This window comes from Camellia sinensis, chromosome 13 (assembly GCF_055761805.1).
Source record: "Camellia sinensis isolate YWXY chromosome 13, ASM5576180v1, whole genome shotgun sequence".
NCBI classification, from domain to species: Eukaryota; Viridiplantae; Streptophyta; class Magnoliopsida; order Ericales; family Theaceae; genus Camellia; species Camellia sinensis.
Window position 1 is genome coordinate 2,873,332 of NC_138973.1, and position 60,948 is coordinate 2,934,279.

Genomic DNA, 60,948 nt, shown 5'->3' on the forward strand with positions numbered 1-60,948 from the left:
GCTCCAACTGCAATGCATAAATTGGCTCATCCTGAAGGTCTAAATTCAGTTACAAGAGCTTTCGAGTGAAATTTTTGTGTAGTTCTGCTATCAGCTTTTGTCTGTACCAGGAGAGATCGCGACAACCCGAGCAGCAGCTTCACATCATGGTATTGATTCTTGAATCTGGAGCTCCTTTGTTTACTTTTTTTCCTTGAATAATGAGTTGTCCCTCATACCTGTACTGTGGTGGAGGTTGCTTCAAGCAGCAACGCTGTTCGCTTTTTTTCAAATACAGGTATTCTACTATCTTGGCTCTATTAAATTCAAGTTTGTTCATAGGAACCTTCATCGTTCTTTAGAAGCACCATTTAATATTTTCTTTATTGTGATCCCATTTGTACTAGCTGAATTTACAGTTTGGTAATCCTTTGTTTATAGGTATTTAAAAGAAGGAATGTGATAGCTCTGTTAGTGCAAAGAGCCGAGCAAAATGGTTTCAAGGCTATTATTCTTACTGTTGATGCTCCTAGGCTTGGTTGAAGAGAGGCAGACATAATGAATAAGTGAAATTTTATTACTTTCTCTTCAATGTCCTTCACATTTTGTAACCTTTTATCACCCTTATATTTGGAAACGGTTTGATATTTAGTATCTAACATTATAAGAATTTTTCCCCATGCATCATGATTCTAATCCAAACACGATCATTCCATACAGAAGGATTGTGCCTCAGTTGAAGAACTTTGAAGGTCTCTACAATTTGGTTTTTGACCACGTGTTTTGGGATGCGTATATTCATGATCGCTCTTCCCAAAAACTAAAAATAAAAGTGAATCATAATTAATTTGTAATTTGAAATCTTACCTTGGGTTTAATCTGTGTGACTCTTGATTGTTTGATGATTAGAGAGACCTTTTGTGAAAGTGATAATTTGCCTTCTCAAATTGTGCATGTGTATGTATATGGCTACAAATGTGGTTCGAATTGATGCCAATAATGAAAAGATGAAGATTACATTGAGACGCTCTTGTAAAATTTATATTTTTGTAGATTAATAACATTGACCACTCACTTTTGCAGGATAAGATGCCTATTTTTTCTTTTTATTTTTTTATTGTGTTTGTTGTTTGATTTTGGTTCAAACACAATCATGTAATGTTTATTTAGTCAATATATTGAAGTAGTAAAATTTTATTCATATTATTGTTATTTTTCAGCTTTATTACAGGTATGTTTTTTAGTTAAATATAACAGAATCAGAACAAATTTTTTTTTAAAAAAAGAGCTATAACGGCGTTTTTTCAAAACGCCACTACAGTGCCAACGGACTTTTTTTTAAAATAAAAAAATCTATCACGGCGTTTTAAAAACGTCGCTAAATATTGGATGACGTCATTTTATCATTATTTATCGCATTTAGCGGCGTTTTTAAAAACGCCGCCTATACTAATTTTACGACGTTTTTAAAGCGTCATAAACTTATAGCGACGGCCGCGTCCTCGACGTTTGGTGATAAGCGTCACTAAAGGAATTAGCGGCGTTTTTCATACATATAGCGGCGTTTTTAAAACGCCGCTAAAAGCCATTTTTCCAGCAGTGTGATATGTGCTTTAGTTCGGATCTTGTGTCTGTGTCCATACTGCTTGGATCAAATTTATTCTCAGACTGTAATTATTCTCAACATAGAAAACAAAAGGAAACAAGAATTAACTTTTAATTTCCTTGTGCTCTATCTTCTTATATGAACTTTGGTTTTAAATTTTCTTTTAATGCAGCCATTTTCGATCCTATTCCTGATGAAGACAACTTTGAGCATGATGGAGATGGAGGTTGGCCTTTCCATAATTTTGTCGAACAACTCATTGTTGATATGTTTGATCCTGGTAAGCTCTTGTGTATTCTTTCCTGCAATTTTGATCTTCCAGCATTATTTTTACTGAATAAGAGTTTCTCTGATTATATGTTGTCAGTTTGGGAGGTTCGCTATGGTAGTGTCATGGCTCTAAGAGAAATTTTAATTCATCAGGGTGCATGTGCGGGAGTTTATATGCTTGACCTGAGTTCTGATGATCCATTTTCTGAAACCAAAGATAAAGGTCTTGAAGTGACAGTGAAGAGAGAGAGAGAAATTGATTTGAATATGCAAGTGCCAGCAGATGAGATTGAGCCAAACTTGAAGAGGCCGAAGGTTGAAGATTCATCGTCTCCATTAACGGTTACAAGTAAAATAATCTCTGCCAGTGGGGATGACAAGTTTGATGCGTGTGTAAAGGTTCAAGATAGCGAAAGGAATTTGTCTGCTGCACCAACTAATTGTGAACTTAATTTTAGTTCTGTTAAGATAGAGCCTCAATCATGCATTGATAGTCATGAATATCCGGATATGGCTAAGGCAAAGGTTCCTGTGAAGATAATTGTTCAATGGGGAAGATGAATACACTGAAAAGTCTTCGTGAAAATTGTGTGCTGATGAACTTGTTTAAAGTGACTAGGCATTCTTGGCTTAAAAATTGTGAATTTCTTCAAGACTCTGCGATTCGTTTCTTGTCTGTATTGTCACTAGACTGTTATGAATTTGTTTTTCCATTGGGTTCCAGTCATGAACTTTAGTTTCTTATTGATTTTTTTCAGTTAGTTGATAGGAATTGACACCTGTCCATAATAATAATCTATAGTTTTGATTCATGAGTTAATTGCAAATATCGTGGTGATGGTTCAGAGAAGTTTTCTTGAAGGTCTTTACATGAATTTTTTTCCTCTTTTCATTTCTCTCTTTTGCAGTTTTGGAGACTATGTCTCTGATCAGGTTGTTGCTCCAATATGAGAAACTTGTGCATGAATTTTTTTGCAGAGAAGTTTTATTGAAGGTCTTTACATGAATTTTTTTCCTCTTTTCATTTCTCTCTTTTGCAGTTTTGGAGACTATGTCTCTGATCAGGTTGTTGCTCCAATATGAGAAACTTGTGCACAAGCATTAGGTGCTGTCCTAAAGTACATGCATTCCTCATTAGTTCATGAGACATTGAATATCTTGCTTCAAATGCAGGTAAATACTATCTTAAGAACTTGCCTGTTTTTTTATTATTTATAGTTATATTAGATATATGGTTTTGTGACAGTCTTGCTGTTTGTACTGCAATAAAGAAGATATATATGATCTGACTGTATCATCTGCTTTAATTCTCTTCCTCTTTTTTCAACGTAGACCAGAATGGGAAGTTCGACATGGGAGTCTTTTGGGTATCAAATATTTGGTTGCTGTGCGACAGGTAAAATTTTGTTATTTGTAATATTTTTGCTAATCCAAAATCTGCTCTTATTCCTGCCATGCTTAGTTCATGTTACGCAAATTGATTAACATTGGGACCATGCTCAAACGGGGCCTAAAGGGTAAAACATTTGGTGTACCAAGGGTAAAACATTTAAAATTTACCAATCTTGGTGAAAAATAATGTATGTTAAACTTATTATTTTTCACCAAATATTTTACATTTGGTGTCCCTAAATATTTTACCAAATATCTCACATGGGTGTAGGTCTCACACGGGACCCACATGGTGTGGGTTCCACACCCATGTAAGACATTTAATAGAATATTTGGTAAAATATTTAGTGTCCTCAACATTTTTCTAATTTTTACTCTTATTATATTGATGATCATGGGTCAAGTTTTTACATCACGTGGGATGAATTATTGTCGAACAAATTATTATTTTTTTTCCCCTCATAACTGAGTGTCCGAGTCTAGCTTACACATATCTCGACTAATCTCTCCACGTGAATCGGACAAATCTCATGGATCCAACACCTTTTCTTTACGCCGTGTTTGGTTGAGAGATTTGGAAAGAAAAATAGAAACGGAAAATGTAGGTGAAATATGAATAAAATATACTTATATTTCACCTAGTTTCACACACATTTTCCTTTTCTTTTTTCAAATCACTTTCTAAATCTCCTAACCAAATATAGTATTAAGTGTTAGTTAAAAAGTTTGAAAGTTTGCTTTTTTTAATAACATGATTGATGTAACGCCCTCAAAATAATACATAAAACCCATCACTATAGACATGCATTGATATAAAAGAAATCAACCATTTCTATTCATCAGAGTAATTCTTACAACAGTATTACATGTTAACAACAAAAGCAAATGCCCTATGGGCTTACAACTTTCCAAGTCAACACCTGGTTACACAAAAGAAGAGTACTAACTCTATACAAAATAAGCCCTTGGCTTGATATACATGTAATACAAACAAAATAAACAAAAAGAGTCTTCAACTCTCATCATCATCCAAGCTATGTCCTTGGAGGTGGCATACTACCTGTGCCTGAAAATAATGTCCCATATAAGGTGAGCCAACGCCTAGTAGAAATATGCTAAACACAGTATGAGCAATAACTAAGACATTAGCAATTGATAAATGTTCAATTTCCACAAACCAATTCATAACCCATTTCCATTTCATGGCCACTGTGTTTATGTTTCATTTCATTTTCCATTTCTTATCAATTTCACAATTTGCATCAACGGCTCAGAACCTGGCCAACCACTTATATGAGACAGTGGCTCATATTAAACGTTTCCCATTTTACAATAGATAAACATACTAGTTGTATCAACATCTCAACAGATAAGCATGCAAGCTGTATCTACATTTCAACAGATATGCATATTAGCTATATCAACATTTCCAAAGATAAGCATATGAGCTGTATCAACACTTCCATAAATAAGCATATAAGCTATATCAACACGTTAACTGACAAGCATATGAGCTGTATCAGTGGAGTCCATCCCCAATCTCCTCCCAAACAACATTCAGTTTAGAGGTCCATCCCTTATCTTCCCCTAAATCGTGGAGTACATCCCTATCTCCTCCCACACACACAACGTATATACACATAGGTCATATACACAATCAATCAATACATAACATGAATGTATTCTATCAACCGTCATACTCTATGACATACCCAATTGATTAGTTTTAGTTTGCCTAATCATCATGCATTGTCTACAACAATCAAAACCACCCTCCACCGGTAGCCCAAGCAATTATTTCTAAACAGATAATAAAAGCTCCAACAGATAAAATATCAATGTTTTCAAAAGTGAGCGATTAATAAATCCAACTCCACTATTCTACTATATAATGAGCCAATTTCATTATTTCTAACACAATTCCATATAACCACAATTTTTTCAAATTAATCATACCAATTAATTTATACAACCAATTAGGGTTTTCTACCCCATTTCCCAATATTGACCCAATGGTCTATATATCAACAACCAACAATGATATCAATACACATTTTAGAATCAAAATAACAAAACCCTCTTTTAACATTTTGAAACCCTAAGTCCCAAAATTTCCCAACTTCAACACTTTATCAAAACAACCAAAAATCTATGTCAAAGACCATAAGAGTGAGTAGGAATCCCTACCTGAAAAGTTGACACCCAACGAAGAAGATGAAGAAAATGGAAATGCTCTAAATCCCGAGATTCTTGGATCAAAAGATAGCTCTCGACGATCGACAACTTTTTTGTAAAGGCCAAAGGTGAGGAAACAATTCTTACTAGATCAATACTTAGAGAGAAGGCAAGGTTCTAGAGAGAGAAGCTCTCAAATGGCGTTTTGGAAAAGTAAAAGAGAGAGAGGAAGTGTAGAAAATGATTAAAAAATGCCCAGCTGCCCTCTGTTATACGACATTCCCGCTCGAGCGGAAAACATAACGCTCGAGCTTCAAGAACAAAAAATTAGGTTCGCTCAAGCGCAAGAAGGCCCTCTCGAGGGCCAAGACACAAGAATAAAGTACATCCGCTTGAGCGCGAAAACCAGTCCGCTCGAGCGTAGATTTTCATATCCCAGAACTTTTCTAAAAAAGAACTACTCGCTCGAGCTCCAATAAGCCCGCTCTAGCGCGACCCGCTCGAGCGCAGTAAACCCGCTCGAGCATAGAAAACACACATGCAGAAGTTTTGCAGGGACACGAAATACTGGAAGGGTGTAAACCACGCTCGAGCGTAGAATGATCTGCTCGAGCGGACCATACAAAAACTAGGCAACAACAATGGGAGCCAAAGTTCTACCAACCTGTAACAACCAAGCCCAACACAACCTATAACTCAAACAAATGGAATTAAAGGATGACAACAAGGTAGATACAACTACCAGCTCCACGGAACCAAAGTCCGGAATACAACAGATACAAAAAGGGAAAACTGGGATCGCTATAACCTTCCTCCCTTAAAGAATTTCGTCCCCGAAATTAGATACAGGTTTTTCAAAAACAAGATTTTCTCAATTCTCAACATTATTACAATGTGAAAATTTAACAACTCGACCCATTACCAGTCTTTTCATCTCTATTCAAGAGGCAATTCACCACATATCTCAATATGTATCAACAACATGCTTTTCCCGAAATTCAATAATTTCTACATACATGTTTCACAATTTTATATCATATTCAACATTCATGATATATCTTCATTTTTACAATACATTGAACATATGCAATGTTATAACAAATTTCCATTAACCAAATCATTCACAATGTTTTACAACTTAAGACATATATAATGTTCTTAAAGTTCAACGATGTTACAAAATTACCAATGCATGGTTACACATTAACAAACAAGTCCGGATATTTCTCACGGACTTCCAACTCACGTTCCCAAGTGGCTTCCTCCACTCCATGATGTTTCCACAAAACCTTTACCAAAGGAATGGTCTTGCCACGCAGGACTTGATCCCGCCTACCTAAGTCCCGAACCGGTTTCTCTTCATACAAGGCATCCTCATCTACCTCTAAGTCGGTCCAATCTAACACATGGGACGGATCCGGCTCATACTTCCGAAGCATACTCACATGAAACACGTCATGCACTCCGGACAACTGCGGTGGCAAAGCTAAATGATAAGCAACCTCCCTAATCCTCTCAAGGATCTCAAAGGGACTGATAAACCGAGGGGATAACTTCCTACTCTTCCCGAAACTCATCAAACCTCGCCTAGGTGATATTTTCAAGAAGACGTGATCACCTACCTCAAACGCCAAAGGCCTCCTCCTACGGTCGGCATAACTCTTTTGGCGACTCTGGGCTGTAACAAGCCTCCTACGGATAAGCTCAACTTTCTCCGTCGTCTCCCTAACCAACTCTGAACCTAACAAAGGTGCATCACCCACCTCGGCCCAACACACTGGAGACCTACACGGTCGGCCATACAAGGCCTCAAACGGTGCCATATCGATGCTAGACTGAAAGCTGTTGTTGTAGGCAAACTCCACTAAGGGCAAGTGCCTCTCCCACGTCTCACTAAAGTCAAGGACACAACCTCGAAGCATATCCTCAAGGATCTGAATAGTACGCTCGGACTGCCCGTCAGTCTGAGGATGATAAGCCGTACTAAAGGTCAACTTAGTGCCCAAGGCACTTTGCAAACTCTGCTACAACCTAGCAGTAAAACGAGGATCTCTATCTGAGACGATCGTCACTGGGACCCCGTGCAATCTCACTATGTCCCGAATATACAAGTCAGCGAGATGATCTACCGAATCTCTCACGCGCATAGGAATGAAGTGCGCTGACTTAGTCAACTGGTCTACAACCACCCAAATAGCATCATTACCCCGCTGAGTCCTCGGAAGACCTACAAAGAAGTCCATGGTGACATGCTCCCACTTCCACTCGGCAATAGGCAAGGGTTGCAGCAAACCCGCTGGCCTCTGATGCTTGGCCTTCATTTGCTGGCAAGTAAGGCACTTAGACACGAAAACTGCCACATCTCTCTTCATACCCCGCCATCAAAACTGGCGACCCAAATCCCGATACATCTTAGTGCCTCCTGGATGCATCGCAAGGCGTAAATGATAAAACTCTCGGAGTACTTCCTCTCGGCAAGACTCCGGTACAAACAAACGGGTTCGGTATCTCACACTTTGGTCGGGTTACACCGTCAAACCCTTCTCAACCTTCCCACTGGAGATCTTCTCTCGGAGGGATTCTACCTCAAGGTCACCTCTCTGTGCCTCTAACACTCGGGTCACAAGTGTAGGCTGCGCAATAACAGAAAATAAGGCCGTAGCCTCAACAGATTCGCCCAGAAGCAAATCAAACTCGCTAAGTGCACCCAACATCTCTCATTCCCGGATGGCTATACAAGCTACATCACTAATGGGTTTCCTACTAAGGGCATCGGCCACAACATTGGCCTTTCTCAGGTGATAGTGCAACTCAAAATCATAGTCCTCAATGAACTCCATCCATCTCCTCTGCCTCAAATTCAAGTCTCTCTGTGTAAACAGATACCTCAAACTCTTGTGGTCCGAGAACACCTCGAACCTCTCACCATAAAGGTAGTGCCTCCAAATCTTCAAGGTGAAGATCACTGCTGCTAACTCTAGGTCGTGTGTAGGGTAATTCTTCTCGTGTATTTTCAACTAACGTGAGCCATAAGCTACCACTTTCCCCTCTTGCATCAACACACAACCTAAACCCTCTCGTGAGGTATCACAATAAATTGTATAACCCAACCCTCTCTCCGAAATAATCAAAACCGGAGCGGTGGTCAATCTAACTTTTAACTCTTGGAACGACTTTTCGCAAGTCTCACTCCACACAAACTTGACCCCTGAACGACTTTTCGCAAGTCTCACTCCACACAAACTTGACCCCTTTCCACATTAATCTAGTCAACGACGAAGCTAGCCTGGATAAATCTTTCACAAACCGACGGTAATACCCAGCTAATCCCAGAAAACTACGGATCTCAAACACACTCTTAGGCTGTGCCCAATCTTGCACTGCCTCTACCTTGGATGTATCAACAGACACCCCTTCTCTGGATACCACATGGCCTAAGAATTTGACCTCTCCTAGCCAGAACTCACACTTCCCAAACTTGGCATACAGCCTATGGGCTCTAAGCAATTCTAGCACCACTCTCAAGTGTTCCTCGTGCTCCTCCTCAGAAGGCGAATAAATAAGAATGTCGTCCACGAAAACGACCACAAATCGATCTAAGAATTCCCGGAAGATCGGGTTCATCAAGTCCATAAAGACTGCTGGTGCATTGGTAAGCCCGAATGGCATCACCAGAAACTCATAATGGCTATACCGCGTACAGAATGCCGTCTTAGGAATATCCTCCTCCCTGACCCTCAACTGGTGGTAACCCGATCTCAAGTCTATCTTAGAGAAACAACGGGAACCCTTCAACTGGTCAAACAAATCATCTATACGGGGCATATGGTACTTATTCTTAACCGTAGTCCGATTCAACTTTCGGTAGTCGATACACAATCTCAAGGCACCATCTTTCTTTTTAACAAAGAGGGCCGGTGCTCCCCACGGCGAAACACTAGGGCGAACAAAACTCTTATCTAGCAATTCCTGGAGCTGAATCTTCAACTCACTCAACTCGGTTGGGGCAAAACGATAAGGTGCCATAGAAATCGGCGCTGTGCCGGGCACTAAATCAATAGAGAACTCTATCTCTCGGTGAGGTGGCAAACTAACGAGATCCTCGAGAAAAACATCCGAATACTCGCAAACCACCATCGGCAATACAATCTGGGTCTCATCACACTCACCACTCATAAAGCTAGCAAGTAGACCACTAAGCTTACTTCGCCCTCGCGAATCATACATCAGTGGCAACACACTACCAACCCGATCCCCCAAGAAATGGAAACACTCCCCGCTCAAGGTACATACTATGACCCTCTGGCGGTAGCAATCGATAACAGCCCGGTATGATGATAGCCAGTCCATATCCAAAATAACATCAAAACCCTTCATGGGCATGACAACAAAAGGAAAAGGAAGCCTATGGTCGGCGACCTCTATATCACAACCTCTACATCCGTGTTTCAAAATCAATTCACCCCCAACAAGTGATACAACAAAAATAAGAGATGTTAACAGCGCCAACTCCAACTCCAACACAGATGCGAATGCAGTAGATACAAAAGAATGAGATGCACTCGTATCAATCAATACACTAGCAACCGAGTTGCAAAACAGAAAGGTACCTCTCACTACTGATGGAGCCGGTACTAGGTCCTGCGCGGTAACAGCATACACGCGCCCTGTAGGCCCTTGATCCACCTGCTCACCTCTAGGAGCAAAAGACTGCTGCACTGACTGGGATGACGAAGCTCCCGGATTGGCCCTCGAGGCCTGCACAGACTGAGCTGGCTGATAACTCTGCGTCTGCCTAGAACCAGACGCTCCTGAAGTGGCACTCAACTGTGGGCAATACCTCTTCAGGTGCCCAGGCTGACCACACTGATAGCAAGATAAAGGCTGGCCCCTGTCCTGACTCTGGCCCTGAGGTCTAGCTGAAGAAGAAGCAACTCGCTGACCCCCTCCCTTCTGCGGGCAAACCGAAGACTTATGACCCAGCTGGCCACACGCAAAACAAGTCAAGCCTCCCTGACTACCTCTCCCAGAACCCGCACTCGGTACTGGAAAGGTCGATCTAGCCAAACCACCCTGAGACAGCTGAGGGTTAGAACCCCCCTGTCTCCTGCCGTCACCCTGACCATCTTGGCTCCTCTCGGAGCCTCTCTGCCTTTCATCCTTCTCCTGCATCATAATCTCCATATGAGCTGCAGCATCAACCAAACGTCTGTACTGTCGGATAAAGGACCCTCCAACTCTCAGCTTGAGTCCACGCCTCAACTTCCGCTCAAACTCAAAGCAACGGCGTTCCTCGGACGCCACAAGTTTAGGTGCATACCTGGACAGACTAGTAAAAGTAGCCTCAAACTCGGCCACTGACAAGCCCTGCTGTTTAAGTTGGCAAAATTGCTCCCTTAGCTTCTCCCTAGCAGCTGAAGATAAAAACTTCTCCTGGAAGGTATTCACAAAAGCCTCCCATGCACCCCCAACGCTGCCCTTCTCGTACTTCCACCATTGACCCGCATCTCCCTTCAGTTGGAAGGATGCCAAGGTCACCTTTAAAGCCCCGTCCTCGATGCCAAGCATCTCGAACGTCTTTTCCATTTGTTCCAACCACTCGTCAGCCTTAAGTGGCTCCTTCGGATCCCTAACAAACTCGTCCGGATTGGACCGGAAGAATTCCCTCTTCAAGAAGGAAGGCCTTGCCTCAGCTGCGTGGGCCTGTTCCTGATTCCCAGCTCTGAGAATACCCAAAGCTCCTACTATCTCTCCGACCAAGGCACTCATAGCCTGCTGACCCGCTGGCTCAGCCACATTGGCCTGACCAATTCCCTCTTGCTATGCCGGAATATCGTCCGGTAAAGGCATCTTCTGCCTACTACGCTTGCCACGCCTACCACGTCCTCGTCCTAACATTCTAACAAAGGTAACCAAGACCATTAGCACATTCACAAATGTGCCGAAGCTATAACACTCACGTCCTAATGCATGGACAACTGTAATTCACTCCACGTAAGCACGTAATCACATAAGCAATTACGAATTTCATTTTTGGATAATGATAGTCCCGAGACGTTAATAGAGTTCCGGTTAGAAACAGTATTGATCAAGTGCTTTTCCAACAAGACTCCTAGAAACCCAAGGATCCAATCAACATCCTAGAAACTATATTCCATACCCACCTAGTCACATAAACATGTTATCATATAAGTACATAACACTACATCTAAGTCTCTATCAAGCGAGACAAACCCATTGTGATCCTAATCACTTCCCACGTACCCAAGGTATTCGAACCCGGTAGCTCTGATACCAAGTTGTAATGCCCTCAAAATAATACATAAAACCCATCACTACAGACATGCATTGATATAAAAGAAACCAACAATTTCTATTCATCAGAGTAATTCTTACAACAGTATTACATGTTAACAACAAAAGCAAATGCCCTATGGGCTTACAGCTTTCCAAGTCAACACCTGGTTACACAAAAGAAGAGTACTAACTCTATACAAAATAAGCTCTTGGCTTGATATACATGTAATACAAACAAAATAAACAAAAAGAGTCTTCAACTCTCATCATCATCCAAGCTATGTCCTTGGAGGTGGCATACTACCTGTGCCTGAAAATAATGTCCCATATAGGGTGAGCCAACGCCCAGTAGAAATATGCTAAACACAGTATGAGTAATAACTAAGACATTAGCAATTGATGAATGTTCAATTTCCACAAACCAATTCATAACCCATTTCCATTTCATGGCCACTGTGTTCATGTTTCATTTCATTTTCCATTTCTTATCAATTTCACAATTTGCATCAACGGCTCAGAACCTGGCCAACCACTTATATGAGACAGTGGCTCATATTAAACGTTTCCCATTTTACAATAGATAAACATACTAGTTGTATCAACATCTCAACAGATAAGCATACAAGCTGTATCCACATTTCAACAGATATGCATATTAGCTATATCAACACTTCCAAAGATAAGCATATGAGCTGTAGCAACACTTCCATAGATAAGCATATAAGCTACATCAACACGTTAACTGACAAGCATATGAGCTGTATCAGTGGAGTCCATCCCCTATCTCCTCCCAAACAATATCTGGTTTAGAGGTCCATCCCTTATCTTCCCCTAAACCGTGGAGTACATCCCCTATCTCCTCCCACACACACAACGTATATACACATAGGTCATATACACAATCAATCAATACATAACGTTAATGTATTCTATCAACCGTCATACTCTATGACATACCCAATTGATTAGTTTTAGTTTGCCTAATCATCATGCATTGTCTACAACAATCAAAACTACCCTCCACCGGTAGCCCAAGCAATTATTTCTAAACAGATAATAAAAGCTCCAACAGATAAAATATCAATGTTTTCAAAAGTGAGCGATTAATAAATCCAACTCCACTATTCTACTATATAATGAGCCAATTTCATTATTTCCAATACAATTCCATATAACCACAATTTTTCCAAATTAATCATACCAATTAATTTATACAACCAATTAGGGTTTTCTATCCCATTTCCCAATATTGACCCAATGGTCTATATATCAACAACCAACAACGATATCATTATTTTGAAACCCACAATACACATTTTAGAATCAAAATAACAAAACCCTCTTGTAACATTTTGAAACCCTAAGTCTCAAAATTTTCCAACTTCAACACTTTATCAAAATAACCAAAAATCTATGTCAAAGACCATAAGAGTGAGTAGGAATCCCTACCTGAAAAGTTGACACCCAACGAAGAAGATGAAGAAAATGGAAATGCTCAAAATCCTGAGATTCTTAGATCAAAAGATAGCCCTCGACGATCAACAACTTTTTTGTAAAGGCCAAAGGTGAGGAAACAATTCTTACTAGATCAATACCTAGAGAGAAGGCAAGGTTCTAGAGAGAGAAGCTCTCAAATGGCATTTTGGAAAAGTAAGAGAGAGAGAGGAAGTGTAGAAAATGATTCAAAAATGCCCAGCTGCCCTCTGTTATACGACATTCTCGTTCGAGCAGAAAACATAATGCTCGAACTTCAAGAACAAAAAACTAGGTCCGCTCGAGCGCAAGAAGACCCGCTCGAGCGCCAAGACACAAGAATAAAGTACATCCGCTCGAGCGCGAAAACCGGTCCGCTCGAGCGTAGATTTTCATCTCCCAGAACTTTTCTGAAAAAGAACTACCCGCTCGAGCTCCAACAAGCTTGCTCGAGCGCGACCCGCTCGAGCGCAGTAAACCCGCTCAAGTGTAGAAAACACACCTGCAGAAGTTTTGCAGGGACACGAAATACTGGAAGGGTGTAAACCACGCTTGAGCGCAGAATGACCCGCTCGAGCGGACCATACAAAAACTGGGCAACAACAATGGGAGCCAAAACTCTACCAACCTGTAACAACCAAGCCCAACACAACCTATAACTCAAAACAAATGGAATCAAAGGATGACAACAAGGTAGATACAACTACCAGCTCCACGGAACCAAAGTCCGGAATACAACAGATACAAATAGGGAAAATTGGGATCGCTATAATTGAGGTTGTTTTTTTTACAAAAAAATAAGTGTATCCAATTGTCATAAATCTGTTTTAAGAAGTTGTGATCAATGGAGTGTTTATTTGGGTCTAGAGAATATACTAATAGCTAAGGACACAAGAAAAAAGGTGTTATTTTGGCATACTATTCTTATTATTCTATGTATGTGGTTGGATTCCTGTTCTCTTTCTCTTTCTCTCTATCTATCGAGTAAATATTCAATGCAAAATGCATGTCGGTTCAATGCTGGTGATGTTGGTGAAATGAGAATGAATGTAGAAGTTATTGGGTGATTCAGGTGCAACTTTAGTTTGTGCTCTATCATTATTTGATAAGTGAATGGTCTAATGAATTGACTGTAATACTTTAGTACGTTACACTAATAAAAAAATCTAACCAATAAGAATGGAATAAGTACCTCACATGATGCCCTGAATCAAATTATAATTTTTCAAATGAAAGGAGCAACTGTTCTCTATTGGCTAAAAAATATGATTACGTTTGAAGAACAAAATGAATTAAAGGAAATGTGTTTGCATTTACTTTATTGCATCTTAGAGCATTTGATGTACCATGTCCCTTTCTTGTTCCAAGTACTAAACTCATTGATACAAGAATCCTTTGTCGATAGAAATTACCAATCTTAGAAGGAAAACTTGTCAACCACTTTTTGACCAAATGCATGTGTGGTTATTCCATGATCAGTAGTGGTAAATGGATATAATAAAAAAAATAAAAGGAGTACCTAAAATGACTTTATTAGTTAGGTTTTTTACTAAAACAAAGGATGTTTTAAAACAAATATTATTTTGACAAATATGAACTATGGGTAATTTATATTGAATATGCATTTGACCGTCATTAGCAGAGCTTAATTGTTCAGTAGTTTTGTGAAAGTGTTTAGTAGGGATTAAAGCTTTTTGAATACAGTTTAAATCAGCACCAGTATCAATTAATGCAATAGCTTCTATTTCAAAATCATTAATAACTAATTTAACTTTGGAATGCCATTTTTGAATATTAATTTGGGTTATTAAATTAAGGCGATTACTTTCATTAGATCTATTATCAAAAATAACTTTATCAGGGTCTGTTTCAGAACCAGATTCAGATTCAGTTGCAGATTTAGAGGAGGATTTTTGACTATTTCTAAATTCATCAAGACTCTTATTAATTTTGAGTACTGAAATTTCTTCTTCTAAAGATTTATCTTTTTCTTTTAATTCTTTGAGAGTTAGTTTAATATTATTGATTTCAATTTGTAAGCCTTGTAAAGTTACTTCTTTTTGTTTTTCTTTTTTAAATCTTTCTAATGTCTTATTTAGACTAATAATAGGTTTATCTTGTTTAGGTTTGTTATCCTTATTGATAAGTAAAGATTTTAGCTTTTCAGTACATTGTTGTTTAAGTTCAGGATTTTCTAATTTAGCAATTAATTCAATAAGAGCAGTTTCTTCTTGTTGTGATTTAGTAAGTACATTTATTTGTTTATTTTTACAAAAAGTATCATTACATCATAATTCAATGTTATTATCTGTATCATCACTCGGAGTATGGTAATTTGAACTATCATTAGTAGGAGTAGGATCATCAGATTGACTAGAGTAATTAGGGGAATTATCTAATTTAAATATATCAAATATTTGTTTTTGATTTTCGTCACTGATTTGTAATTGATTGAGTTTTTCTTTAACTTTGCATTTATTAGAATAATGACTTTTTTTTCCACAATTGTAGCAAGTAATATCTTTAGTGGATTTTGATTTTGGATTAAATTTCTTATAATACTTCTATTTAGGTTTGGTATAGAATTTAACGGTTGATTTAGAAGGTGTATATTTTTTCTTATATTTATTTGAATATTTGTAAGAAGATTTATGTTTACTAGATTTTCTTCGGGATGGAGCAACAGGAGGTAATCCATATTGTTCACAGAAATTTCTTAATTCATATTTAGCTTTATGTTTCTCTTTAGCAGCTTTTTGACTAAGTTTTAAATCGATACACATTCGCAATCCTTCTTTTTGAATAGTACTGATTATATCACCATAAGTAAGGTTGTCATATTCAATAACTCCAATGGGTTGACTAAGGACATCTCTAATCTTGTGTGCAAAAAGACTAGGTAATCCATTAATGAATTTTTCTTTCCAAAATGATTTAGTACAATCATCCCTAAGCATGACTCTAGAGGTAAACACATCTTTGTACCATCTAAAATCACTAAGAGTAGGACATGTTAAATTACTAAGTTGATCATGGATGCGAGAATAAATATTAGTTGGAGTTCCAATGAAATGTTTAACTATGGTATAGATTAGTGTATTAATGGCATCAGGTATACTAGTACCAATTTCTTCATCAAAAATAGGAAAACCATTATCATTCATTTGAACAACATATTGAATAGATTCTCGTTGATCAGTAGTGAGATATTTATCCCACCAAGATTTGAGCATACCAGTAAATCCGTTTGTGATTAGGATAACAAGTTCAGGTTGAGTATAATCAGGGTAATTAGTAAGGTAACTATTTGCAACCATAGATAAATGATTTAATTTAGTAAGTATTTGGTGTTCACTGAGGCCATCAATATTCCATTCATATAATTTTTTAGCAGAAACAGAAAATCGATTATTAACATTAGTTTCTTCAAATTGCAAATCAGGTGGCGTTGGTCGATTATACCAATTTTTTGTAAGTGTGGTCGGAGTAACTTTTGATTTAGTTTGTGTAATTCTGTTAAGATTAGTATCTTGAAATTGTTGGACTAGTTGATCTATTTCATTATTTGATGTATTATCAGAATCAGATGAAATAATGTCATTGATTGGTTCTTGTGTTAAAACTTCGACTTCTTTGGTGGAAGAGGAGGATGTTAATTTAGTAAATATTTTTTCAATAGATTCAACAGTAGTATTATCATGGGTAGTAAGACTTAATCTTTTTCGAGAACTAGGAAGATTAATTAAGGGTTTATCGAGAGGTTTACTAGTGGATGTATGACTATCGGTGTAATCATCAAAGGTAGTTTCAATTTTATCTAATTGTTTACCAATTGTTTTTAAACATTGGTTTGTATAATTATTTTGTTCAATAACTTTTTTAACTTCTTTTGTAACATTAGATGACTCTTCTCCGGGAAGTTGAGAAGCAGGAACAATTGTACCTTTATGTTCAATAAGAATATTTTCTAAAGGAGGGTGACTAGCGGATACAAATGTAGTATTAGAAGTTTTCCTTTTAGTTTTGGTAACTACATTAATTTTGTGATAATAATTTTCTAAGTAATCAAAGAAATTAATTTCAGTATTGATTTCAGTCATGAACTTGTACCATTTTTTGGTAATTTTAGTTTGTTGCTTATCATTATATTGTTTATAATAGGCATGACGTTTTGCCCTATTTGCTTTGGATTTATATTCAGCATGAAGTTTAGTCAGATAATGAGCAAAAGGTTTGCTAAAGGTTAACAGTTGGGGATTAACAGGGGTAACAACTTCAAAATCAGTTTGAGTCGGTGAATCTTGAGACATAGTGTCTTCTTCTTGTAAATGTGTGTAAGTGGAATATACAGGTTTACTAATTTGAGAAATAGATGTATTATCAATCCCTTTTAATTTATGACGAGTGTTAGAAGATTGACTACGATGAATATGACTATTTTTTCTAAATAAAGGTGTATTAAATATTTCATCATCATCAGTTTCAGTAGTAGGGATACTGGATATACTATGTCTAGAGGATTGACTTCTGTTAAATTTGATATGAACAGATCTATCAGTAAATTGTTGAATTTCTTTAAGCTTATCTTGATGTGTCTGTTGATTAAGATTATAATTTTCATTTTAAGTAATCCATTCGTCAGGTAAAGTAATATATTTCCAACTAAGCATATTAGGAACATAAATATTAGCTTCATTTGTACTGCTTTGAATAAGTAATGTTTTATCTTTTGGATTCTTCTATAAAGCTTGAACATTCAGATTGGTTTTAACAACTTTATAATGGACTCTATATGTTAAAGCAAGATTGTGAACTTTTTCAATCATGTTAGCAGCTGAACCAGATATTTGAAAGTTTAGTGTTAAAACTTTTAATATATGCGGATCTCGTAAACTAAGAGTAAAATCAGGAAAACAGTTAAAGTGGACAGGTCGTTTGTGAAGGTCTGATTGCATCATTCCTATAATACTATCATTAAAATCAATAAATCTAGCATCTCTTAAACAGAGAAGAGCAGATGAGTTTTTACCTTGTTGAGTTAATGGTTTGATTCCTACTTGGATTAATCCTAAGTGGATAAAATTATGACCAGTGGCTAAATGGCGCCTAATAGTTTTAGCAGAAAATAATTGGCATGTTTCTCTAAATTTAGTTAAAGCATAAACTTGTTCAAGAGTTTTAACATGAAGATTAACTTTAAAGGATGACTGTAAAAAGGTTGTTTTATAAATTTCTTTATTGGTACTTTTGGGATATTCCAACTCAAATCAATTTGTTCATTATTTTGTTATTCTATTTCTTCCTCATTAATTACTAATTCCAAATTTGGAATAGGAGCTAAGATTGTAGAAGATGATCTAGAGCTAACTGAAGAGTTATTTCTGAATAATCGATTCATTGTTTAATTCTGTTATTGAAATTCAATTTCTTAAATTCTATTATTACTTATCATGTTTTCACGTACCAAGTTTTCACACATACCCTCTCCGGGAGACCCCTATATCTATCACTGCCTAACCAAAGGACTTATCTGAGATTGGGACGGAATGTGGGTGGCTACTAACAAAGTGGAAAACAAGGATAAGCAGATAAGAGATAAGAAACTTGAATAACCAAACCAGAATACAACAAAGATAGATTAAACAGATTAACACGACAATAACTCAGAATCATTAACGACAATAACTTGGCTCTGATACCAACAGGAGACGGAAGCAACACATTACAATAGAGTATTAATTAAAATAGAATACAAAATAAATCACTTACAATTGTTTACTGAAATGAAGCAAATACTTCTTCAAAATACATAACTTGAAATAAATTTGCAGCAATTTTTTGAATTACAGAGATAACTATTTTTTTTTTGAGGAATGAGAACTCTCAAATTTTCTAACTCTGCCATACAATTGACTGAAGAGGCTTTTTTATAACCAAAAGAAGTTACTATGAGCCTTGTGACTGGAAAGGAGCATGATGAGGCACATGGGTGTTGTTTGCTGCTTTCGGCTAATTGATTAAAGCTGTTGACTACTTTTGACTGTTGGAGAGTTGTCTTGATTGAATGGTGAACAGTAAAGTTGACTTTTTACTATTTATAACTTTTGCTGTTCATGACTTTCGGTGGAGGCATGTGACTGAGAGAATCAATGTAGATATAAATATCAGCAGCTTTTCTCAAAAGGAGAGTATTGATTGAAGCTGATAATTATAGCTATATTGACTCTGTTGACTGTATCAGGCATATGGGTCCTGAGCATCTTGAAACTGGAACCCATAAGGATCTTGATTAGTTGAACCTTCAGAAGAGTTTGAACCATTTGAACCTTCTTCATCAGACTATGACTTGGCTTGGGCCATCAGAAGACGAGCTATTTGGAGAAGCTCATCTTTGGATGACTTGGACAATGAAGCAGTTAGGTTCTGCTGAGCTTTGACCATGGTAGGTGTTGGAGCATGGAAGTTGACTGGGAATTCTGCCTGAACTTGTTCAATGATTCGTGGAACTTTGAAATTATCCCACCATTTAACAAAGTGTTGGCGAAATATTATGTCATCAGAAATAACATATTGCCACTTAAATATCCATGAGACTTTGTATTTGGATATAAAAATGAGCAATGTAGGGAATTTCTTTTGCTGTGGACTGAAGGAGAAAATAGTAGAGAAATAATTGACTTGTTCAAGTAAGATAGAGGGAAAAATATCTGAAATAGCCCCATACTGAGTCCACCACCTTAAAAACCAAGTGGGGAATTCTGACTTGAATTTGTGATCAAATTGGAGAAACCAGGAGTGACTGTTTGACTCATTTTGATATAGAAGAACTTTGAACCAGGCATCAATATAGTCATAATAACTATATTGGATTGCATGACCAGGTAAATTTTTGAGTTGAAAAGGACCCTATTCATTCAAAGAGACTATTGTGAATGTATAATGAATGGTACACAATTTTACTAAGTTCGATCATAAATAGGTTTAATAACAATGGATTGATGGTTGAAAATGATGTCTTTGTAGTAAGTAACTGACTTTTTTGGATGAAGGGAATAAAATGCCATCCAGGAGGAAAATAGGAATTGACTAAGTCAAAAACGGTATGGATATTTTTGTGACTAGGTTCTTTGAAAAAGAGATTAGTTGTATGAAATTTAACATAATCAGAATGGGCTGATTTAATAGGATTAGGAGGGTAAGGAGTAACTGACTGGGAAGAAGAAGCAAATGGGTCAGTAGCAAGGGCAGATGAGTAACTAGCTTTAGGAATATTACCAAGAACTTGGTAACGGTTGACTAGTTCAACAGGATGATATCTGGTGACTAATTCTAAAGGAGGAACTGGGTGACTAGAAGGAACGAGAGCCTTGCTGGAAGGCCTCAAAGGTTTCTGACTAGACATCTGTTTAGAACAAGTGAACTGAATTTAGTATCCACTGAGAATAGCTAATTTGCTCATATGATAATCAACACAATTAATATAATGAGCAAGTAGATTACGGTGACTTCGAATGGTATGAAATCGAATAAATTGAGCATGTTTAGTAGATTTTTTGGCTAATTTGAGGCAAGCAATATGGTAAACAGTTTGGTGAATGAGGTTTTTATAATAAGTGACTCGAGTTTTATGGTAAGAAATAAAAGGATCTCCACCATTCATATAAGTATAAAAGCTAGTAAAGACATAGAATGGATGGAACCCTAGAATTGCCAACTCAAGAGAACTCCTTTCGCTGTAGAAGGTTAGAAATCATAGCTTGATTGACTCAAGAACTTCTTCGATCGGTAAGCTTCTTCGTCCAAACAACCACTGACCTGTATACTCATTCATTTTATGGTTTTTTGAACTTCTTTTTTGTAAAAATTGTAGCCCATTTATTCTTCGTTTCAGATTTTTTTCGTTTTGTTTAATAAGCTTCTTTGTTTCAGATCTGTAGAAACCCTAGCCCTTTTGTTTCAAATCGTTTCGTTTCTCATTTATCTCGTGCAATTATAGTCTAGAATGATGGATTGCATTTGCAGAGAAGACCTATTGTGATCGATGAACCTTATGGACTTTGGTTCTATTTGAAGAACAAAATGAATTTAAGGAAATATGTTTACATTTACTTTATTGCATCTTAGAGCATTTGATGTACCATGTCCCCTTTTTGTTCCAAGTAATAAACTCATTGATACAAGAATCCTTTGTCGATAGAAATTGACAATCTTAGAAGGAAGATGTTTTATTTTCTTCATGAAATTTCTTTATCGATAGAAATTGACTCTTATTGATATGAGAATCCATCGAGGATAATATGTGCTATAATCATTAAAGATGAGTGAAGCTCTTCTAGCTACACACACCAGCACATGCATATTTGCACACACATATGCCCTCCAAATAGTTTTGGAAAATGAACTTTTATTGTATTTTTCGATTTGTTTAAATAAATGAGATTTGAGTGTCATATTCATGGTACGTTTGAGTATTTGGTTTCTCATCTAATAAATGTTTTTGCTTATTATCCAAGTTCTTTGAGATTTGTTTTATGACACGGAACAAAACAATTTTGATTTGATACATGATACAGTAGGCTACCATTTGACAACTCTTTGTGTCTGTAACTAGAAAGAACTTTGTCCAAGGTCCGAAGTAGTTTAATTTGAGTTATTGTGCATATTCTCTATAGGGAAATACTAATGATTGCCCATTGGACAGTAGTTAGGGCTGTTTTGGGAACACCCTAAAATAGCCAAAAAGTCGCTACAAAAAAGTCGACTCTTCTCTGTACTTTCCTGGGAACCTGAGTTAAGAATCTATTAGATCACGTGCTTATCATTCAAAATAATATTTCATTGATTTAAGTTTAAATATTTCATGTTAAGAAAAAGTGATCAAATCTTTACAATTAATAATTAGATTTGATTTGCTATTTGGTACTAGGCCATTTTGATTCACAACTCGAATTCTGATTTGACAACTATCATACTTCCAATCTAGTTAACTCTTAATTATGATTTGTCTATCTAATAGTTATACATATGCATGTTTTTTTATATGTGCATCTACCATAGGTTATGGTTTTTGTTTTTGTTTGAATGTTTGGGTCTCAAAATGCAGTAGCAACAGACCAATGTGGTTTTACTGGCAGGCTTGTGAATGATTTTGATTTATGGCATTTTGGAATATATTTTGTGCTTGATTCGGTTGAGTTGTAGTTGGCTATGAATGTTTGTTGCACAAAGAAGCTTAACTTTTACTTCATTCAATGTTGTGCTTTTCTCAACTGAGAGAACTGCTATATATTTCTGCTGTTCAAAAAAATTTGTTTTATATATTTCTTCTGTTCAAAAAAATGCTGAAAAAATGCTAAAAATTTGTAAAGTCTAAACAGACAAACTGATCGCATCCATCCGCATCCGCCAACTAGGCGGACAGATATGGATTGGTTTTTTCCGATCCCCCTATTTATGGGTGGATGTCGGATGGGATGCCACCCGACCCAACCTGAACTGTGAGCACCCCTAATATATATGATGAAATTCACACTTGATGAATCTCAATTACACAGTACTTTTTCTAGTCATTTTGCTGGTTACGTTTTATATTAAATGATGAAATCACAGCAAATTTTTTTAAAAGGAAGTACAAGGCACAAGTTATCCAATTTTTACCATGTTAGTGAGGTACAAAAAGTTTCAAATTGCCATTACTCATGCTTCCAATGTGACAAGGTGAAATATAGATCCCAAATTTTGAAAAAAAAATAAAATATACCAATAAAAAAGGAAGTTGAATTATAATCAGTTAAAAAAAAAAAGATTTAAAGAAGAAAAATACACTAAAGAAGAAATTTTTTTTGTAATGTACACTTTGATTGGTACAAACTAATCCATTTGAAGATATAAATTTATAGGATATAAAAAGCTATTTTGTAGTTTCACTGTTAAGGTCAACCAGATAGATTCTGCACAAGTGAACTACATTCCTATAGTTGAGGTGGATTCAACTTTTATGGAATAAAAAATACTGCAATCAAATAGGAAAAGAGCTCATGTAGCCCAAGATGGTGAAGGCTGTTTCATGAAATTTGTCCTATAGCAAGCCCAAAGCTTAGTCTAATCCAAAAGGTGATATGACATTTGTCAATTGGTTTTAATTCGATTTTGCTCAATTTTGTGTTCAGAGTGAATATGGTTATTTTGTCTAGTCCCAAATGTTGTAATAGAGTGCATTCTATTATGCATGCAACATACATTAATGCTGGGAATATTAACCTGTTAACCCGTTGAATCCTAGTAGTGTCTGACTCTTTTTAAATTTTTAATTATTTATTTATTTATTTTTTGGTGCTGTCTTCTACTAGTAATGTTGCATCTGCGATTAAGGTTAGAAAGTTGAAGACTTAAAGCTATATTCTGAATTTTTTTTAGGAATTGTGTTTATTTATTTATTTTTTGATAGGTAAAATTAAATTATATTAGAGAAAGTGCCAAGGGGGCAACAATACTAATTCTATATTTTATATTTACATGTTTATGACTACTTCCGTTTTGTTTTGTTTTTTTTTTTGTTTTTTCTTTTATAGATATATGATGGAGATATACTCGTGGAGCAAGATATATTTTGAAATAGACTATTGAATAGTAATATGTAATCAAACACTTGTATTTTGACATTTATATTGTGCTTGAATAATTGGGTTGGATTTTTTTGAATTTTTTTGGATATTTAGATATGTTTTGTTGAATGGATTAGAAACTTGTTTTTGCTGAATGAATTTGGTTTATATTTTGGATTAGTTGATGGATTTTTATTTGTTAATTAAATTCAAAGGTTAAATGAATGTGATTTGAATTTTGCATTGGTGAATATGCAACAAATATTAGTGTCGCTAAAAGTAACAACTGGCAACAAATTATTGTGTCGCTAAAGGTAACTTTTGGCAACAAATAGTGTCGCTGCTTGTTTGACTTTTGGCGACAAATTTCAAAATTTGTTGCCAAACTTTCCGCAACAATCTTTTGGCCTCAACCTTGGTGACAATTTTGTGATTGTTGCAAAAAACTTTTAGCAACAAAATTTTGACTTTTGGTGACAATTTTATATATTGCGAAATGTGATTTTTTTTGTAGTCGAAACAAGATTTCATTTGGGAATTGAAGGAGAGAGAGACCGACAAGGTTGCTCTACACATGGCAGGTATATACATATACATTCCTTATACATTCATACGCCCACCCATTCTATTCGTCACATGTTACTGAATACCCTGAAATTAATGTTTGCTTTACAATTTTTCATTACTTATATATATATATATTGTATATATGAGTAGTAGGTTAAGATCACATAAATGTTTTGATTACATACATGCTAGGAAGCTATGTTACATGGACTTGAGTATTGGTGTCGGGTGCAGGTATGTATCTAGAGGTCGGACTCATCAAACTATAAATTTAAGGGTATGCTTACTCGGCAAAAAAATGTCTAATTTTTATATTTTCAATCAAGTATGTAAAATAAAATGGTGTGATATGTAAATTACAATGTCAAAAAGACATTTATAACAATTATACAACAATATGTATATATAATAGTAGTGTCATAGACAATTATATAAGAAGTATCCGTTGAAAAGTATCCAACGTATATTCCATACCCTTATCCAAGTGTTTGATATGGGTATTTGATTTATTTGAAGAGTCAGCATAACATAGCTAGGAAGCACAGATATAGATACGGGAAACAGATATGGCGATATGACAAACCCTAAAAAAAAGGATATGCATACGACTAGGATATGTTTGTAAAAATATATTTTTTAAAATTATTAGTAGTGAGCTACACATAAGCTAAAGAATGTTGATAAACCACAATGCAATTTTATAATGCAAAACATTGACATTTAAGAATTATGTATTAATTTAACCTACTAGCTTGCTTACCTTCTAAATTTTCAATTAGTCTTGCAAACATTTCATTTCAATATCAAGTCTAATATGTTTACATTAATAGAACAATCTACAACTTGTCCATGTGCTTTTCCATTTGGCACTAGTAAAAAATATTGTATTAAAGTTTACTTCCTTATTTAATTATTGATATTTAATTTTACTATTGTTATATTCTCTTGTTAATCCTTACTTTCTATGTAATTATAGGGGACATGCATGAAACAATTAGGATACATCAATTTGACAAATTCTATTATTAACTCACTATGTTCTTTTTATCAAAGAACTAAACAAAGTATTAAAAAAATATTCTTATGTTTATTCTTGCAATTATATTATATTATAATAGTATACAAGAAATGCTACAATTCTAATTTTGTAAAACAAGTGATACATGACTTGGAGTATCCGATACTTCAAAATTAAGTATTCGATACTCCAAAATTAATAAAAATTCAATTAATAAGTATTTGATACGTATCAACGAGTATCCAAGGAGTATCAGTGTCCAATACAGATATGTCACCCTATTTGAAGTATTCGTGCTTCATAGCATACATGTCTACATTTATTCATACATGAACAATGCTACTATGCACCTCTTCTATTAGAAAGTTTTGAATTTTTATGATACAAGTTTTGAATCAACGATTTTATGGTGTGTACTTCGCAACTGGAAGTTACAAATTATTTTAGTTATGTTATGAACCATATAATATAAATATCCTAGTGTTTGTCACGAAATTTATGATTATATTTGTACGGGGAGCAAATATTCAGGCAAGCCCGTACTCCCTTCTTCCAAGCTCCGCTTCTATCCGATCACCTGCGTACACAAAGGCGGTGAGCTACCCGGCGGTGTGTGGCCGGAAAACCCCTCCGACGGTCAAGTTAGAACACACACTAGGGGATAGATAGAGAGAAGGGAGAGAATTGTGTTTAGTGTTTATCTCACCAAAAAATGTCCTGTGTCCAGCGTGGGGGCGCAGACTTGCTTATATACCTTCTGCGCCCCAAATCTACTCCCAGTGATCTCTCGACACGTGGTTCTGCTATCCCATCTGTTAGCACAAATCTTGCTGAGCATCACCTAACCCAATTGCCAGCCTACTCTACTGGGAGCTCGGCAGCCGGGCAACATTATCTCGGCTACCAATGGCCATACTCACTTCAAGCCCAAGCGCACTTGACAGCGTAATGCTCCTCCAACCGGGCTCATTTCTAGCCGTGCTCGACTGCATTCCAACGAAGCCGAGATGGAGGTTGATCAACTTGGTCGTGCCGGGCTGAGGGCGCGTGTATTACAACCGAGCAACGCGCGAGCTGTGGAACCCTTACCTGACTGAACCTTAACCTGCTCGGTCTCCGTGCCAACGAAATCAGGTAGCTCGGTTCCACAAGGCCTTTGCCATTACCGAGCAAGATCACGGCCCAATCTCGGAGCCCAATACCTCGGCCCAACCTCGTTCGGCCCAATCTGTCTGGCTAATTCCACGGCCCAATGTCAGATCATTAATCTCCCTTTCAATATTATATATGAACCATATAATATAAATGTTATAAGCCATTTGTAGAATCATTTTGGTTAGGAAAGTTACGATATATTCTAGTGTTTGTCACGAAATTTATGATTATATTACATATGTTGTCCACTGTCTGCACAAGAATTTTTTTACCGCTACGATTCATTTTTTTTTATTATTTATTTTAATCTAAAGTGCTCTTCAATGTTTGTTATTTATTATGATTCATATTCCTTTTTTTGTTTTATAGCTAATTTGGGTTCTCAGCTTCAAGACACACTAGTGGTTTTTGACCTCGACGAGTTGCGTTTTTTTACTGAGGATTTCAGCCATGAGTTAGGTCAGGGTGGATTTGGAAAAGTGTACAAAGGAAAAATTTCTGAACAAAATATCAATCAGCTAGCCAAACAAGAGATTGCTGTCAAAGTATCCAAGGACAGACAAAGTGAAACCAGGAAGATGTGGATGGTATGTGTTTTAATATTGTTTTCATCATTATTTCAACTTGGTTATGTTGTTCTAATATTGTTTATATTGATTGACAGGCTAAGGTGCAATTCTTGTCCATGTGCAGTCACCCCAATGTGATCAGGTTGATTGGCTATGCGGAGGACGCTGATAACGACAAATTGTTGCTCGTATATCCATTTTGCCCCCTTGGCTCGCTCCATGACAATTTGGATGGTATTTCATTATCATTATTCACAATTTTTACCTACAATATTTTGCCCTCTCTCACATATTGGCAAATCTAGTGTGTTCTCACTAAGGGCATCTTTATGGATTGAATGGTGTATATGGGAGAAGAGGGTGTGGGGATGGTGAACTGAAAAAGGAGCCAATAATTCAAGAGTGGTGATTTTTGTGGCTTAATTGTTCATATTCAATTTAAAGTGTCATGTTGAAAGGGGTGTGTACATACATACTAAATTTTTTATTTTGAATATTATTTTAATAAGTTTGTAATATTTTGAATATTAATACACTTTACCATCATTTTGTTGAGACAATGAATATATTGTGATGCATGGTGTAGCGACCCTAATTTTCTTTAGTCATTATTTATTATTATTATGGTTATTATTATCTTATTTTATTTTTGAGTTTATTAATTGTGTCGTCACATGAGAGTTAATGTGATATTTAATGGATTTAATGTTGTAATTATTAATTGGGTGGTTACATGAGATTTAATGTGATATTTAATGGATTTAATGATGTAATTATTAATTGGGTGGCTACATAAGGTTTAATGTGATATCTAAGGTATTTAATGTTGTAATTAATAAATTTACTACATACTATAGTTTATTAAGCTATTATATATTGAGATTTAGGTTTATAGTATAATATTATTAGGTTATACTAGCTCTTGGGTTATTATATATATAATAACATAGAAGTATTAAACTAGGTTTAGGAGATCAAAAGGAAAAGAGACGACCAAGTTGTGAGAGAGAGAGAGAGAAATCAAAGAAGACAAAGAAAGGGGCGGCAGCAAGGAAAAAAGAGGAGAGGGAAGAAAAGGAAAGATTAGGGTTTTGTTTTGGTGACTCTAATAGTTTTCTAAATATTCTTTGATCTTCAATAAAGTATTGTGAGTACAAAACCCACTTCCCTTGATTTATATTTAATTCTTGTTTTTATCTATTTGTTTGATATTAGTTTGATTTTGTGTTTACATAAAGACGATAGATTAATTTTAATTATTTTAACTAGTGGTGTATGTAAAGTTTAGGGTTCTTAGATAATTGACTGATTTTAATTATTTTGTTTAGTTGTGTATGTAAGGTTTAGGGTTTTTATTGATTGAATTTAATTATTTTGATTAGTTGGGTATGTCAAATTTAGGATTTTTATATGGATTTATTTTATTGTTGTAATCACACTCATGGTTATATGAAATTTAAAATTAATTAGGAACCCATAGATAAATTCCTTATACTCCACCATGACTCCATGGATTGTTGTTTTATTTGAGTGATGGTGAGAAAGAGTGTATAAAAAAAAAGTGAGGATTATGAGATTTATTTGAATGCCTTAGGCTCAGCATTGTTATGTTTATTCTCATGTGTGAGATGTTGTGTATATATATATTGTTGCCTCGTTCTCATGAGTAAACGGGTGCTTTGATTTGCGCGCGTACGTATATGCTAACCATTCGGGGAGTGTGAGTCTAACTCGGGACGATATCCCCGTGCAAGTTTGGCTTCGGAGCGGTGTTAGGTATACGGGTGACACATGGGATATATGTGTAGGCCGGAAGGGGAGAGCCGAAGTGGTGGAGTTAAGGTACAAAAAATTTAATTATGAATTTATTAGTATAGTGTGTATGGTACTGTTATGTACATGATAAAAAAAAATAGTAAACGATCTTGATAAATTATGAAATTTGAGCAGAGGCATGTATACGTGATTTTGGACAACTTTTGTGTTGTACCTTTTTATTAAAAAGATCGATTAGAACTTATAATCTGATGACCTTGGTTATTGTCGGTTTGATTCATTTTGGTAATGCAGATTTATAGGCTGTTTTAACCCACAAAACGAGCTCATTTTTATTGATTTCATGTAAATTTAAGTAAAACATTATTCTGCACACTTTTTGTGTTTTGAAATTTTTCGAAAAAAATCATCTTAGGGCAGTTTTTTGTTCATTTTCAGCTTCAGATTTTTCGATTGAATTCTGTCTAGATTTTTATATCAAGTTTTCTCTTAACCTGTTTAGTTTTTGTTAAATTCATTCATGTTGTCTTTTAGGAAATTTGATTCTGTACAACTTTCGTTCTTTGAGTTTTGGTGAATTCGAATTATTTAAGTATGAAACGGTATAATTTTATATTTTTTTTCAGCAAGTTACTTATGATTAAATTATACCAACGTTATTTGTTTTGCAGGATGGTGGGTCTTACTAACTTTTTATGCAGGGCTGACCCACCATATTTTTATTTCTATTTTGTCTATTTTATAATCAATTTATATTTCGTTGTGTACGGACAAGAAACTAAATGCCACCGTATCTCGGGAAACTACCCATTCGTCTTGGTGCGGTTGGAACTACTTGTCTTGTTCCGTAGTAAGAATTTAATGTATTTTGGTTTGCGTCTGGTAGCCACATGGGTGTTAAATCTTGTACTCATACCAGTATACCTGTATACTGACCCGTTTTGTCTCTTGGCAACTCGGGTGTGTTCTGTTTGAGCGCAACTGAGCTTCCTTTGCAGGATTAGTTGGGGCTACGGTGGTGACGTGGATTTACGATAGTGTTAGACCTGTCGTTTGGACTTCTTTTGTTTTATTGAGCTTAGGATTGATATTAGTCTATGTATTTATTATTCTCTTTATAACTTTAGTATTGGAATAATTTAAAATGGTTTGTAACCGTACTTTATTTAAGTTGTTTTGACTAGTTGTTGGCACTAAATGTTGAGGTATTTGTTAGTAATGAGATTATGGTGGATGGTTTAGTTGGCGTTTTAGTTTTTTGTTTCACCCCTAGGATTTGGATGATGGAATATTGATTGGGGTTTAGTCCTAATTTAATATTTAATTGTCCAAATTTTGGGGCGTGATACATGGATTGTCAACTGATGGAAGACATTGAGCTAGGTGGGTTTTAGTTTGCGTACTAGAAACCATACTGTGGATAATTGGATGCTTGTTTTTTCCTCTCTTGTGTATCTCCTCTTTAGTTTCCAACAATCGAAGTCTTATATTCTGTTGGTGAAAAATCTTACTATTTCTTCTATGTTTTGCCCATCTATTTATCAAGCAATTCTTTCCCTGCCTATTTCCTAGGTTGGAGCCTTCCCAGGGTGATTTGACCCTTCGCTAGCTCTTGTGACTTTTTAAGTTGAATTTGCATACTATTTTCTATCTCAATAGCTTTTTGATTTCGCATTGGTTACCTTTGACGGTCCGTGCTAGTTAAGAGATGTTCTCCAATTTCTAAATGTCTCTTATATGGGCTTGCTCCAGAATCCTTTGAACATCTATTCCTTGTTTTGCTTGGTTAAACCAGTTTAATTTGCTTCTCATGGAATATTCCGACCAGATTAATTTTAGGGAATGGCTTATTGTCTAGTTTGTAGCAGGAAGAAGATTCACTAGGTTTCTGTTATTATTTTATTTCTATTCCTCGGTCCATTTGGTATGTGCATAACAGAGGTGATGTTTGACTTGTGCTCTTCCTTTTGTCCATTCCTCAATCATGCCTCTTCTCTCTCTCTCTTGGATGTTTCTTCATTCTAATCTTATTCAAGCCTATTCATTCCTCCGTGGGATCATTTTTCTCGTTTTCTTTCTCTCTCTTTCTCGTTCCCATTGTGATTAGCCTCGCTTTTGCATCTATCTTGCCAGTGTTTCTAAATTGAATCATCATTCTTCCGGGATTGTCTTCACTGTTATGAGATGTTGGTGCTTTTGCTTATGTCCTGCCTGCTTATATATTGGCAAAGTGTCCCAGCTCTTAGGTAACCTCTCACTCCTTTCATGTTCATTTTTTTTACCAATGCTATTTCTTTATATGAACACTCGGCAGGGTATAGGATCTTAGTTGCATTTTCTGTTCCAATATATTTTTATTTTTTCTGAGCTTACTCTACAAGAAATGCAATAAGCTTTTGTCTAGCTAATTTTGCTTCTAGTTCAAGAATCCCATATTCGGGGAATTTTTTGTTGTCTAGGCTTTAGCTTTATTCTCTTAATACGATACAAATATAGTGAGGCCTAGGCATTTTCTGAGATGTACCTGCAATCTTATATATTATACAAATATAGTGAGGCTTCTTATGCTTTCAATCTCCCATTCCTAATTTCTCAAAATTTTCAGAATTTTAAAAGCCCATGTGGCACCTTCTTTTTCTCATCCTTTACCCTTTCTTTTCTCCCATCCATGGCCATGCATTCCTTTTTCCTTATTTTATTTTATTTTATACTCTTTGCTCTTCTAATTATTTACAACTCCAACTTTATATCTCCTAATTGTCTACACAATTTCTTATTGCTCAGTTTGATTTCTACAACCCAAACCCCCCCCAACACACACACACACACACAAAAAAAAAAGAAAAAAAGAAGAAGAGAAATTTGCATGGATTCAAGTCTCTCTATTGCCTCCTGTGTGTCCCTCAGCCCCCAAAATTTCCAATTCTCCTACATCTTGTGCATGTCAATCCATGTCTTATGTGTTGTTTTCGTGAATCAATGATCTGTTTTTCTTCACGAATTTTAAATCTATGGTAAATTACAAATATACCTTATGAGCTTTGATTAAAATACGAATCGCCCCCTGTAGTTTTGAAAATTACATTCAGCCCCTGACATTTCTAATTTTATAACAAATCATCCATTTTATTAATAAATCATCAAGTCAATTAACAGTATTTAATGATATTAAAAATATGTTTCAATTAATAATTTAGTTAATTTTATTATTGTATATTAGAGCAATTATGAATTTCATTTTTTAGTTAATTCCGTTAAGTAAAAAATTCTAATAAGGGGGTATTTGTAATTTTTCAAACCATAGGAGGCAATCTATATTTTAAGCAAACCTCAGGGGGTGTATTTGTAATTTACCCTTTAATCTATTATTTTTGCTGACATTAGTTTTGGGGTTACAATATGGGTTTAAGTGTTCATAATCAGGTTGTGGCCTTAACCTCTCAAGGGGCACGTTATAGGATGGAAAATTGGAATGGGTTTCGATACTCTCATGGCTTCTTGGCATTATTTGAGTTTGGGTCATTAGAATTCAAATTTAAAATTGGGCTTCATACATTTGTAGTGTCTAGGCTAATCTTTGATTGGATATGTATTTAAACACTCAAAGTTAGAATGATGAGTTTGGATATGCATTAAAACACTATTTGGATATGTATTTAAATACTCTATTTACTTCCAATATGTTGATTTTGGATATGTATTTTTTAAACACTCTATTTACTTGCAGAATGTTGACTGGATATGTATTTAAACACTGTTTTGCAATCCTTTCGTTTGATTGTTGGTCTTTTAAAGGGTCCAAAACCTTAAATAGAATATTACATTTCATGTGTAGATATGGTTCCAATTAGTTATCACTACAACAAAAAGCAGTTTTGGCGACCAAAAATGTAAATTTCGTCGTTGAAAATAGGACAATTGGCGACTAAAATTGAATTAGTAGCCAAAAGTGAAGACTTTTGGCGACTAAAACAGTTTAGTAGCCAAATGTGTACTTATTGGCGACTAAAAATCAGATCAGTCGCTGATTACATGGGTTTTAGCGACTAAAACAATTTTAGTAGCCAAAGGTGAAGGTTTTTGGCGACTAAAAAAGATTAGTAGCCAAAAGTATAGGCTTTGGCGACTAAAAAATGGTTTGGTCGCCGATTGTAGGTGTTTTACTGACAAAAAAAAAATGTTGTAGCCAAATGTAAAGGTTTTTGGCTACTAAAAGATTTTTAGTAGCTAAAAGTGGACAATTGGCGACTAAAATTGAGTTTAGTCGGCAAAAGTGGCGGTTTTGGCGACTAAAAATCAGTTTAGTTGCTGAAAGTGGTTATTTTTAGACGGAAATTAATTTTCTTAGCGACTAAATTATTGGTAGTAGCCAAAACTAAGGTTTTTGGCGACTAAAAAAAACTTTAGTCGCCAAAAGTGGCTCCCTTTTTTTTTAATAATTAATTTATTTTTTACATAAATTAATATTGAATAAAAATAATTATATTTATATAAATAGTTTTAAATTAATACGGGTCAATATACTATATAAATAATATATATTGCATATATATTCTTGTGATCTTGTGGTGGCATAGTGGAGGGAGTGTGTTGGTAAAGGTGTACAAAGTAGAAGGTCCGTGGTTCGAATCTCAGAAAAAGCAAAAAAGTTGGTAATTTTTTTTTTCACAGAAGCACCTTTGGCGACTAAAATTATTTGTCGCCAAAAGTCTTTATTTTGGCGACTAAAGGATTAGTCGCTAAATGTATGATTTTGAAAAGAGTAAATCACTATTGGCGACTAAAATGTTGGTCGCGAAAGAGCTGCTTTTTGGCGACTAAAAAAGTTTTAGTCGCCAATACCTCTGCCGACCATCTATACGCGACAAAACCAGTGACTAAAAAAATTAGTCGGGGAAAGTAAAAAGTCGACTTTTGGCGACTAAAAACGGACTTTTGGCGACTAAAAATTTAGTCGCCAAAGGTGCTTTTTCTTGTACTGTATGTTCACTATTATGCATCTTCTTCCTTAGGTGCCTCATAGCTACAAAATGTTGAGTTTAGATATGTATTTTTTAAACACTCTATTTACTTATAAAATGTTAACTGGATAAGTATTTAAACACCGTTTCCCAATCCTTCGATTTGCTTGTTTGTCTTTTTTTATTTTTATTTTTTTTAAAAGGGTCCAAAACCATAAATAGAATATTAAATTTCATGTATAGCGATGGTTCCAATTAGTTGTTTTCACTATTCAATATTAGATGCATCTTCTTTCTTAGGTGCCTCGTACCTAGAAAATATTGAGTTTGGATATGTATTTTTTAAATACTCTATTTACTTACAGAATGTTAACTGGATATGTATTTAAACACCGTTTTTCAATCCGTTGGTTTGATTGTTTGTCTTTTAAAGGGTCCAAAACCATAAATAGAATATTACATTTCATGTGTAGAGATGGTTCAAATTAGTCATGTTCACCACTCAATATTAGATGCATCTTCTTCCTTAGGTGCCTCATACCTCTTTATAACATTTTCATTTTTTTTTTCAAATTTACATTCCTTTATTGAGGTAATTATCTCTTGTAGCCTTGTACTCTTGTTTTATACAAGGGCTTGGTCTAATCTAAAACAGTTAAAATCCTTTGGTTATAGGCCTGGGCTGCATCATGTTTTGTTTTCAAATTAATGTCAAAAGCAAAATAAGATCCTTTGGTTTATGGTCCTGCATTTGTAACCCACAATTTAGGCAAGAGATCTTTTGTTTCTTTTGTTAATGACAAATAAACAGTTGACTTCTATTAAAGAAAGACTTGTGCTTTCTTCAAATCTTGCTTTTCATTAGAAGAATAGAAATGAAGTGTATGTATCTTCATTATAAGTTCACAATAACGAGCAACTATTGTGTCAAATACTCTTTCATTCATATTTATTATTGGTTTTAAGCTTGCTTACAAACATAGAACCCATTTATTATGCAATTCTCCATTTGAGTTTTTACGTGTACAACTGCTCTTTTGTTTTCTTTTTCTTTTGTTTTTTATTTTTCATAATTTTCTTGCCATTTGATGATTATGACAATGATATAAGGACTTGTTTGGAACCACTTATAATCTATTTTTTTTTTCAATTTATTTGAAACCCTTAAATTATGTAGACAAAAAAAAAAAAAAAAAAAACCCTCATGATGTAATGTAAAAATATCATACCCTCTCTTCTTTAGGCCGCGACAATTTGCCAATCTATTTGTAAAAATTATCTAGATAATTGATTTGTAAAATTGTAGCATGCACTTGGATATCTAATCTTTTTTAATGTTAATTGTCGCATATCTGAGTTTTTACATTTAAATTTTATTAAACAAGACTTTTGAGGGTGTAATAGATATCTGTACTACAAAAAAAAAAAAATTTATAGGCAACTTATTTAACCAAACAAGTTCAATTATTTTTGCAGATTATCAGAAGCTACAATAAACATATTTATAACTTCATTTAAAATTTTTAAGCTAAAAATTTATAAAGCTATGACTTATAAGTGATATCAAACAAGACCATGTCGAAACACTCATTTTTTTAATATACATATTCTAACCTTACACTAATAATTGGTTGTTGTACAATTTTAGAATGGGCTCAAGTGCAGAAGATTATGAGAGGCATTGCATCTGGCTTGGACCACATTCATATGCGTGCTACTCCTGCCATTATACATGGAGATCTTAAACCCGACAATATTTTGTTGGGCTAGGTACATTAGCTTTGATTTGAAACCTTTCCACAATACTCCTATGAAAAAGGAATAGTAAAAATTGATAGTTTCCTTTTAAGCTAGCTCCTAACTTTCAAAACAAATAAAAATAAATAAATAAATAAATAAGAAATAAAGAATAAAGAATTTTGATGTACAGGATGACTTTGCCATAATTTGTGACTCTGGGTCAATAATTCGAGCAGGAGATCAACATCAAAGTGGCACAATGGGATATATGTATCCAGCTACTCGAGGTACCATGAAGTAATTTCTTTTAGTTATTTCATTTTTGATAACGCACAATAGATAATATTACTTATAAATATGTCATATCCAATACCACATCAGTTATTTCATTACTTCACCTAGACAGAATATAGACACTACTATGGTTTCATATAAATCACAACTTATCATATCAGTAATTGAATCATGAATCAAAATTTTAATTTTACAAATTGTAAGTCAAATAGTCGTAAAATTCAACATGGATTACAATATAAATAATAATATTATGTTGATCAATCACATATATATTTAAAAAATTAATTAATTTTCATACATATTATGTTATATAAAGGCATGATTACATCATCTAATGGAATCACTGGATTTAACTTTCCTGACCTAAATCATATTAAACCATGTTTGTTTTATAGATGCAAGTTAGTTCAAAAACATAATGTATTTTAACAATTTTTTTTTATTTGAACTCATGATTTTAAATGACAGTATCGAGGTATGTATCAATCAGTATTTGTCAATACATCATTGATAATAACAATATCGGAATTCTCCGATTCTAATATATAATGGCTAATATTTAAACCTTTGCTTGACTTGATCTAATTGAATCCTATCAAACCAAAATAATAACAAATCATGCATAAATGTTAATTATTTTTGTACTACACTCATAGAAGTTAAATTATGACATTTTCTCCCCCTCAAAAAATAAGGAAAATAGGGATAAAAATTTGGCAAACCCAATAATTTCAAGACACAATAAATTGTAAAACATGAATCAAATAGTGAATCGTGTGATTAACCATCGATTTTAATATCAGAACAAATTCATCAATAAATTCGTATAGATTTATGCACAAATCATGAATTGAATAGTGAATCGTACGATTCTAACAACAAATACATAATTACATGAAGTATAACGTTTTTATCTTATTCCTTAACATGATTACAACTTTTCATCAACTCATAGAAGACTAATATAATATATATATTAAAAAGGCTATTATAAAACTTAGCACAATGCCATGTTCATAATTTGTCAAATTCAACTTTGTACTAACCTCTCAGCGGCATGGTTCATTTTTTCAACTAGAATACTAAAATATTTCAGCATAAAAACCATGTAGGTGTAACTTCAAAATCTAGTTCGAAGAGCACTTTTCAAAACTTCACTTTGTATTAATGTACAATAACCTTGCAAATATACATATGCATACACATGCACACATCTTAATACCTTCTAAGCAATGGTTCTCTCTTCTATTGTCGTTCTATATTTGCAACTTACCATTGATACAAATCTAAATGCCTCTTAACAACAATTGTTAGTAGCACTGGGGAAGAAAATAATTGAAAGGAGAAAACATCACATACGATTGATATTAAAATGAAGAAAAGAAAAAGATAAACTATGGACTACACTTGCAAATGGTAAGATTTTTAATGTAAAAATAATAATACGAAACTGAGTGCACCTACTTACCACTAGAGAAGGGGGGGTGTTTGGGGTTAACCTAATTAGGGAGTGAGGAGAAAAGTGTTAATGAGAAACCTCAAAATCAAAAAACATTCAGAACCAAATTAGAATACTATTTTACTGAAATTTCCAACATATGCATATATATTTCCCCTTCTTAATTATGAATTTTTAAAACAAATATTTTCCACATGTCTATTCTTGTTAATATAGCAAACTATAAAAAGCCCTATCTACTTTCTTTTTCATTGTAGAGTTTGTCAAGCCAATGATTGACATTTAAAGCTTAGGCGTCACCTTATTGCAGTTTGTGACAAAAAAACCGTATTCTCACAGAAACAGAAAGCACTTGGAAAACATAATCAATGAAGAGCCTAAGTTGAAAAATTTGATCGACAAAAGTTTGCTAAGCTCGGGATGTTCAAAGAAGAAAGGCAAAAAAACTATTAGACTGACACTTGATTGTCTCCATGGCAATAGGCTAGATGCATTAGAAGTTGTTCAGGAATTGGATAAATTTTTTAGAAAGAATAGGTTTAGGTATACAAACAACCTCAAATGCTTTACAGTTTGTATTGGCAATCGGGCTAGACTGTGTTAGTAAGGCTTTTATGACTCAAGGAGAGTGAGGGAAACAACTTTATCATGATTACAATTTATATATATGTTGCTGGAGCATACATTTTACACTTTACTATTCTTTTTGAAATATGTATATACAAAAGTTTGTCTCGTAATTATACTTTATGTAAGATGCTAACTTTAGTATATTATTTAAAATGCAAAAATCAAATCTTTTACTCAACACAACTGCATATGTTAGGTTGAGGATGACAAAAGTTTGCTAGGGTTTGCAACATAGAGGGGTTTGTTTTGTCTAGAATTCAGGTTCTAAGAAAACCAAAATAAGAGAAAGATTAGCACTGAGTTCATAGATATGATGTTTGTAACACCTCCAAAATAATACAAATAATCCAACCTATAAAAGAAATGAATATAACATAATTGGTACACTTTGATATAACATAGTTTGTATTACAGAAGGGATTACATGCATTATACATTCATAAACGTTTATCCTGAATCTACAACATATAATACAAGTTAATAATAACAAAATAATCTTCTTTATCTGCATAACTCTTCTGGCGATCTTAAGCTACCACCAATCTTTGTCGAATAAGTTTCACCTTTTCTGTAGTTTCTTTATTCTGTTCCACCAGTATTGGTGTTTTAAGTCTTGGTACACTTTCATCCCTCCTGTGTGCACTGTAAACACCGAATGATGGAACTTTTTCAGAACTTTTTCTCTAAGTGACTCATCTTATGGCACAAATATGCTACCTTGATGTCTCAAACTTCTATCCAAATGAATCGTCCAATCAAGTACAGGATCACCAGATGCTATTCGCGCTTTTATGCACGCCACCTCCTGATCATACTTCTGTGACTCTATTACCTCATTCAGTAATTTAGGCATAGCGATTTGAGCACCAAGGTATACCTTCTCGTCGTAAGCTTTCATCTGTACTCCGAACTCATTAAGTGTTCCGACGATGTTCCATTCCTTGAGTGCCAGACTAACAATAATCCTCTGGTTCTTGCAACTTAGGGCATCTGCCACCACATTAGCTTTGCTAGGATAATAAGATACAGTAAAATGGTAATGTTCGAGATGTTCCATCCACCGTCTTTATCTCATCTTCAAGTCCTTCTGTGTGAACAAATACTTCAAGCTCTTATGATCCGTGAAAATCTCAAACTATTCACCATATTAACGCCATTGCTTTAGCAAAAAAAACCATCTCTGCCAACTCCAGATCATGTGTCGAATAATTCCTTTCATGCGGTTTCAGTTACGTGGAGCCGTAAGCCACCACCTTTCCATTTTGCAGTAACACACAGCCCAACTCATCCTTAGATGCATCGCAATACATTATATATCCTTCGTCTTGCTCTAAACTGATGAGTATTGGGCACTAGTCAATCTCCTCTTGAGTTTTTGAAAGGATCATTCACATGCTTCATCCCAATCATATTTTACCCCTTTTCTTGCGTTAGACGAGTCATCGGCTTTGCCAATCTAAAAAAAAAAATCTTGAATAAACCTCGATAATAACCGGCCAATCCTAAGAAACTATGAACATCAAGTACTGAGGTTGGATGCTTCCAATCTAATATTACTTTTATTTTGGCCGGGTCCACTCCAATCCTATTCTCAGACACTACGTGTCCCAAAATTTGACTTCCTTCAACCAAAACTCGCAGCAAGTTGATTATGCCACCTCATTGTCATGCTCAAACCCTCCTCTCTATCCCCCTTAAATTGGAAATGCCTCCCATCAGGTGTGTAAGTCGTCACCCTCTTCTAGTAGCAGTCAATCACTGTTCAATGGGCAGATAGCCATTCTATACCTAAGATTATGTCAAAATTGAATATGTCCCTGACCACAAGGTCACAAATCAAGTGTAAAACTGACACTTCTAATTCGCATTAACACTTCCTCCCAAAGGTGATACGATACTTAAAGTAGTTTTAAAGGTTCACATGTAAGACCTAAAGATTTAACACATGATATTTTTATAATTAAAAAAAATGGTGCGCCATAATCGGATAGAGCGTGAACCCAAGAATTATAGAGTGTGATGTTATCTCTAATTACTAACGGGTCTTCGTCCTCTTCCTTTGATCATAGGGTCTTGCTCCCATTCAAACTTTCTTGCATTTTCCCTCTTAATTGATCCAATTGTTCAAGAATCTGGTTTCCAATGCGGCTCAAGATTTCAGCTGTTGGTATTGGTCCATTCTCAGGGTTTCAATTACATGATACTTCATTTTTATTGCGTTATTGCTCGCGAGCTTGTGTGTTATCGCTTGTCTCGGTGTAGCCGTTGGCTCGAGTGTGGTTCACTATTTTTTTTTTCTTTCTGTTCATAGTACAAGGTGAGGCATAAGTTTGAGTCTAATTATAGAGGCAATTCTCAAGGGTAATCAACTAATCTTAAAGTTATGGTTTAATTATCCTACGGTGTGTAAAGCAATAAGATCAAGTAGTAAATAACAAATCTAGGGAAGCACACAACACAACTTCACATATATACATATAGGCAAAATAAAAACTACAAGACTTTGAAAACTGGATTAATAAAAGGAAAATATGAAGTGGAGATGAAATAATATTATAGTAATTGCATCAATTAATACAAGGATCGTCGGAAATACGGATGGGTTATGATTTAAGATTTTTATGTGGTCAAGGTATAGAGATGGTGACTAAGTTAGATATTTAACTTGAAACTGCGTCGGCCATCCGCGTTTCAAACTGAATATCCAAGATTCATCACCGAATGAAGAAATTGCAACTTTCAGAAAAATTCTCGTACAAGATAACATAATCAAGGCACAAGGTTGTCAATCTAGCAAATGGTATACTTGAAAAATGCAAAGTAAGACCAGATGGTAATGACTTCACCTTGAAAGTGAACAACATCAAACACGGTTACAAATATGAAATGAGGGTATGACGATCGATAGAAGACTCGTAGAAATAATAGTATCTCCTACTTCTAAATTGTATCTAGTGTTAAACATGTTGCCCTATTCAAAGTTTAAACCACTTCCCTTTGTAGGTGATCGTCAAATTGTTTGAAGTCAAAACGCGTGGGTAAGGGTTGAACCTAAGCTCTGATACCATTTTGTAACGCCCCAACTTTCGAGCCATTAAATACGCACAATAATACAACGCAAGTAGGATAGATAACGAGAACATCTTAATATACATATATAACCAGAGTTAATATCACAGATAATTCGTTTATGTTCCATTACAGGATTACCAAAACATTGCCAAACCAAAAGTCAAAAGGAAAAAAAAAAAACAACTAGTCTTAAGTCTTCAAATGAACCACAACTCCAACACTTTATCTTGTTTGCCTTCGAAATAACCTTCACCATTGTAAACTGCTTCATCACCTGGCATGACACACCATGAGCTTGGAATGTCCAGTAAAAACACACACACCCCCATATCTTCTATCAACCAATCAACCATACACAGAACAAAATAGGTAACATAACATACAATATTACAACAAGGGTCTATGAATTAGTAGTTAGACTAGACATCTAGAATCCCCCAAAGAGATCCTTCTACCCAACCACAAGGATTGAACACCGGACTATTCAGAACTCCCCCTTTTGCTGCTTTGCAAACCTTACCACCTATGCCCACCTCCTGGTTATTTACCGGTCAGTGACATTGATGGACCTCAAAAGGGACAAACAAACAAGTGGGCTCGCTTACACCCTGCACATACCATACCAAATCATGCCTAGGGCTCGCTTACACCCTGCACATATCATACCAAAGGGCTTGCTTACACCCCGAAACCACCGCATAGAGTCTGAATACATCCGTGTCAACCTAGGGGCTCGCTTAGACCGCTTGCGCAAGACTTAACTCATTTGGTTTTAATCCCATCATAATTCATGCCATTCATATGTATAAATTATTCCAACACTAATGTGAACGTCACCCATTGCCAACCCCTTATCATTTCCCATTTATTGGATCTTTTGCCGAGCAAGTTAGTCACATTCGGTAATTCGGTAATATAAAAGAACATGAGACAAACATAAGAGAAGAAATATAGCCCATGATAAGCATACAAAAGTATGGTAAGGCAAGCAAATAACATTAGGCATGCTTTGAAATACTTAGAGACAAATAACACAATAAAACACCATTTCCAGCACAGTTCGGTTCTGCAGAGCATCTCCAATGCACTAGGCATATAATACTTGTTAGTTAAAATGCCTAGTGTGATTCACTTTTTTCAATTCCAATGCACTAGGCATATGATTAGGCATTTTGCCTCAACTCATATTCACTAGCTACATGTAGCTAGCCTTCAATGCTAGGCAAAATGTATTCAATCACTAGGATCATTTCCCTCCATCTTTGTTGTTGACGTGGCATTCTATAAAATTAATAATATTTGGATAAATAGCTAAAATAAAGAGCATGGTTGGAGTAAAAACAAAAAACAGTCGATAGGCAAAATAAAATATATACTTTATAGTAATATTTAGATAGGTAAAATGCCTATTACCGTTGGAGATGCTCTAACAAGAATTCTTTGGGAAAAATACTTCTAGGTCAAATTAGGGGCTGAAATTGCACAGAAATAATAATTAACCTGTCTAGTTTCAATTCCAATTCTCAGAATTTGCACAGCACCTCCCGAAATTCATCTACAAGCTATATTCAAAAACCTGTCCAGATTTGTTACCCTTTGGAAAAACTAGCTTTCCTCTCAATCTACCCAATGATTTTCACCCAAATAAATTCCATTGGAAAGAGGACTCAGAATTCTAAGTTTTGACAAAAGAACGAACATGAGATGATTTTTATGGAATTTTATAAAATTGAAAGAAGGGGCCTGTTTTTCAGAGACTCGGGACCAGATTTCTAAATAAAATATCCAAGCCCTAAAAACACATAATTAGGGGCTAGTAAAATTATCACAAGCTCTAAACACACCAAATAGCCTACACTAAATTTAGATTTGAAAAATAAATAGGTTTGATATTTCTTTTAAAATAGAGAATTTGCAGCAGTACATAATTTGGAAAATTTGTAAGGCAAAGTCACTAAATCAAACCCACACTTTCATACACATCAAAAAACCTATATACCATTAATATGCAACACAAGAGGGTATCTAGACAATAGGATGAGATGGGTGAAAGAATTGGAGAAGACATGGAAGGGTGTGTTCTTACCTTGACCCTAGAAGGCACCATTTTCTTCCTTTTCTTTTCTTCTTTTTTTTTTCTTCTTCTTCTCTACTTCCCTCTAATCACACTCTCCTTCTCTCACCCTCTCCTTGGCTGCTGGTATGTGTGTGTGTGTGTGGAATTGTGACAAGGCTCCTAATTTATAGGAAATAAGCTTGGTCCTAGCTTAATGACTAAGGAAGCATAAATATCTAGATATTTTTTTATTTTGTTTTTCAATCAATTTTCCACCAAAATATTATTTGTGACACCTATGTACATAATCAAATAAATAATATTCTATTCAAATAAATAATATATATTCAAATAAATAATAAATAAAAGAACAACAAAAATAAAAATAAAAATAAAAATAAAATGTATGAATTAATTTATAAACTAAGAGGTAAATAAATAAAAACCAAGTTTTAGGGTATTTCCAATTATAAGGTGGTGTTCTCGGTTTAATTTTGATAATATACAGGAAAATTATTCTTTATTGGGCCATTTTGCAGACTTTTACAAAACTAGGTGCTGAAATGCTATTAAACTAAGGCTCAGGGTTTCATGTGTAATTACCAAAAATTAGGGTCTCTACATGAAGTATCCGTGCTTCATAGCATACATGTCAACATTTATTCATACATGAACAATGCTACTATGCACCTCTTCTATCAGAAAGTTATGAATTTTTATGATACAAGTTTTGAATCAACGATTTTTATGGTGTGTACTTCGCAAGTGAAAGTTACAAATTATTTTAGTTATGTTATAACCGTATAATATAATATCATGTTATAAGCCATTTGTAGAATCATTTTGGTTAGGAAAGTTATGATATATTCTAGTGTTTGTTATGAAATTTATGATTATATTACATATTTTGTTCAGCACATGAATTTTTTTACCGCTACGGTTCATTTTTTATTATTATTTATTTTAATCTAAAATGCTCTTCAATGTTTGTTATTTATTATGATTCATATTGTTTTTTTGTTTTACAACTAATTTGGGCTCTCAGTTTCAAGACACACCAATGATTTTTGACCTCGACGAGTTGCATTTTTTTACTGAGGATTTCAGCCACAAGCTAGGTCAGGGTGGATTTGGAAAAGGGTACAAAGGAAAAATTTTTGAACAAAACATCAATTAGCTAGCCAAACAAGAGATCGCTGTCAAAGTATCCAAGGACAGACAAAGTGAAACCAGGAAAATATGGACGATATGTGTTTTAATATTGTTTTCATCATTATTTCAATTTGGTTATGTTGTTCTAATATTGTTTTAATATTTTTTTCATCATTATTTCAATTTGGTTATGTTGTTCTAATATTGTTTATATTGATTGACAGGCTGAGGTGCAATTCTTGTCCATTTGCAGCCACCACAATGTGATCAGGTTGATTGGCTATGCGGAGGATGCTGATAACGACAAATTGTTGCTCGTATATCCATTTTGCCCTCTTGGCTTCCTCCGTGACAATTTGGATGGTATTTCGTTATCATTATTCACAATTTTTACCTACAATATTTTGCTCTCTCTCATATATTGGCACATCTAGTATGTTCTCACTAAGGGCATCTTTATGGATTGAATGATGTATAACAACTACTCACTGATTTTCGCTGATAAAAAAATAGACGGTTCACTTAAAAAAATAATTTTTTAATGATATTTTGATGCCATTTATTAATTAAGGTAAATTACTTTCGTAGTCCTTATACTTTATTTCTTGTGTCATTTTGATCCTTATATTTTCAATTTCCATGATTTTGACCTTCACTTTTTGATTGTGTCTCATTTTGGCCCAATCAATAACTTCTATTAGAAAATTTAATAGAAAATCATCATTTGCACAACATGTGACCAATCTTGAGGGGGAAAACAGACATTTCAATCTTATCCCTTCCCTTAAGCATCTCTTCAACATCCACCACCACCATGTGCTCCTCCTCTACCGTCCACTGTCCGTGCCATCACCACACATCACTGCCATCTCCACCAAACAAAAATAAAACCAAATCAAAAATCAAAAATAAAATTAAAATCAAAATCAAAATAACAAAGCAAAGGGATATGCCGTTGGCTGATTTCACCATCCGTCGTTCGTTATCCTTTGATGATTATAATTGTCATATTCAGATCTCACATGCTGTGGATTTCACCGTCGCTTAACATGGTTTCCTTTTCTTCTATCATCGTGATCACCATTGCAATTGAGATTTGCATCTCTATCCCTCTTCTGGTTCAACCACAATACCCCCCTCCCTCAGTCCCTCCTCTATCCTATCTGATACCTTTTTTTCCTCCTAGCATCTCACCACCCCCGGTATCCTCCCTCTTCATTTCGCCTCCCCCAACAGTAGTGGAGCCAATTTCACTTCAAGCATATGTCTAGAGATAAAATCGCAATTTCAATATAAATTATTGTTTTTTGATTTGTTTTAGGTAACCGTGAGAGGTGGTTTTACAATTCTCCTTCACTCCAAACATGCGCTTGAAAGGTCCTTGCTCCAACACCTGAAACAAGAAAATACACTAGTCGGGAGGTGCCAGAATTAGCACTCCAACAAGTAAGTTAGTCTTCTCAAGAGAGGAAAAAGTGTTTATATTTTTTGAAGTGTTAATTATCAAAAACATACCTTCTTATTCACACTTACCTTCCTTTTGTAAAGACATTTCCATAGATGTTTTCTTCTGTAGTTTTTGATCATTGCCATGTTAGAGTCGATCCTTTTACTATACTTCTAGAAAGGGACAACTTGGGCCCACTTAAAGTGGAATATCATACTGACTTCCCTTATATACTCAGCCCTAATGCACCAGCTTTGTATCTTGTACTCGGCATGTACTTCAGCCTATTTGGATTTACTCAGCAATGAATTGCTTGAGCCCAATAGGCCTTTGTCTAAATTTGGTCCATCAAAGATGGGCTTGGATGTTTCCTATTTTCCGATTAGGAAGTTCATTTATTCGGCTCCCATAATTGCCCTCCGAGCACCTGGCTAACCACAATTTTCGAGTGGCCTATGTGCTCGGCTCTCATTAGGCTAACTATTTGGCTATTTTTGACAAACTTGGCCTACACTTGATGAGCCTTACAATCTAGACGCGTGATGGACACGCCATTTCACTTCTGGCATGATGGAAGGGACCCGATGAAGAATATGTGAAGCTTCCCGCCTCTTCAAACTCCCTTCTTACTCCTTGTTAATTGCGATTTCAAAATCCGTCTCCTCTGTCCTTTCACTTCTAAAAAGACTCCACTTCCACAATTCCTCACTTCTATCCTTTCATTTGGAGTTGCTTCACAGTCGTCATCGCTTGAGCACTCTTCATCCATATCTATAAGTCCTCTAAGCTTTTTCTTTTGTTTCATTTTTGTAGTTTACATCTTCGACTCCATCCTCCCTCTATTTCACATTCTGCTTTTGACTTACCCATGGTGAACTACCTAAAAGCCCACATTTATGAGAATAAGGTTACTTTTTTCAGTCTCCGCTTCGCAATCCCGAATGACATTCAACTGGAACTCATTGGGGATGCTATGCGAGCACCATTGTTCTTCCATTATTGGCGATTACTGAAGGTGAAGTTCATTTTCGTCTCTATCCTTTGCCCAGATCCATTATTCGCTTCTAGGGGCTAATTTTTTCCCAACTAAACGTCAATTTCTATCGGATTATCATGGGAATTGTAGAACTCAATTGTTGACTTAGTGCAAACCTAGGAATCTCTACTATTCGGCATTGTTACACCTTTGCCAAATCCTTCAGTCGGCAAGGACGATTCTTCTTGAGGGCCAAAGATGCTGACCACCAATTGGTGACTATGCTTACTAGTTCAAGAAAAAATGTGGATGATGTTATGGTCCTCATCTAAGGTAATTGGGAATTTGGCACGGAAGAGGACTACTCAGACCCCATTCTTAGGCAGAATGGTGAACCAGGTGGCAGAGTAGTTGCTAATTAGTTTTAATACTATTTAGCCTTCCATTTATAGTGCTAACTATTTTCTTCTTGCAAGTCACGATCTCAAGAAAACTCTTACTTCAGTGAACAAAGCCGTTCTCGTCCAAGTCAGGATTGTCCTTGATTATACTAGTTGAAAGAATTTTTAAGGCCATGGATGTGTTGCCCACATCCTACTAAAGTAATATCCTACCTACTCCACTTTTTCTGCTGCTAATCACGCGCCAATCCCCAAAGGTGAACGACAACTTGTAATTCTTGTTTTTGAAAGTTACGTCAATTTGAGAGACATAGGTGTGGGTGAATCATCAGATAGTGAGAATGGCGAAGAAAATGCCGAGCAATAAGTTGGGCAATTTGAGCAAGATAGCGATGATCAAGATGCCAATGATTAAAACACTAAGAATAGAGGACTTGGTCCGGCTATTAAGGAAGTCGATATTGGAGAAACTAGCAGCTCAAACCGAGATCTAGAGTTCGTGCCTTCTCCTATTCGAATGGCTAAAGATACTCAGGAGGCTGACATCTTTTTTAACTTGGAAGATCTCCCAGGATCTGGAACTGAAGAGATGGCTGGCAAAGCACTTTCTTTTGCCCAATTTTCCAAGCAAAGAAATGCCGAGAGGCTAGTGGTAAAGAAGTTGGCAGCTGCCAATGATAGCTGAGAGGCTCCTACATCGGCGGTGACTCGGACGGAAGAGGTCACCGAGCATGCTGTCCCCTCAAAATTGGTACAACAAGTTCCTGTGGTGACAGTTGAAGAAACTGGGGCTGACCAAAAGGGCTCCAAGCGTCCTGCGGAGTCCATTCAACCAGCTGCGCAACTGGTTGAAAAAAGGTCACGGGCCTCACCTGCACTTGATCTAGCGGCGCAATTCCCAATCCAGCCTAAAGTAAAGGGAGCGCTCATTCCGATGTGTGCTTCGGCTGTCAAAGAGCCTGGAGTTGCTATGAGTATGGCTACTGTCATCACTCTTCCATCAGATAAGGCAATGTTCCGTGCCGAGTAGGACATTGTGTCCATTGCTGCGGTCGCTTAATCGGCAATTTTGGTAAGTTGGGTCATTAACAAGTGTAGGTTCTAGTTTAATTTGACTATTTGAATTTCTGCTGTTTTCGTAGGTTACAGAGCGAATTGTTGAAATTGGTCGCCGCCATTATCACATAGTGGAGTTGATCAATCAACTAAAGGTAGAAGTGGCAACCGAACAAGGCAAAGCAAAATTGGTGATGGTTGAGTTTACGGCTAAGTTTCAAAAGGCAGAAGCTGAGTAGAAAACAGCTAACGAAAAGCAATAAAAAGTTGCTGCTGAATAAGAAAAGGCAATGTCACGACCCAAACCCGCCCCTATGGGTTTAGCACCATAACCGGCCAGTAATTCGAGATTACTGAAGGCCTGCTTAACAATAAAACAGTAATATAGAGTACAGGGGCTGGCGAAAGCCAAAACAGTAATTAAAAGATGTCCAATGAGTTGTGACAGTATGTATGCAAAAAGACTTTTTAAACATATACACATTCAAATCATAACAGTATATACATACATCATATATAGGCATTCAGGTTAGGGACCAAATCCCTACCATAATAGTACAGTACAAATATCATTCAGTCTACACATAACAGAGACAGATAGGGTGAATCTAAAACACCCCAAAGCAGCCTTAGCTTGGCAGCACTTCGAACCTCAAGGTGAGGCGCGATGGTTGGCTTGACAAAATAAGAGCTAATCCGACGCTCCTAACTCCGGTTCGGTGCCTGAACACCTACATATATATATATATAAACAGTAAGCTAAAGCCTAGTGAATAACATATGCATAAAGGGGTTAAGAATGAATGTCCTTTCAGTATTGAAAACAATCGTTTATCAGTATATCAGTCGTTCAGTTTGTGGCTCATAATTCATGCCGTAACAGTCATTCGGAAACTATAATAGTCATATGTGGTACATCCAATAGCAAAACAGTACAGTAGGTCTTAACAGACCGAACAGTTAGTTGACGGCCATCATATCAGTAAACAGTAGTGGTTCCAACATGGGAACCGACAGAGATCTCTGTAACAGTAGCAGTAACAGTTCAGTAACGGTAAATTGCTATGGATGCCACGAATACAGTTCACAAATAGGACAAACATTCATTTAGTAAACAGTGTCATTTCATAAAGCAGTACAGTCATTTATTCATAAAATAATCTCAATTGAACATATCTTTACAACATAGTTACTCACAGAGCACTGGGCTATAAGCAGCTAGAGCGTCCTCAGATGCCAACCCTACAGTTACAGAATGAACACACACACTAAGCTACACAGTTGGGAAACAATAACTTAATCCATAATTTGCCTCGGTGTGGTTCTACATCAATATCCTCATTAAGATGCCTTAGACTAGGCCTAGGAATACCTAGGATGGAATGAGGATGCAAGGAAGTACTTAAAAACACTTTTCAGAATTTTCAGAAAACAGGGGTCTCGCTTGAGCGTGGCTTTCTACGCTCGAGCGGAAATACAGACAACGGAGCTCCGCTCAAGCATGACTTTCCTCGCTCGAGCGGACTGCAAAAGTACTGGATGGGTGAAATTCACGCTCGACGGGCGCTCGACCCTCGCTCGAGCGTGAGACACAAGTCCTCGCTCGAGCGGACTGTAAACCCATGCAAAGTGCTGGATACACGCATTTCATGCTCGAGGGCCACTTTCCTCGCTCGAGCGGACTGCATGAACACAAGGCGTACGCTCGAGTATGGAGTTCCTCGCTCGAGCGTGAGTCCAAAATCTGGAATTTCTAGATTTGAACCTCAAGCTCAAAACTCAACTTTAAAGCATCAAAATCGATCCGTTTGGGCTAATTTTCTGGAAAACATTTGTAAACTCATAATATGACATTTTTCAAAGATCAATTTGAGAAATCAAAGCCCAAAGGTAGTTCAATTGAACACAAATTCAAAGAAGTTTTCATGAACATGAAGAACAATGCAAATTCAACACATGCATGGGTTCCTAGGAACACCAATGCTACAAAACAAGATCAAATGCAATGTTTAACTTCAAAACATGGTGAGTTCATGGATCAAGACCAAAAATATGAACATGCATGCAATAATTTCCATGAAAACAACTCTAAACTTCAAGATATGCCCATGCATGCATGATCCAAGCTTCAATTCAACAATTTAAGATCTTAGGCTCCTATCTACCATGAACCATGCAAGAACTAACTTGAATTCACAAACAAGAAGGTAAATGTCCTACCTCAGGTCTCCAATTTCAAATGTAGAGGCTCAAAAATACAAGACTCCTTCAATTCCTCTAGATTTCCAAGCAAATTTTGGTTGAAATCGAGTTTTTCCTCTCTCTCACTCTCCCTAGTCAGTTTGCTCTAGGAATAAGGCTGAAGAAATGGTGCTAAACAATGCTAAAGGTGAGAGAAGTAGTGGCCTAGCATAACCCACTCAATGGCAATTAGGTAAATAAAGCCAACTTATGTAATTTAGCATTATTAAATCTAATTTAATCATACCAAATCAAATTTCAATTAAATATACCATAAAATCACATAAATTCCAATTAGCATAAAACATTAATCAATTTCGGATTTGGCCGCCGATAAGGCCTTCAATTTGCAATTTAAACATAATATACGAACATATAATTTAGCAGTTAGACAGATAGACATGCATTTAAACTAATACACTCAATCAATCGGTTCAGAATTTCAGTCAATCAGTCAGTTAACATACTTAATCATAGATTAGCACTAATCAGTGGTGAGGGTTGTCACAGGCAAAACATGTCAAGTTACTTCGCTGTGTTACTGAAGAGAGGGCAAAGATTTCTAAAGTGGTCCTAAAAACCACTAATGACGAACTAGAAAAACTTAAGGCCGAACTGCTAGAAGCATAAAAAGCAATGGCAGAGGCTCAATCGACAATATCAAAGGCGTTTGAGCAATGAAAGAAGGCGAGAATTGAAAAATATGCTGACGAAGCCTTGAAATTTGAAACTTGAAGCTTCAGAAATGGTTGGCTCAAGGCTTTCGCAGCTACACAAATTATGCTTGATGTGCCGATTCCATTTCAGTAGGAAGACGTTGAGCCCTTGGAGTCAGATCCAGAATGATTCCGGGGCCGAGAAGATAAAACTAGTGTTGCTGTTTTGCTTTCTTTTTTTTGTTTTTTCTTTTGTTTGTTGTTCTGTGGAATGTGTTAGAGCCGTTTTCATATGTAAAATGACCAAAGCTTGTAACAAGTCAATGTATGAATGAAAACATTCCTTTGTGCAAAAAATGTTCTTATACTAACATTGATATGATGTAATTGTACTAAAATAACTCGGCATATCTTAATAGATTGGAAATAATAAAAATTCAGAATCACGATGACAATGGACTGTCCGATGTTAACTCAGCACCTGCATGTAACTTGCTGTTTCACGAATGAGGTAAAATATATGCTGAATAGATACATTTATCTACCCCTTCCTCAGTTGGGAAACGAAGGCATTGCGATGAGCTGATTCAAAATCATTTCATAATCCGAAGTATAACATATGCCGAGTAAACACTTTGCTGATTTAAAAATGGGGCAAAATATGTGCTAGTAGATACATTTATTTGCTCAAAAGCAAAATAATGAGGCACAGGTCAAGAAAACACGTAGCAATCAGGGGTGAGTAATCTAGAAAATGATGGGATAGTAGAAACTTGGCGTCTGTTGGAACATCATCGAAAGTGGCACCCCTTAGTCAAGAATATGATTTAAGAATCCTACTAGGGTAAAGGTTCAAAGCTAAGTAAAGAATAAGGTTTAAGAATCCTACTAACTTTGCTGGATCTTCTAGCTTTATGCTCTTGTTAGATAAAAATTTGTGCCCCATTTATAAGCCTTGGCTACTCCGATAATAACTAAAAGGGTTAATTACACCAGGACCAACTTAGCTATTAGTGAATATTACTTTAACTCTCTCATCTATGAACCTGTATATATTGACCCCTTCAACTATGAAAATCGTATAAATACACTTCTTTTGGAGGGGTCCCAAAGTGATCTGGAGGGTTTGAAAGTGACACATTTTCATAGTTAAGGTGCGGGTTCATAGATGAGAGAGGTAAAGTGATATTCACAAATAGTTTAGAGGGTCTTTGAGTATCTAACCCTAACTAAAAAAGGTTGGGTCAGTTGATTTCATAAATAAGTTCTCCATTTCTGTATTGAAAGTTGAGACAAGGTGCCCCAGACCGAAAAAGGAAAAAAAGAAAAAAAAAAAAAGCAGAGTTTCTAGGAGTTCTGGCATCTCCTAGTGGCTGCCTACAAGAAAGAAGGATTAATTTATGTAGAATAGATCTTACATAACCTTTTTTCATACGAGTTGGCATTATGTCAAGGGTCTACTTTTTTTTGTTCAAGTTTGAGAAATAATCCTGTTTGAAAGGCTAAAACTAAGGTCATGAAGGGTGATGAATTTTGATTGGGAAAGTTATTTAGGTTCCTCTCTCTCTCTCTCTCTCTCTCTTGCTTAATTTGTATATGTACATATGTAGCCTTTTCATATTTTTGTATGCTTTAGTTTCCAATACTGTAAAGGTTTGGAGGACATCCCTCTACTCTTTCTTTCTCTTCTGGTAAGCCTCTCCACAGTCTTCTTTGTCATTCTTAATCCTCCACCATTTCTTACCCTTAACTGTTACATATATTATATCACTTAAACAATAGTACTTTTGAAGATATGGAAGAAATAATATATATTTTTTTAATTTCTTTCCTTTAATATGATAATTTGAAGAGAAGAAAAGAGATAGAAGAGGGAGTGCTCAATGTCTTCCTGGTATTCTTTTCGTTGGAGATGTGCACCCCTTTGCCACCAATTAACTCCCACATTTCTACCACACTAACAGCCTATTACCACTAAAAGAATACAACCACAATCATTAAAATAAAAAACAAAACATTTTCAACAAAATCATATGACAAGTCACCAACAAATTAAAATCCTTCCAAAATTAAGATTGTTGGAAAATGAAAAGCAACTACGACGGCATCACTAATGTAATTGCTGTCAGAGTCTCTAATGGTGAGAGACTTAGTTCCCTTATCTGCAGTCCATTTTTCATCATTCTTACCATATTCCTAAGTTATCCCAAAATTTTGAGTATGATAAATATTTTGTATATATAGGACGAAAGGATTCTATGTATTAGGAATTTAATCAATGCAAGACTCCCAACACTAATATGAAAAATTACCTATAAGCAAGACCATAGTAGGCCATACTAGAGCCTGAATCAAGCCATGAGTGGATACGTTAGGTCGGACTTGGCCCAAGTCACCCATGAGCCATGGATTTTTTAATAAGGCTACTGACACCCACAACCCATATCCTACACCAATGAGAATGTTTGTAGTGAAGAAAGTGTGACATTACACTAAAACTGGTTTTTCTACATTTCCCGCAAATATATATATAAGTACTTTTTATTTTTTGTTAATTATTTTTTTAAACATTTTTGTTAGCCGTTTATTCTTTCTCTTCCCGGAGAAGAAAAGACAAAGGAAGCCCCACCCTACACAGTCTGGAGTCCTCTCCTCTGACCAAAACACCCCGAACGAACCCTAATAATAAATAAAAGGAAACACATCAATCTCCCGAATTCAATAAAATGATGCATGGCGGTGGCAGTCACAGTGGTAGTGGCGGCGACGGAGGGAGGGAGAATGAAGATCTAAGACGGCTGGCTCAGATGATGATGCCCTTTCCCCTCCAACTCAATTCGGCAGAGACGATGACGAAGTTCTGAAAAGGGACGAGAAAGTGCTATAGTGGAGCCACCAGAAGACCCGAGGTTTCATCGCCATTCGTACCGAGCTCGAGAGAGACTTTACTGTTGCTAAGCGGAGCAAGACTCTTTGGGAGATTGTCTCCTCCAGAATAAAGGATTTAGGGTATCGGAGAGGGGCTGATCAGTGTAAATACAAGTGGAAAAACCTTGTCAACAGATACAAGGTATATACATTTATAATGCACCAAGTTTTATTTTTAGTTATAGCTCTTAATTCTGTATCTAGAGATGCTATTTTTGATATCTGTTGGATTTTCATGGGAATTGAAGTCTCAGTGTTGTTTTATTCAAATTTATGATTCACTAGAAATGAATTTTCAGTATTGCACAATTCTTTTCTCATACAAGGTTTATAAATTGATTCTGCTAACAGTTCAGTTATGGGGAGTCTACTGCTGCTACATTGATGGTGCCGGGAGAAAAATGTGTTTGTCTTTTTTTTTTCTTCCAGTGCATGGAAACCTTTGTAAAAAAATTTTATGCTCATTGATCATTATTTATGTCTAAATTTAGGTTGGTTATAGAATTGGGTCCTAGCATGCGGGGCTTGTAAAAGATTGTTTCCCCCAATCAATGTACCTGTAGAACCAATGGTTGTGAAAAAGACAGCCATAAGAATCACAGCAACAGTAGAAGTAGGCCCCAACCAATCATTCGCTAGCCATGGTTTTTGCGGGTTGTTGTTACACACGTACATCATAATGTAGCTTTTCACTAGCACGTGAATTTATAAAGGTCGCACAAAATTTATGCTAAAAAAAAAAAGAAAAGATAATTTGTGCATTACTTTGTTGAAAGAGTTTTTTGGGTGAGGATCATCTACGATTATTGGATCTTGCATTGGTGGTTATTGGCCGAGAAATAAGTTGAAAAAAATGCAAGTTCATTTTAAACTCTTCTAGAATCAAATGATTAAAGCTACGTATAAGTTAGACTTTGTGTGTGATGGTTTTGCTTTGATATTTCCAAACTTCTAGACTATAATGCTATTAGTAATTCATATTCTTTCTAAGTTACAATTGAATTGTATTTTCTCCATGCAAATCATTTTACAAGATACTCGTGCAGTTATAGTTAGAATGATGGATTGCATTTGCAAAGAAGACCTATTGTGATCGATGAACCTTATGGACTTTGCTTCTATTTGATGAACAAAATGAATTTAAGGAAATATGTTTGCATTTACTTTATTGCATCTTAGGGCATTTGATGTACCATGTCCCCTTCTTGTTCCAAGTATTGAACTCATTGATACAAGAATCCTTTGTCGATAGAAATTGACAATCTTAGAAGGAACATGTTTTATTTTCTTCATGAAATTTCTTTATCGATAGAAATTTACTCTTATTGATATGAGAATACATCAAGGATAATTTGTTCTATAATCATTAAAGACAAGTGAAGCTCTTCCTGTAACGCCCTCAAAATAATAACATTAAACCCATCAAATAAGGCATGCATTTGCATATAAACTAACCGCATTCCTTTATTCCTTAGAGTTTCATTACATAAGTATTACATGTTAACATCATAACAAAATGCCCTACAGGCTTACAGCTTTCCAAGTTAACACTTGGTTACAACAAAAGAGTACTAACTCGTTTACACATTAAGCCCTAGGCTTGAAGTTACATGTAATACATCAAAAGTTAAGCGACAAAAGTATGTCCGCCACTAGCCTCCCAGCTATGTCCTTGGAGGTGGCATGCTTCCTGCACCTGAAAATGATATTCCCATATAGGGTGAGCCACAGCCCAGTAGAAATACACTAAACCAACCATGGACAATGACTAAAATATTAGCAATTGATAGATGGTCAACACTGATACATCCACATAAATCACATATTTATGTCATACAACTTATGAGTCTAAGTTACCTTTCATTTTCCCTTTTTCAACAGATAAGCATGCTAGCTCTATCATCATTTCCACAGATATGTATAAAAACTATATCTCACATTCAGATATGCATAAAAGCTATATCCACATTCTCAACAGATATGTATAACAACAATATCCCACATTCACAGATAAGCATATAAGCTGTATCCACACATCACAAAGATAAGCATATAAGCTCTATCTTCACTTCTTTAGACAAGCATATGAGCTGTATCTACGGAGTTCATCCCCTATCTTCTCCCAACACTATCCGGTTTAGAGGTACATCCCCTATCTTCCCCTAAACCGCGGAGTACATCCCCTATCTCCTCCTCTACACATAACGTATATAAACACATTGGTTCTATATACAATCACCCAATACATACAATTAATGTATTCTATCAACCGTCAAGTTCCATGACACATTTCATTGATTAGTTTCAGTTTGCCTAATCATCATGCATTGTCTACAATAATCACGACTATTCTCCACCGATAGCCCCAAGCAGTTATTTCTAAACAGAAAATAAATGCACAAATGGATATTCAATCAACATTTCATTTCCTCATTTCTCCCAATTAATTATCCCAATTAATTAAACAATGTAATTAGGCCATTATCCATAATTACCATTTCAACCCTTAGGTCCCATTTTCATCAATGATTTAACATTCATTCAATTTCTCTATGCCAAACATGCATTCAGGTTTATTATGAATAAAACCCCAACTTTTGTAAAATTACACAAAAGCCCCAAACTTTCACAAAATTACCAAACCAAGCCCAACATCTTAAAATACCAAAATTTAAAGACAAAACCTATAGAGAGGAGTAGGATATCCCTACCTCAAATTCGGAGTCCCAAAGGAGAAGACGACAAAACCCAACGTGCTCCAAAACCCAAGATTTTCAGATTAAAATGAAGCCCTCGACGATCAACAACTTTTTTGTAAAGGCCAAAGGTGAGTAAATCACTCCTACTAGATCAAAACCTAGAGAGAAGGTAGAGTCTAGAGTGAGAGGCTCAACAATGGTGATTTTGGAAAAGTAAGAGAGAGAAGAGAAAGTAAAAAGTGATTTGAAAAGTCACAATTTCGGGACTTAAACCCAGTCTCCCGCTCGAGCGTAAAACACCCCGCTCGAGCGTCACTCACAGACTCCCGCTCGAGCGTCCAAACTTCCGCTCGAGCGCCGGATGCACTCTCCCAGCATTTATACAGAACCAGGCCTCCGCTCGAGCTTCCAACTCTACGCTCGAGCGACACTCAGACAACCCCGCTCGAGCGGCCAATACCACGCTCGAGCGTACAACGCTGCACAGGAAAATACTGAATGGGTGTAATCTCCGCTCGAGCGCCAAAACCCCCGCTCGAGCGTACAGGCCAAAACCTGGGCAACTAGTTTTGGTTTCTAAACTCAACCAACCTGTAACAAACCTGCCCAACACATCCTATAACTCAATTATGAAGTAAAAAGGATGTAAACAAAATAATAAACAACCACCAACATCCATGGACACATGTCCGGATCACTGTACAACAAGGGTAAACCCGGGATCGCTATACTTCCAACTACTCACACCAGCACAAGCATATATGCACACACATATGCCTTCCAAATAGTTTTGGAAAATGAACTTTTATTGTACTTTTCAATTTCATTAAATAAATGAGATTTGAGTGTCATATTCAGGGTACGTTTGAGTATTTGGTTTCTCATCTAATAAATGTTTTTGCTTATTATCCAAGTTCTTTGAGATTTGTTTTATGACATGATACAAAACAATTTTGATTTGATACATGATACAGTGGGCTACCATTTGACAACTCTTTATGTCTGCAACTAAAAAGAACTTTGTCCAAGGTCCGAAGTACTTTAATTTGAGTTATTGTGCATATATTAAGCATTTCTCTACAAGGAAATACTAATGAGTGCCCATTGGACAGTAGTTAGGGCTGTTTTGGGAACACCACAAAATAGCCAAAAAGTCGCTACAAAAAAGTCGACTCTTCGCTGTACTTTTCTGCATGTCTTTTCGTAAAAAGGCAAAAAGTCAATTAAAATAGCTACTTCCCAAATCAACCCGTAATATTGGTATGTGTGTAAAAAGTGTATTCACGTATGTGAAGGTGTATAGAAATACGTAAAAGCGTATAGGAATTAGGGGCGGGAATTCCCAACTTTACACAATAACACGATTTGAACTGTACACGAAGTTAGTAGGTGAGGCTTGACCATTTTCTGACATGAACATGTATATGACATTGCCCTCTAACACCAATATTAAACAGGTCGTGTTCGGGTTGAACCCATGTAGCCCAAAGTGGACATATTTGATTTATTTAAAATAACAGTTCAACTCATTAACACGAATCCAACCCCAACCCATTCATGACATGTGTATATATATAAATATTTTATCGAAAGTAATCTTGGCCATTCATTTTGTATTCCATAAAACTAATCTCCCTTATTCATATAAGTATAAAAGCAAGTAAAGACATAGAATGGATGGAACCCTAGAACTGCTGACTCAAGAGAACTCCTTTCGCTGTAGAAGGTTAGAAATCATAGCTTGATTGACTCAAGAACTTCTTCAATCGGTAAGCTTCTTTGTTCAAACGACCGCTAACCTGTAAGGTCATTCTTTTTATGGTTTTTAGAACTTCTTTTTTGTAGAAATTGTAGCCCATTTATTCTTCTTTTCAGATTTTCTTCTTCGTTTTGTTTAATAAGCTTCTTTGTTTCAAATCTGTAGAAACCCTAGCCCTTTTGTTTTAGATCATTTCATTTCTCATTTAATTTGTTTTAGAGCTGTAGATCGATCTTTAGAGTGGGGTTGATTTGATTCTCTATTATCATAATCTTACGATTCACGATTTGATTTACAATTTATGCAAAATCGATACGAAGCTATGGGTGAATTTCTTTTGGAAGTGAATTTATGGTGAATTGCATGATTCATGATTTGATTCATTTTTTACGATTCATGCAATTCTTGAAATTATTGTGTCCGGCATATTTTGATTATCTTTTTTGCCTCTTTTTAGTGAAAATGACATTATACATGCTGATGGCTAATATATATATGCTTGTCCATAGATAATTCATGGTGCAAATTACTTTAACCTTAAATATTTTAGAAGATATGTTATGATTTTTTTAAAGAAAAAAATTGAAAATATTGGTCTGACTAAATGTAATTGGATCCTATTAAAAACTTCTCAATTACCAAAATAACAAAAGAACATGTATATACATTAGCTATTTTCATAGTAAACATTATTAGAAGTTGAATAATGTCATTTTCACTAAAAAGAGGCGAAAAAGATAATCAAAATATGTCGGACACAATAATTTCAAGAATTGAATGAATCGCAAAAAGTGAATCAAATCATGAATCAATTGTAAATCATACGATTCACCAGAAATTCACTTCCAAAAGAAATTCACCCTTAGCTTCGTATCGATTTTGCATAAGTTGTAAATCAAATCGTGAATCGTAAGATTATGATAATAGAGAATCAAATCAACCCTACTGTAAAGATCGTTCTACAAATCTAAAACAAATTAAATGAGAAACGAAATGATCTGAAACAAAAGGGCTAGGGTTTCTACAGATTTGAAACAAAGAAGCTTATTAAACAAAACGAAGAATAAATGGGCTACAATTTCTACAAAAAAAGAAGTTCCAAAAACCACAAAAGGAATGAGCTTACAGGTCAGCGGTCGTTTGGACGAAGAAGCTTACCGATCAAAGAAGTTCTCGAGTCAATCAAGTTACGATTTCTAACCTTCTACAGCGAAAGGAGTTCTCTTGAGTCGGCAGTTCTAGGGTTCCATCCATTTTATGTCTTTACTAGCTTTTATACGTATATGAATGGTGGATATTAGTTTTATGGAATACAAAATGAATGGCCAAGATTACTTTTGATAAAATATTTATATATATATATATACATACACATGTTATGAATGGGTTGGGGTTGGATTTATGTTAATTAGTTGAACCGTTACTTTAAACAGATTAAGTGTGTCCACTTTGGGCTACATGGGTTCAACCCGAACACAACCCGTTTAATATTGGTGTCAGAGAGCAATGTCATATACATGTTCGTGTCAAAAAATGGTCAACCCTCACCCGCTAACTTCGTGTACAATTCAAATCGTGTTATCGTGTCAAGTCGGGAATTCCCGCCCCTAATTCCTATACACTTTTACGGATTTCTATACGCTTTCACATATGTGAATACACTTTTTACACACATACCAATATGAAGGGTTGATTTGGGAAGTAGCTATTTTAATTGCCTTTTTGACTTTTTACGAAAAGACATACAGAAAAGTACAGAGAAGTGTCGACTTTTTTGTAGTAACTTTTTGGCGATTTTAGGGTGTTCCCAAAACAACCCTAACTATTGTCCAATGGTCACTCGTTAGTATTTACCTATAGAGAAATGCTTAATATATGCACAATAACTCAAATTAAAGTAGTTCGGACATTGGACAAAGTTTTTTCTTGTTACAGACACAAAGAGTTGTCAAATGGTAGCCTATAGTATCATGTATCAAATCAAAATTGTTTTGTATTGTGTCATAAAACAAATCTCAAAGAACTTGGATAATAAGCAAAAACATTTATTAGATGAGAAACCAAATACTCAAACGTACCATGAATATGACACTCAAATCTCATTTATTTAAAGAAATCGAAAAGTATAATAAAAGTTCATTTTCCAAAACTATTTGGAGGGCATATGTGTGTGCATATATACACGTGCTGGTGTGTGTAGCTAGAAGAGCTTCACTCGTCTTTAATGATTATAGCACATATTATCCTCGTTGTATTCTCATATCAATAAGAGTCAATTTCTATCGATAAAGAAATTTCATGAAGAAAATAAAACATGTTCCTTCTAAGATTGTCAATTTCTATTGACAAAGGATTCTTGTATCAATGAGTTTAGTACTTGGAACAAGAAGGGGACATGGTACATCAAATGCTCTAAGATGCAAAAAAGTAAATGCAAACATATTTCCTTAAATTCATTTTGTTCTTCAAATAGAAGCAAAGTCCATAAGGCTCATCGATCACAATAGGTCTTCTTTGCAAATGCAATCCATCATTCT

The 60,948-nt window shown here is 35.6% G+C and overlaps 2 protein-coding genes and 1 long non-coding RNA gene across 28 annotated transcripts in view; 2 read left to right on the forward strand and 1 right to left on the reverse strand.

The window, feature by feature from the left end:
• The window catches only part of LOC114281949 (peroxisomal (S)-2-hydroxy-acid oxidase GLO4), a 13,415-nt gene extending 10,748 nt beyond the window's left edge, over nt 1-2,667 (forward strand). For 6 of the 26 annotated variants that reach the window (XR_014348108.1, XR_014348110.1, XR_014348113.1 and 3 more), the window contains 2 exons: nt 111-277; nt 421-784. Coding sequence is in view for 8 of the 26 variants with exons in the window: in XM_082901232.1 (XP_082757358.1) it covers nt 1,758-1,865; nt 2,009-2,416 (516 nt within the window). In the remaining 18 variants the exon portion in view is untranslated. Of the gene's footprint in view, nt 1-110; nt 278-420; nt 785-1,757; nt 1,866-1,952 lie in introns of those variants that run through there. The other 20 variants (XM_082901232.1, XM_082901231.1, XM_082901234.1 and 17 more) reach the window with 9 other exon arrangements.
• A 21,703-nt stretch (nt 2,668-24,370) lies between these two features.
• Nucleotides 24,371-35,612, forward strand: LOC114281923 (serine/threonine-protein kinase PBL27-like). Its single transcript, XM_028224507.1, has 4 exons — nt 24,371-24,377; nt 26,906-27,123; nt 27,201-27,339; nt 35,491-35,612. The coding sequence occupies exons 1-4, from the start codon at nt 24,371-24,373 to the stop codon at nt 35,610-35,612; spliced, it is 486 nt and encodes a 161-aa protein (XP_028080308.1).
• A 5,481-nt stretch (nt 35,613-41,093) lies between these two features.
• LOC114281934 (uncharacterized) lies at nt 41,094-43,258 on the reverse strand. Its single transcript, XR_014348125.1, has 2 exons — nt 43,127-43,258; nt 41,094-41,314 (listed from the first exon to the last, which is right to left on the reverse strand). It is a non-coding gene; the product is annotated as an uncharacterized LOC114281934 (long non-coding RNA).
• Nucleotides 43,259-60,948: the final 17,690 nt, after the last annotated feature.

Bases quoted from the DNA above. Each gene is read 5' to 3' on its own strand.
- LOC114281923 (XM_028224507.1), top strand. The intron at 27,124-27,200 runs GTATGTGTTTTA...ATTGATTGACAG, and splicing joins AAACCAGGAAGATGTGGATG to GCTAAGGTGCAATTCTTGTC. The intron at 27,340-35,490 runs GTATTTCATTAT...GTACAATTTTAG, and splicing joins GCTCCATGACAATTTGGATG to AATGGGCTCAAGTGCAGAAG.